The sequence below is a fragment of the Solanum lycopersicum genome, chromosome 7, assembly GCF_036512215.1.
Source record: "Solanum lycopersicum chromosome 7, SLM_r2.1".
Classification (NCBI taxonomy): Eukaryota; Viridiplantae; Streptophyta; class Magnoliopsida; order Solanales; family Solanaceae; genus Solanum; species Solanum lycopersicum.
The window spans coordinates 47,388,505-47,460,593 of NC_090806.1; the positions used below are offsets into that span (position 1 = coordinate 47,388,505).

Sequence of the window (72,089 nt, forward strand, 5' to 3'; positions counted from 1 at the left end):
AATGACGTGTTAGATGATGATTATGGTTCCCTATATATGTATCATTCAAAGGTGTAGGACAAATGGCATCAGACCATTAAATGTACGAGCATGCAACCAAAACACTAAATAAGACAAAAGCTTGAAAGGAACTGAAAGAACAAATCTGGTCTCAACTCAACTCAACTAGATTAAACTCATTTAAATATTAAACAGTAACGTAAATGTAATATAAAGAAAAGATTTTAAAATATCAATAACAACTTTATAAATTGAAAAATTATATATTGACTCTGTTTGTAAGCAAAGATACAATATACACTATTTGTGTATGAAAATACATTTATCATGTGTATATAAGAATACAAAATACTTTTGTGGGAGTTTCTCTAACCGAAAACCATCACTTAAGAGATGTTGTGATGACGCAACGTTTTGGCTCACGATGACAGGGTCGTCCAATACCTTGACAAGGGTATGGAAACCTAACTACTAAGTGGATCCACTAGTCTATATTAAAAGCATTAAGGAATCATCTAAAAAGTATGACCCTATTAAATCCATGGTGGCTACATGGATTATGGGGCTGGGAGTTGTCTCAACTCTCCCCAATAGAAGAGTCCAATACTACTCGCAAAACATGATAGTAGCTCTTATGTTTAAAAATATACTTTTTCTGTGGTTTGAGATAATTGCTCAAAATTTATCTCAAAGTCAATCGTAGATATCAAAGTGTTTGCTTCATTGCGAAAGTATATACTCTTGACTTAAAACTAGATCAAAGACTCTATGGAAATCAAAGTTTTCGCTCTTACTTAATTGTGAAGACATTTACTCTTGACTAAAACTAGCTCAAAAGCTCTTTAGAAATCTCAGTTTCCTTTCTTGTTTAAATGTGAAAACATTTTAGACTCTTTGGAAATGCACTGTCCGCATATACTCTTTGAACAAAATGAACTTTACTGTTTACTATTTGCTCAACTCAAACTCAAGCCTCAAACAAAGTTTAAACTTTTGTGAAGACTTCTAGAGAACTCTATGAACTTCTCTTGAGTTGACTCTTAACTTTCCTTAAATTGAATTATTGATTAAATGTTTATGATATCATGTTTATGGATGATTTCATGATGTTTATACCTACCTTAGAGTGTAAAAATCAACTACAAACCTTAGGTAGGTTGCAACAAACTAGTACAAAAAAGAAATGGGAAAAGGTGCAAGAATTAGCATCCCATACGCTCTAGGAGGTGCAGGACACCAAAGGGTAAAATTTAGATGTTGGGTTAGGGCGCTTTGATTGGTGTAGTGCCCAAGAGCCCAAACCTCATAGGCCCTATTTGGAGCGCTCTAAGAGGCACAGTGCTCCACCCCCTCTCCAAAAAATCCCAATTTTTCTTACTCATTTTTCAACTCTATGCTCATTTTTCAACTCTATGTTTGATTGGTTCTTTCTCCAAACCCTTATAATTGACTATATAATCGATATATGTATTATTCTACTCAAAATAATACCTTGTTCCATGAATCAAATTCTAGAGACTTCAATGACAAGAACCCACAAAAACATAAACGAATTTCATCAAGAACTCATAATCTTTTCTTTCAAAAGAACACAATTACGCTTAATTGAATCATGATGGCACGTGGGTGAACTAACCAAACACTATGTGATCTCACATGCCTCGTATGGATCACCCATAGATGAAATCCATGATCCTAGCTTCAAGAACCTAACAATTTCTTGCTTCTTCTCCTTCTTTCTCCTCTTTTTTTTCTTCTCTCAAAACCTTAACTTAGTTTTCAAAAGAGTAAACTGAATCCAAATCATTTTAGACTAACTTAGTTACCAAAAATGAAATTAATTAATTGGGTGGTGAAAAGACCATAATTCCATTCAAAAATCCGATTATGACTTTGCTTCTCTAAACAACCCAACATCCAATGGGCATATCTCACTCATACAAACTTGAAACTAAGTAAACTCGGCGGCGTTGGAAATATAATTCCAAGATATTTCATATGGTATCTTGTAGGAAACCTAACTCATCATGAGGATTTATTGTTGTTTGAAGTTTACCAAAAACTAATACTTTTGTGAGTAACTCTCGTATCCTAGCCTCTCTCAATTCTCGGGGAAAGAAGCACGTCGAGAAGGCCTCCTCGAAAAAAGCCCAACTCATACGTGGTACACCTTAAACTCGGTCTTCTTTTATTAACGAACCAGATTCAATCGAAAATCTTCATTTGGTAGGTAACTAGTTGCACCCTCTCAGTATCAACAACATGCATAATTTTGAAATCCATCTAAAGGTCTTCAACAAAATTCTCTGGATCCTCAATAACACTTGAAACAATGAATATTGGAGGATTCATCTCTAAGAAATCGCAAATCATTGAAGTGTCAACAACTATCTGTCGACTCCCTCTTTGTTGCCCAGCTTGGTTGGTCAGAACATGGATTAACATTTAAATAGATTCATGGAATTTGACACTAGTGACCTCTCATTGGGGTTTCACTTCTGGTGCATTACGTACCCCTTGTTACTACGTCTCAACATTCCTTCTAGCCAGACGACCTCAGAAAGATCTTCGTGGAGGCATAATCTAAAAAACATGCAAGCACGAATTAGAAGAATCTTTTTAGAGATAAAAATCTAATACACAAAATGAGTATGAAAGAAGTGAGATGATTTCCTAAGTGTTGCAGCCTCCTAGTTTTAGAGATCAGTAGGAAACACATCCAACAACTCTCGAACAACTAGAATAGACTCCACTGAAGGCGGTTCAATACTAGTATCCAGAATGAAGGCTAAATAAGACAAGAAACCTCTGTCAACTACCAGCTACACATGAAGGAATGAAATAATCATACAAAGATAAGACCCACTAGAACCTTCGGTTCTCCTCTCGAAATTCTTGTATTACTAATGTAACAATTTTTCTTCTACTTTCATAATATAAATCCAGCATAGTGTAAAAGGAAACGTATTAAAAGTATTTATAGACATTAAAATCCTGTCACGCTCAGGGATCACCCTCTAGACGTAACCGGCGTCGGCATCCTGGAAGAGGACTAAGAATAGCCTCTTAGCATTCGTCATTACATTTCATAGGTTAAAACACAGAAAATTAAAAGTTTTCATATACATCGATATATTGAGGTTTACATAGACCTCTCGCATACTACATATGGATTTTACTTAGACTTCTTGCATATGAAGCATACATAGGCTTCTCATTTAGACAACATAAGATACATACGAAATAGTCTAATAGTTCATCTCATATTGAACCTTCTGAACAAGAACAAATCTTGGACATGGGCAATACAAATTCAACATGCCAATATAGTCTTACATCATTGTTCAAATGATAAATGAAAGAACAATGTCTTTATGAAAATACAATTCCAAAGCTAGAATGTAGAAATAGGTAACATCTCCGAACATGAGTACCTATAAATCCTTGGAGAAAACAGTCCAAGTATTCTTCAATTGGCCTTCTAGGAACTCAATGGTCGGACCTACAATGTTGGGAAAAAGGGAAGAAATATGGGTTAGTACAAACCACATGTACTAAGTATGATTCCTATGCATAAAATCACCAAGGTATGAGTAAACGCACAATTTAGTCAAAACCATTATTTATGTTCAATAACTCAACATGCACATATATGAAACATTATAAGTCAACCCAACATGATACTAATTCAACACATAAGCAACCTGAATCAGTACTTGTGCAATGCCATGAATAGAATCTCATAACTCTATTTAAAGTTAAGTATCACATTAAGTCACTTACAACATAATCTCATCATTAACCATAACATTCTTGATTCATAAGTTCATACAAAGTTTAACATGCATAACATGTTACCAACTTGATCATAAAAGACACTACTAGAATCATCCTTTTGGATCCCACATGTGCAATGAGTCAGAGAAGTCACATACCCTCCCTAACCCTATGCAGTAGCCTTTAAGACAACCCTAATAATAGTTTTCGTACTTGACTTACTCATTTACCTTATTACATTAGGGATAATAGAGAAATAACCAACATGAGAACATGTGAGCTACATGGAATCCGGTGTTCTCCTCCCACACCGAAAAGGGAAGGTTAACACTTGCCTAAGGTGTAACCAATCTTTCATAGTTATCTAGGTGAATCCACTAAGCTATAATCCTATGTGTTGTAAGGTAAGTTTCGAAAGACTGAGGCATCGATGCCCCATCATCCCACCTATGCATTATCGCCTGCAATCGTAGATAGCTACTACCTCATTTTGCAGAATTGGGTCAAATGCAAGGGTCCTTTCCAGGACCTTAGGGTTGTCCTTAGGGAGTCGTACCCTGATGTTTTGACCCTAAATGTACTCTAATACGTGTTTAACACCATTCCACCAAATTTCATCGAATTTCGACTCCTAAAACCCCATGAAATATGCTAAGGCACACTAACCTCTATTTCACAATTCACCAAACGTCATGGACGTTCCTTGATGTCTTGCCTCTAAAACTTCCTAAGTGATTTATAAACATTATTTTAGGCCTTAGAATAGTGTTAACAATCTTAGACCAACATGTGAGAATCTAGATTAGATCTTGCACTTTCGAGGTGTTACATTATCCCCCCTTAGGAGTATTCATCCCCGAATGACACTATTCTTTTGAAGGGAAATGCTAGACTCAATACTAGCAGCCAAACCAACAACATACGTAACCATCATGAGTTTCAATTAGAATCTTCATAACAACATGGAATTTACACATATCAACTCAAATCACAATTTGCCACATATAAGAGCTTAACATCACAACATGAGGAATTTCATTATCAATATCAACATAAGTTCAACATGACCATCAAGTTACTTATGCCAAAACTTCTTAAAATGCATCAACATGCTCATTACTATTTCATGAAGGCAAGAAATACATCAAATACACAAAAAGTGCAAATGAAAGAGCAATTTCATGAAAACTCAATTTAGCATAAACCTTTTGCCATAATTATGCATATTTTTCAAAATAAGTCAAATTCAACTTTACTCATTATTTTCATTATAAATAGGAACACTAACCTTAGTTAGAAAAGAGATGATGATAACGGGACTCCATGTCAGTCTTGGCCTTTCATGTTGCCCCTTCAACTAGGTGGTTTCTCCATAACACCTTTACGGAGGCCACCTCCTTGTTCCTCAACTTTTTAACTTACCTATCATGAATCTCCACCGGAACCTCTTCATAGGAGAGGTCCTCATCCACACCAAGCCCTTCAATAGGAAGTATGGACATGGATCACCAATGCACTTCTTAAGCATAAAAACATGGAATACTGGATGAATCGAAGCTAGTCCACTAGGTAACCTCATTTCATATGCAACCTTTCCGACCTTTTGCAAAACATTATAGGGACCCACATATCGGGGACTCAACTTCCCCTTTTTGTTGAATCTCATCACCCCTTTCTTAGGTGAAATCTTCGAATACACCATATCACCTACTTCGAATTCAAGATCTCTTCTTCTATTGTCGGCATAGGATTTTTGCTGATTAGACGATGTCTTCAACCTATCCCTTATCATATGTACATTCTCTAAAGCTTTATAGATCATATCGGGACAAAAGAGTGCAGACTCCCCTACCTCAAACCACCCAACCGAAGACTGGTACCTCCTACAATAGAGTGCTTCAAAAGGAGCCATGGAAATATAGCTATTGTTATACGAGAACTCAATCAACGGTAGGTGATTATACCAATTTCATTTGAAATCCATTATGCAAGCTCTTAACATATCCTAAAGATTTTGGATGGAATGCTCCTCTTAACCATCCATTTGGGGATGGAAAGCGGTGCTAAGTTTCACTTGTGTGCCCAACCCTTTTTTGAAAGATCTTCAAAAACAAGATGTGAATTGAACACCTCTATCTGATATGATGGACGAAGGAATGCGATGCAAACTCACAATTTCATGAAGATACAACTTTGAATACACTTCCGCTGAATAAGTAGACTTAACAAGAATAATATGAGCGGATTTTGTTAATCTATCCACAACAACCCATATGGATACATTTTGCCTTCGTGTACAAGCAAAACCCACTACGAAGTCCATATTAATGTCTTCCCACTTCCAATTAGGAACATTCATTACTTGAGTCTAACCACTTGGATTTTTATGTTTGGCCTTTACTTTTGGCAATGGGAACATCTAGCAACGAATTCTACTTTTGTCCCTTTTTTAACCCTTCTCACTAATAGACATCTTGAAGATCACGATACATTTTGGTGAAACCTGGATGGATAGAATATAGGGACCCATGAGCTTCTTCTAAAATTTTACCCAGACTGTCAACATCTAGTACACACAATGTACCTTAGTACCTAAGTGTGCCATCCACACAAGCATAATGACTCATTAAGCTTGCAGAGTACCGACTCCTTTAACTCCATCAATAGAGAATCAAGATGTTGCTTAGACTTAACCTCGACCACTAAATATGATTTAGAGTTATGATAGACCATAAAACCACCATTTGGAGAATTTTCTAACCGAACACCCAATCTAGCCAACCTATGAACGTCTTTCACTAGGTCTTTCTTAACCTCATCAGCATGAGACACACTACCCATGGTCATACGACTTAAAAGAATCCGCCACCACATTAGCTTTGTAGGGGTGGTAGAGAACACTTATGTAGTTATCATTTTGAGTAAACACATATTGAAGACTCTTACGGTCGGTATACACATCCACATGAACACCATACAAGTAATTCCTTCATATTTTTAAAGCAAACACTACGGCCTCTAATTCAAGATCATGAGTTGGATAATTATTATCATGCACCTATAGTTGCCTATAGGCATAGGCTACTACCTCCCATGTTGCATGACCACACACCTCAAAACCACTCAGGATGCATCACAATATACCATGAAACCATTGGTACCCTCTAATAGAGTCGATATTAGAGCAGAGGTAAGGCTATCTTTCAAAATTTGGAAGCTTCTTTAACATGCCTCTAACCACTCAAATTTCACACTCTTTTGGGTCAAGGTACTCAAAGGAGAAGCAATGGACGCAAAACCATCCACAAACCTCCTATAGTACCGACTAAACACAAGAAACTCCTCATGCCGATTGGAGTCAATGGTCTAGGCCAATTCTTAACCGCCTCTATTTTTTTAGTCGACCTCTACACGAGATAATATGACCAAGAAATGCCACCTATCTCAACAAAAACTCACACTTGTTATACTTGGCGAATAGTTGGTGTTCCTTAAGGACTTGTAATACCACTCTTAAATGACCCATGTGTTCACCCTTATTATTCGAATATACCAAGATGTCGTCAATGAACACAATGACAAGTGAATCTAGGTAATTTTGAAACACATTTTTTATTAGGTCCATAAAAGTCGCCGGGACATTAGTGAATCCAAAGGACATTACTAGAAATTCATAGTGACCATACCTAGATCGAAATGTAATTTTAGGTACATCCTCACCTTTCACACTAAGTTGGTGGTACCCCAACCTCAAAAAAATATTAGAAAAGTAGCTTGCCCTTTAAAGTTGATAAACAAGTCATCAATTCGAGGGAGAGGATACTTGTCTTAATAGTGACTTTATTGAGTTGGCGATAATCAATGCACATTCTAAGGGACTCATTCTTCTTCTTCACAAATAATATCGGAGCTCCCCATGTGAAATACTAGCTTGAATGAAACCTTTATCTAGTAAATCTTTGAATTGAGCCTTCAACTCTTCCATTTTAGTCAGAGTCTTCCGATAATAAGGAATTGAAATGGGATTTGTAATCGGTAATAAGTCAATACCAAAATCTTTCCTGCTTGGGAGGAATTCTGGGCAAGTCATCCAGAAAGAATTCCGAAAATTCCCTCACTACGGGGACCAACTCAATAGGAGGAATGTCGATTTCAAGATCTTTGACTCTTACAATATAGTAGAGACACCCTTTGGAGATTATTTTCATGCTTTCAAACAAGAGATGATACGACCTCTACGAATTGAATTACCCCATTTCCACTCTAAGATGCGTTCATTAGGAAAATTAAACTTGACTACCCTAGTACGACAAAAAATGGAAGCATAACAAGCATGCAACCAATCTATTCCCAAAATAACTTTAAAATAAACCATATCAAGATCTACCGAATCCACCAATGTAAACTATTAGGAAAAGATATAGGACAACCTCTAAAGACTCTTTTAGCCACAACGGAGTCACCCACCGATGTTGTAACCAAAAATGGTTCATATAAAATATAGGGTAGAACATCAAACTTTTTTGCTACTTAAGGAGTTACAAATGATAAATTAGCACCCGATCTAGTAAAGCATAGACATAAATAGAGAAGACTTGTAACATATCGGTGACCATATCGGGAGACTCTCTTTCTCACCCCTAAAGCGTAGAGCATAAAAGTGAATCATCTTAGGAGCATCGGTATTGGGAGCACTTGCTTGTACTTGAGCATTTCTCCCTTGAGCCTTCATCATAGGACAATCCCTCTTCATGTGACCACTCTTGCCACAACCATCAAATTTCCCGTACAAACTAGGCACTTGCCTTCATGTTACTTACCATATTTAGCATAAGGAGACTTCTTCACATAAGGACCACTACCTTTTTACTCCTTAGGCTTGGGTGTAGACCATTTACCTTTGTTAACTTTTTGTAATGGTAGAAGTACTTTTATTGGGGAACCATTTCTTGAACCTTGGCTTATCTTGCACCTCAAATCTAGTCTTTGAAGAGTTCCCATCTTCAGCCATTATCCTCTTCAACTCTGTACCAACATGCTTAAGTTTTTGCTCCTCAATTTGTTTGGCATGAACCATGAGACGAGAGATGTCCATACTAGGAATAAACATAGACGACCTACATTCATCAACCAGAAGGTTGGATACCCCATAACAAATTTGTTCCTCTTGGCCCTCGAATCTGCCACCATAGTAGGAGCATACTTGGATAGTTGAGTGAACTCGAGACCATACTCCTTCACACTAATACACCCTTGGCGTAAGTTGATAAATTCTTGAATTTTCCTATCCCTTAGTTCCAAGGGAAATAACCTATCAAGGAAGGTCATCTTGAAAGCTCCCCCAGTAATCTGGCCTTCTCTAACCGACCTTTCATCCCTCCGTTGCTCATACCAAACTTGACCCACGTCTTTGAATTGGTAGGGGCTAGTTCCACCTTTTCTTGAGAAGACACCCCAATAGCATCTAGAACCATGAACACTTTATCAATGAACTCTTGCGGGTCCTCCTCCACCTTAGAGACATAGAAAGTAGGGGGATTCATCCTTGTGAAATATCTTATCCTTGATGTGGAAGTGCTACCATAGGGAACCACTTGCACCCTAGTATCCCTAGAAACTTGAATAGCCAACACTTGAGTCAAGCTATGAATGGTTACCCGTATCTCAACATTAGACATAGCCCCTTCTTCCATAGGAACTTGAGGGTTTTGAGGAGTCGGAGGGGGAACTAACTCATTCACATTCTCCTCTTTGACCCTTTGAGAGTCGTTCCTTCTTGAATCATTGCCTATAAGCACAAGAAAGAGATTAGAAGATAAGGACATGTAGATTTCAGACTCTAGCGGCACGACTTTATGAATACCGACAAAGTAAGACTTTCCTAAGCATCACATATCCTATCACTCATAAGTATGGCGTGCTTCACACCCATAAAAAAGACTCTACGTGAATGTGGTTCAATGAGACATCAATCCTAAGATTTCCTTATATTCCATGCTTTGATACCAAGTTGTCACGCCCGGGGAGCACCCCCTAGACGTAACCGAAGTCATCGTCTTTAGAGAGGACTAAGACTAGCATCTTAGCATTTGTACTACATTTCATAGTTTAAAACACGTAAATATTAAAACTTTTCATATACATTTATATAGTGAGGTTTACATAGACCTCTCGCATACTACATATGGAGTTTACTTGGACTCCTTGCATATGAAGCATACATAGGATTTTCATTTAGACAACATAAGATACATAGAAATTAGCCTAATATTTTGTCTCATATTGAACCATATATATGAGTACAAATCTTGGACATAGCAAGTACAAGGTCAACATGCCAATATAGGCTTAAACAATGTTCAAATAGTAAAGCAAAGAACAATTTTTTTATGACAATACAATTCCCAAGATAGAATATAGAAATAGGTAACATCCCCGAATATGAGAACCTATAAATCCTTGGAGAAAAGAGTCCAAGTCTTCTTCAATTGGCCTTCTAGGAACTCAATGGTCGGACCTACAATGTTGGGAAAAAGGGAAGAAATATGGGTTAGTACAAACCACATGTACTAGGTATGGTTCCTATGCATAAAATCACCAAGGTATGAGAAAAGGCACAATTTAGTCAAAACCATGCTTTATGTTCAATAAATCAACATGCACATATATGGAACATTATAAGTCAACCCAACATGATATTAATCCAACACATAAGCAACCTAAAGCAATACTTGTGCAATGCCATGAATAGAACCCCATAATCCTTTCCAAAGCTAAGCATCACATTAAGTCACTTACAACATAATCTCATACTTAACCATAACATGCTTGATTCATAAGTTCATACGAAGCTTAACATACGTAAAATGTAACCAACTTGATCAATACAACACACTACTAGAATCATCCTATAGGATCCCAAATGTGCAATGAGTAAGAGAAGTCTCATACCTTCCCTCACCTTATGTAATAGCCTTTAAGACAACCCTAATAATAGTTTCCATACTTGACTTACTCATTTACCTTGTTACATTAGGGATAATAGAACAATAACTGACATGAGACAATGTAATCTACATGGAATCCAGTGTTCTCCTCCCATGCCGAAAAGAGAGCGTTAACACTTGCCTAAGGTGTAACTAATATTTCATAACTATCTAGGTGGATCTACTAAGATATAATCCTATGTAGGCACAAAGCTAAGGGTCAATGAGATTGTTACTAGAAACCTTGACTTACTAATGTGGAGGTTTCCATCTCATAAGACAACACATATCGTGGGAATTCAAACTTGCTAAACGTGAAGAAACCTATGTGGGAGGCAAGACTTATTAAATGTGAGACCTACATCTCATTTACATGCCCTTTCGGTTCTAAACATATATTACCTTTAGTAATCATCATACTTTTCATATAACATCACAGTAGTCTCTACTAGACCCCTGAATGAACATCTTATAATAGATCATAGGTATTCATAGGTGAGAACTAGACTTTATTTTTAGAAACCACATACAAGTGAGTAAACCTTCCACTCAACAATTTATTATAATCATGAGAAACTACTTTCAATCATATAATAATTATAACATAACATATATGCATGCTTCATAATCAATTCAATAGTCTAGGGTTAAGGATGAGGAATACTTGCTATAAAAAATCACAATCACACATTAGCCATAGATGCATTACAATCTAAATAACGATTCCTTCATAATTCAATTCAAGACTGATTAACCTTCATACCTTTCTTGCCCTTTCATTGCTTCCATACTTCAATTGCAAAAGAACACATAGCCAATTCATAATTAATTTAAATTCTAGAAGTTATACATAGCAAGTTCTACTCTACATTCATATGGTCATCATCATTCACAATTACTATAAAGACATAATGAATGTAGGAACGAATAAGGGTTCAAAGAGAAATTGAGTGATATTCATCAATTGACCATTAATACTTAGTTAAAAAATAATGAAAAACTAATTCATCACAATTGATTAACAATTTTGTTTTAAAAGATAACCCATGTCTAAATTGAAACCCTAGTTTTGGAGAAATAGAAAATCATCTTTGGAAGGGCATCTTGGAGAAAGAATTACCAAGAGTGAAAGAAACAATACTCTGTGATGATCTTGTCACGAATTTGAGAGGAAAACCTTCGTAAATTCTTCCTTAATTGGAGCCCTAGTGTTTTTCAGTGGAGGTTGAAGTTTGGGGAAGAGAGAAGCTAGAGGTTAGAGAGATGTAAGTTTGGGAATTGTGGGATTTGGGTTAGTTTAATAAGCTTAGGTCTTTATATAGGTCCTTAATTAACTTAATTATACCTCTCTTAACCCTTAATGAAATAATTAACCAACTAACTAATTAAATAAACCAACTTAAAATTACGCAACAAAACCAGGCTTGACTTACGAGACCTCGACCTACGGTCCGTAAGTCAGTCGACGCCCACTTCATCAACCGTCATGCACAATTGTTGTTTGTGTTACAGACTATGAATATTGGCCATTTTTGGAAAATGGATAAGTTTTTAACAAAGGAGCCATCAATGCCCCGTCGTCCCACCAACGATTCGTCGCCTGCAATCATCGGTAGCTACTGCCTCATGTTGTAGAGTTGGGTCAAATGCAAGGGTCCTCTCCAAGGACCTTAGGGTGGTCCTTGGGGAGTTGTACCTGGACGTTTAGAACCTAAATGTACTCTAATACGTGTTTGAAACCTTTCCACCAAATTTCATCAAATTCTGACTCCTAAAACCCTATGAAATAGCTAAGGCACACTAACCTCTATTTCACTATTCACTAGACGTCATGGACGTTCCTTAACGTCTTTACTCTAAAACTTCCTAAATGGTCTATAAAAACTATTTTAGGCCTTAGAACAGTGTAACCAACCTTAGACCAACATTTGAGTCTCTAGATTAGGTCAACATTATCCCCCCTTAGGAACATTCGTCCCCAAATGACACTAAAATCATTTGAAGGGAAAGGCTAGACTCAATACTAGCAGGCAAACCAACAACATGCATAATCAATATGATTTTCAATTAAAATCATCATAACAACATGGAATTTACACATAGCAACTCAAATCACAATTTGCTACATAGAAGAGCTTAACATCACAACATGAGGAATTTCCTTCTCAATATCAACATGAGCTCAATGTGATCATCAAATCACTTATGCCAAAACTTCTTACAATACATAAACATGATCATTACTATTTCATGAAGGCAAGAAATACATCAAATACACAAAAAGTGCAAATCAAGAAAAAGCGATATTTTCATGAGAACTCATCTTAGCATAAACCTTTTGCCATAATTATGCATATTATTTTAAACAATTCAAATTCAACTTTGTTCATTATTTTCATTATAAATAGATAACTAACCTTAGTTAGGAAAGAGATGAGGATAATGGGACTTGATGTTAGCCTCGGCCTCCTATGTTGCCCCTTCAACTAGGTGGTTTCTCTATAACAGCTTACGAAGGTCACTCCTTGTTCTTCAACTTCTTAACTTGCTTATAGAGAATCTCCACCGGAACCTCTTCATAAGAGAGGTCCTCATCCACACCAAGCCCTTCAATAGGAAATATGGACACCAAAACACAAATGCATTTCTTTAGCATAGAAACATAAAATACCAGATAAATCGAAGCTAGTTCACTAGGTAACCTCAATTCATATGCAACCTTTCCGACTCTTTGAAAACCTCATAGGGCCCACATACCGGGGACTCAACTTCCTCTTTTTGGAAAATCTCATCACCCCCTTCCTAGGTGAAATCTTCCAATATACCATATCACATAATTCTAATTCAAGATCTCTTCTTCTATTATCGGCATAAGATTTTCGCCGACTATAGGTTGTCTAAAACCTATCCGTTATCATATGTACCTTCTCTAAGGATTCATAGATCATCTCGGGACCAAGGAGTGAAGAATCTCCTACCTCAAACCACCCATCCAGAGACCACCACCACCTACCATAGAGTGCTTCAAAAAGAGGCATGTAAATACTCGAATGGTAGCTATTGTTATAAGAGAACTCAATCAACAGTAGGTGATCGACCCAATTTCATTTAAAATCCATCACGCAAGATCTTAACATATCCTCAAGAGTTTGGATGGTATGCTCCGCTTGACCAACTATTTGGGGATGGAAAGCGGTGTTAAGCATCAGTTGTGTACCCAAACCTTTTTGAGCACCTATATCCGATATGATGGACAAAGGAATGTGATGAAAAATCACAATTTCATCAAGATAAAACTTTGCATACTCTTCCAGCAAATAAGTAGACTTAACGGCAATAATATGAGAGGATTTCATTAATCTATCCACAACAACCCATATGGAGTTATTTTGCCTTTGTGTACTAGGCAAACCCACTACGAAGTCCATATTAATGTCTTCCCACTTCCAAGTAGGAAAATTCATTACTTGAGTCAAACTAATCATTTTTTGATGTTAGGCCTTTACTTGTTGGCAATTGGGACATCTAGAAACAAATTCCACCATGTCCCTTTTTAACCCTTCTCACCAATAGACTTCTTGAAGATCACGATACATTTTGGTGGCACCCGGATGGATAGAATACCAGTACCCATGAGCTTCTTCTAAAATTTTAACCCTCAAATTGTCAATTTCTGGTACACACAATCTACCTTGTTACCTTAATGTGTCATCCCCCCCCCCTTGGGGGAATGACTTATTAAGCTTGCCGAGTACCGACTCCTTTAACTCCATAAATAGAGGATCAAGATGTTGCTTAGACTTTACCTCGACCACTAAATATGATTCATAGTCATGTTGGACCATAAAATCACCATTTAGGGAATCTTCTAACCGAACTACCAATCTAGGCAACCTATGAACGTCTTTCACTAGGTCTTTCTTCCCATGGTCATATGACTAAAAGCATCTGCCACCACATTAGCTTTGTCGGGGTAGTAGAGAACACTCGTGTCGTAATCTTTCACCAATTCCAACCATCTTATTTGTTGGAGGTTTAACTTTTTTTGTGTAAACACATATTTAAGAATCTTATGGTCAGTATACACATCCACATGAACACCATACAAATAATGACTCCATATTTTTAAGGCAAACACTACGGCCACTAATTCGAGATCATGAGTTTGATAATTCTCATGCATGAGAACACACCTCAAATCTACTCGGGATGCATCATAATATACCATGAAAACCTTGGTACCCTCCGGTAAAGTCAATATCGAAGCAAAGGTAAGCCTATCTTTCAAAATTTTGAAGCTTCTTTTAAATGCCTCTGACCACTCAAATTTTACACTATTTCGGGTCAAGGTAGTCAAAGGAGAAGCAATGGACGCAAAACATCCACAAACCTCCTATAGTACCCTACTAAACCCAAGAAACTCTTAATGTTGGTTGGAGTCAATAGTCTAGCCCAATTCTTAATCGCCTTGGTTTTCTTTGGATCGACCTCTATACCCTCACTTGAGATAATATGACCAAGAAACGCCACTGATCTCAACCAAAAGTCACACTTGTTATACTTGGTGAATAGTTGGTGTTCCTTAAGGACTTGTGACACCACTCTCAAATGACCCATGTGTTCACCCTCATTCTTCGAATATACCAAGATATCGTCAATGAAGACAATGACAAATGAATCTAGGTAATTTCGAAACACCATATTCATTAGGTCCATAAAAGTTGTCGGGGCATTAGTGAGACCAAAGGACATTACTAGGAATTCATAGTGACCATACCTAGTTTGAAAAGTCATTTTACGTACATCCTCACCTCTCACCCAAAGTTAATGGTACCCTAACCTCAAGTTAATCTTAGAAAATTAGCTTGCCCCTTGGAGTTGATCAATAGTGACTTAATTGAGTTGGCGATAATCAATGCACATCCTAAGGGACTCATCCTTCTTCACAAACAATACTGGAGCCCCTCATAGTGAAATACTAGGTTGAATGAAACCTTTATCCAGTAAATCTTTGAGTTGAGCCTTCAACTCTTTCAATTCTGCTGGAGCCATCCGATAAGGAAGAATTGAAATGGGATTTGTATCCGGTAAAAATTCAATACAAAAATCAATTTCCCGTTCGGGAGGAATCCTAGGCAAGTCATCCAAAAGGAATTCTGAAAATTCCTTCACTATGGGACAGACTCAATGGGAGGAATGTCGGTTTCAAAATCTTTGACTCTTACAATATAGTAAAGATACCCTTTAGATATCATTTTGCATGCTTTCAAACAAGAGATGATACGACCTCTAGGAATTGAATTACCCCATTCCTCTCCAAGACATGTTCATTAGAAAATTAAACTTGACTACCTTAGTGCGACAATCAATGAAGCAAAACAAGCATGCAACAAATCCATTCCCAAAATAACGTCAAAATCTACCACATCAAGCTCTATCAAATCCACCCACATAACTCTATTGGGCAAAGATATAGGACAACTCATAAAGACTCTTTCAGGCACAACGGAGTGACCCACCGGAGTCTTAACCAAAAATGGTTCATTTAAAATATCAGGTAGAACATCAAACTTTTTAGCTACTAGATGAGCTATAAATGATAAATTAGCACTCGGATCTAGTAAAGCATAGACATTAACAGAGAAGACTTGTAACAAATCGGTGACCACATCGGGAGACTCTCTTACTCACCCCTAGAGCGGAGAGCATAAAAGTGATGCTTTTTAGGAGCATCGGGATTGGGAGCACTTGCTTGTGCTTGAGCATTTTATCTCCCTTAAGCCTTCATCATAGGACAATACTTCTTCATATGACCACTAATTCCACAACCATAGCAATTTTCCATACCAACTAGGCACTTGCCTTTATGTTTCTTACCACATTTAGCATAAGGAGACCTTTCCACATGAGGACGACTACCTTTTTCCTCCTTAGGCTTGAGTGTAGACCCTTTACCTTTGTTGACCCTTTGGAATGGTAGAAGGACTTTGATTGGGGAACCTTACTTGAACCTTGGATTATAAATGCACCTCAAATCTAGTCTTTGAAGAGTTTCCATTTTCGGCCCTTGTCCTCTTCAACTTTCTACCAACTTGATTAAGTTTTTTCTTCTTAATTTTTTTCGACATGAACCATGAGACGAGAGATGTCCATGCTAGGAATCAACATAGCCGACCTACATTCATTCACCATAAGGTTAAATACCCCATAACAAATTTGTTCATCTTGGCCCTAGAATCTGCCACCATGGTAGGAGCATACTTGGATAGTTGAGTGAACATGAGACTATACTCCTTCACACTCATACCCCCTTAATGTAAGTTGATAAACTCTTGTATTTTCCTCTCCTTTAGTTCCAAGGGAAAGAACCTATTAAGGAAGGCTATCTTTAAAGATCCCCAAGTAATCCGGCCTTCTCAAACTGGCCTTTCATCCCTCCATTGCTCATACCAAACTTGACCCACGTCTTTGAGTTGGTAGGCGGCTAGTTCCGCATTTTCTTGAGAAGACACCCCCATATCATCTAGAACCTTGAACACTTCATCAATGAATCCTTGCTGGTCCTCCTCCACCTTAGAGTCATAGAAAGTAGGGGGATTCATCCTTGTAAAATCCCTTATCCTTGATACGGTAGTGCTAGCATGGGGAACCACTTACATCCTAGTATCCTTAGCAACTTGAGTAGCCAACACTTGGTTCAAGATATGAATGGCTTCTCTTATGTCAATATTATACATAGCCCGTTCTTAAATACGAACTTGAGGGTTTTGAGGATCCGGAGGGGGAACTGCCTTATTCACATTCTCCTCTTCGACCCTTCGAGCGTTGTTCCTTCTTGTATTCATTGCCTATAAGCACGAGAGAGATATTTGAAAATAATGACATGTAGTGTTAAGACTATAGAGGCACGACTTCATTAATACCAATAAAGTGAGACTTTTCTAAACATCACATAGCCACTTATTCATAAGTGTGGCGCACTTCACACTCATAAACAGGACTCTACGTAAATGTGGTTCAATAAGACATCAATCCTAAGATTTCTTAACCTCATGCTTGATACCAAGTTGTCACACCCTGGTAGCACCCCTTAGACGTAATCGGCGTCGTGGTCTTCAGAGAGGACTAAGACTAGCCTTTTAGCATTCATCATTACATTTTATAGGTTAAAACACGAAAAAATCAAAAAAATTCATATACATTTGTATAGTGAGGTTTACATAGATCTCTCGCATACTACATATGGAGTTTACATAGACTCCCATATATGAAGCATACATAGGCTTCTCATTTAGACAACATAAGATACATAGGAATTAGTCTAATATTTCATCTCATATTGGACCATCTAAATGAGTACAAATCTTGGGCATACCCAATACAAAGTCAACATGACCATATAGACTTACATCAATGTTCAAATGATAAAGGAAAGAACAATGTATATATGATAATACAATTCTAAAGCTAGAGTGTCGAAATAGGTAACATCTACAAACGTGAGGACATACCAATCCTTGGAGAAAAGATTCCAAGTCTTCTTTAATTGTCCTTCTAGGAACTCAATGGCCGGAACCTACAACGTTGGGAAAAAGGGAAGAAATATGGGTTAGTACAAACCACATGTACTAAGTATGGTTCCTATGCATAAAATCACCAAGGTATGAGAAAAGGCACAATTTATTCAAAATCATGTTTTATGTTCAATAACTCAATATGCACATATATGGAACATTATAAGTCAACCCAACATGATATTAGTCCAACACAAAAGCAACCTAAAGTAGTACTTGTCTAGTGCCATGATAACCCTATCCATAGCTAAGCATTGCATTATGTCACTTACAACATAATCTCATACTTAACCATAACATGCTTGATTCATAAGTTCATATGAAGATTAACATACATAACATGTAACCAACTTGATCATACATGCCACTACAAGAATCATCCTTTAGGATTCCACATGTGCAATGAGTAAGAGAAGTCGCATACCCTCCCTCAACTTATGTAGTAGCCTTTAAGACAAAACTAATAATAGTTTCCATACTTTACTTACTCATTTACCTTATTACATTGGGGATGATAGTGTAATAACCGACATGAGACCATGTGAGCTATAAAGAATTCGTTGTTCTCCTCCCACACCAAAAATACAAGGTTAACATTTCCCTAAGGTGTAACCAATCTTTCATAGCTATCTAGGTGGATCCACTAAGCTATAGTCCTATGTGGGCACATAGTTAAGGGTCAAGGAGATTATTACTAGAAACCTTGACTTAGTAACGTGGAGGTTTCCATCTCATGAGACAACACATATTATGGGGATCCGGACTTACAAAATGTGAAGAAACCCATGTGTGGAGGCTGGACATACTAAACGTGAGATCTCCATCTCATTTACATGAATTTTCAGTTCTAAACATCTATTCCATTTAATAATCATCATACTCTTCATACAAGATCGCATTAGTCTCTTCTAGACCCCTATGTAAACGTCTTATCATTATAGTTTATAGGTATTCATAGGTGAGAATTGTCCTTTCACTTTAGAAACCACATACAAGTGAATAAACCATCTACTCAACAAATTATTATAATCATGAGGAACTACTTTCAACCATATAATAATCATAGCATAACATACTTGCGTGCTTCATAATCAATTCAATAGTCTAAGTTTAAGGATGAGGGATACTTGCTATCAACATCACAACCACACATTAGACATAGAATCATTACAACCTAAATAATTCATCATCATAATTGAATTCAAGAATAATTAACCTTCATCGTTCTTGCACTATCATTGCCTTCATACTTCAACTACCAAAGAACACATAGCTAATGCAAAATTAAGGTAAATTCAATAAGTAATACATAGCAATTTCTACTATACACATTCATATGATCATCATCATTCTAAATTACTATAAAGACATAATGAATGTAGGAACGAATAAGAGTTCAAAGAGAAATTGAGTGATCTTCATCAATTGACCATTAATACTTAGTTAAACAATAATAAATGACTATAATTCATCACAATTGATTAATAATTTTGTTTTGAAAAGAGAACCCATGCCTATATTGAAACCCTAGTTTTGGGGAAGTAGAAAATCATCTTTGGAAGGGTTTCTTGGAGAAAGGAATACCAAGAGTGAAAGAAACCATACTTTGTGATGATCTTGCCACGAATTTGAGAGGAAAACCTTCGTGAATTCTTCCTTAAATTGGAACCCTAGTGTTCTTCAATGGAGGTTGAAGTTTGGGGAAGAGAGAAGCTAGAGAGATGTTAGAAATATGTGAGTTTGGGAATTGTGGGAGTTGGATTAGTTTAATTAGGCTTAGGTCCTTATATAGGTCCTTAATTAACTTAATTAGACCTCCCTTAACTCTTAATTAAATAACAAACCAACTAACTAATTAAATTAACTAACTTAAAATGTCACAGGAAAACCAATTTGATCTACAAGACCTCAACCTACGATCTATAGGTCAGTCGACGCCTACTACTTTAACAACCGTCCTGCACAACCGTCGTTCGTGTCAAAGACTATGCATTTTGGTCATTTTTGGAAAATGGATAAGTGTTGAACTATAGAGGCATCGACGCCCTGTCGTCCTACCTACGCCTCGTCACCTGCAATTGTAGTTAGCTACTGCCTCATGTTGCAGAAATGGGCCAAATGTAAGGGTCCTCTCCAAGGAACCTTAGGGTTGTCCTTGGGGAGCGTACCCGGATGTTTATACCCTTAATGTACTCTAATACGTGTTTGAAACCTTTCCACCAAATTTCATCCAATTCCAACTCCTAAAACCCTGTGAAATAGGCTATGGCACACTAACCTCTATTTCACAATTCAACGGACGTCATGGACATTCCTTGACGTCTTGACTCTAAAACTTCCTAAATGGTTTGTATATTATTTTACGTCATAGAACAATGTTACCATCCTTCGACCAACATGTGAGGTTGTAGATTAGGTCGTGGACTTCCGGGGTGTTACAAAACCTATCCAAAATAAACTACGAAAATAATAATTGACAACTTCTACAGACCATATTTATGATTTGTGGTTGCTTTTGCAATTCGAGAAACCCGCTCGTAAATGATAGTGAGTGCACAGTTCTAAGACACTTTTACTGGAAAAGAACTATGATCCGTGGAAGCTTCTGCAACTCATGATCTTTACTCGTAAAAATCAAAACTTTGTGACCCTTATCGGAATCTAAACCACAAACCCATTGTATGGATCATAAAGACTTTCACGGGTTGTACTGCTCACTCGTAAAACTTAAGTTTTTCCAAGTTTATTAATATTGAGTACGACTGTTATTTACGGTTTGTAGATAAAACCACGGTCCATAGAGTGGCTCATAGATGGCCAAAATTTGCCTACAACATTTGTTTTTCAACACATAGACACCAAATCCCATTTTTTCTTAAAAACAACTTCAAACACATCAAATCTACCCAAACACTCTAGAAAACTTATGCAAATCCTAAGTGTCAAGCATCAAAAGTGTCGTAAATCCACGACATATCACTTATCGCAATGATACCATCATTCGACATTCTTTAATCATTATTTCAAAAGTCTTGTTGAGGTCTCTATTTTTTTTATCTCTGCATATATTCAACTCCTCCTTTTATGAGAATCATCCTTTCGTTGTTTGCTTCGTCAATTTATTCTTCATTTTCTGTAGTTTTAGTGACATAAGCAATGACTTTAATCTTTCTTTCCCTGTTGTAGTTTATATGATTTATTCATAAGTTATTAGGCCTTTGTCACGCCTCAAGCCTACACCCTGTGCGGGACTAGATCCAAGAACTATTGCTGGCCCCAAGCGAACCCTTGCCCTGACTTACTTACTCAGCGGAGTTCTATTATTTTAATCTCTCCGCCATCGCCAGGGAAGCGTGTCACGAACAAAAGTACACCCTAGAAATATGAATGTCTTGGGTCATGGACCATACATCAACAAATGGAAAATATCAAAGTCTAATACAATGTCTTGTGAAAAAAGAGGCTAAACATAACTATGTCCTCGAATTAATTGAGGACATACCAAGATTTTCTTAAAAGGATGTTATTTCCAAGCTTGCTTCCAATAGACTCCTCACTTGCCACCTACACCTTTAGAGATAAAAACAACATATGTAATTAGTACATTAATTGCACTAAGTATGGTGACGTGCAATAAAGCTATGCTAAAACGGACATTTGCTTTATAATATGCTTTCATGCTCTTTGATGTAAAAATCACAACATAAGTACAAGAACCACTTTCAAGTCAACATACACACATATAAGACATATCTCAAGTAATCCACAACATGCTCCTTTCAACACTTAGAAACCATATGAACACATATATTTCCTACCAAAGGTCATCCTAAGACTCACTTAAGTAACCTAAGTGATCCTCAAGACTTCCTAAAGTAATATTATTCCATTTTGATCATTAGACTCCCTACCTAGAATTACCCTAAGACTCACCTAAGTTAGACATGAAGAGACCGCCTATACATCTTCTTCAAGCCTACCTAAGCAATCCTCAAAGCTACTCTAGATAAGACCTTGTATTCACTTACATTAACTTAAGTCAACAATGTTCACTTAGACATTTTAAAGACATTCAACAATTAAGGACTTTCACATAATGATCTTGGAGAAGACCTCGGGAACCCTCATCCTAGAATCTTTAAATCCTACTCGTGCCACGTATAGATAGTGTTCCATTCCACTACCTACACGTTATAGAACTTCTCCAACACTAGAATGCATACCACATGATGAGAATAGGCATTTACTGACATAGACCATGCTAGCTAGGCATGGAATCTGGAGTCTATCCTACTCCGAGAGAGGGTGTTATACTTGCCAAGGGTAAAACTAGGACACATCCCATATAGGCATATGGTTAAGGAATATCAAGGGTTTCTTGGTACTCTAGTCTCAACTTAAGTAAAGTCACTACCACAAGCATATTCACTTGATGCTAGCCGTGTTCTCATAGAGTAAAGTCAATCATATAAGGGCATATAAGAAGGTACCATATTTTAGTCACTACCAAATCATAGTACCCCTACCAAGGATGGGTCCACTAGGGGTGACACTCAATGGTGAGGATAGATCAATGACTTTCTTAGATATGGTTTCATGTCATTCCAGTCAATCTATCCCCAGGTCCATCATTCACACCAGAAGGACACCATTACGACTTTCAACTTCAAGGATATCATAACTTTTTTTTTATGTTGAAGGTTCCAAGTTATTGACCTCATTTACATGTTCAAGGTCATATTCTAGTCATACTTAGAAGAGTACCACCTTAGGTCTATCGACCCTAGACTTTCATTCACCATTCATTCATACACATACATGACAAAGGTACTTAAGTCTTCTAAGTCAAGAGTTCACATTCACATAACTTGCATGTATCAAGTAGAGGGATATAATCTACCAATCAAGACACACAACATCACCATTTCATCACATATTCAATAACATTCAAGAAATCCTATAGGGACAACTAAGTTTACCTAACCATATACACTAGCAACACATACAAAGACATCACCATAGTCTACCATAGCCACATATAACCGATTAAAAGAAGTCATGCCTTCTCTTCAAACATACACATATACCACATAATCCTTCACATTGATCACCTACACAGGCTATATCATGATAATATCACAATTCATATAATAATGCCGATAAGGACATGTTCTTCTCAATTATAACACATAAACACCACCACCATAAGTGGACCATACCAATCAATTTAGGCTAATAACAATTCTATACAATGTAAAAGAGGTTAGGTCAACTCACCACCTTTACATCACCAACACCACAATTCCTTAACCTTTTCAATCAATTCACTTCACAAAGTCTCTTACCAATAACCATATACACCATTCCAAACCAACAATCCAACCATACCAATGATCCAACAATAAATAATATGAATATCATCAAATTAAGGCATCCTATATGCAATTATATTATGATCTATATATAATTCAATAGTCCAATAAAATCTACACAAGAATTCACTAATATCAAGTCATGATCAAATCACCCACACTGGAGCCAAAAATAGGAATTCATGAAAAGCATGGGTTCAAGGAATTTTGTTCTTAAATCATTCAATTAACATCAATCATAACATAAAACATTGATTCAAATCCTTTTATGCAAGAACCCATGGCTCGAAGTCAAAATAGAAGTTCATGTTTTGAGAAAGTCTATAAAAAGCATTTGGATATTGACTCCTTGAATGGAAGAGGATTCAAAGATGAAACACCATATCTCAATGAAGAGAATCCACAAAAATGATGAAGAGTCAATGGAGAAATCAAGATCCTAGCCTAAACCTTGCTTCAAGCTTAAATGTAGTCTAGAGAATTATATTTGGGTTCTTGGGTTTTGTTTTTGAATAATGAACTCTAATCTAGATTCTAGGCTTATAAAGTAACTTAAAATACTCAAACCCATAAAATAACCGCCCAATAATTTATTTGGATTCTAGGTGAATTACCCATAATGCCCTCTACCTGGCCGAGACACCTGTAAAAAATTGCAGGTGTCAATCGACAAACACACCAACAGAGCATAGACCAGACGACGGGCCGTACTAACAAGCCATCATTTTGGTCAAAGACTGAACACTTAGGGGATTAAATAGGACAAGTGCCTTTTGATTTTTTATTGTTGTTGTATTTTTTTTTTTAAAAAAATATCTAATAAATTGTAAGGAGAAAATCTAACGAAAAGAAAAAATATAACTGAGTTGGATTTTTTGTTTTATCTAATTAATAAGGAAATGACAAGTAATAAATAATATTTAAAAAAATAAATAAAGACAATGTTGTTAATGTATCAGAGCTATACATTATGCATCCGATTTGTGTTACTTATTAGGAGATTAATGTAATTACAAACTAAAGAGGGATAGATTGTAATTTCATATTAAAACTATGTGATTCCTGAAATTAATCCTTTTTATAATGTAGATTGTGTACTCAAAGTTATTGTGAAGCATGAACTAAAGGCTAAATGATAAATATAGTAACTTTTAGGGCTCGTTTGATGGGAAAGATTAAAAATAATAGTGATGAGATAAAAAAAAATTATATTGTTTGATTATCATGTTTGAGATAATTTATCTCACCATTTATATCATAGTGATGCAATAAGTTATCCTATATACACGGTAAGATAAGTTATCCCATGATACCTAACCATGATAACTTATTTCCAACTAAAAGTAGTAAATTACTAGTCTTAATGGGTTATCGGTTTAGCCAACATTAAAAACCAATACCAAACCGATAACCCAATAACTTATTTGATAAAATTATTAAAAATCATTAACCCAATAACAATAAACCAATAACACTTTTATTGATTTGATTTAGTGATCGATTCGATTTTTGCACACACCTAATTGAAACCCCACTATTAACTATTAATAATCGTTTCTCTTTTCTTTTATTACAAAAATAGATATATGTTGTGATATTTTCCTCTTGTATCATCCCAAATAAATCGCGGAAGTTGGCGGGAAATAATTCTCCGGGGTAGTCTTGTTTGCTGTCAATGTCGACGGTTCCAGAAATAAGGTCACTCTTTGTGTCACTAGCATCTGAACTGAAGTCCATAAGTCCGGCGACCGGAAATGAAGCTCCGAATATGGACCTCACTATCACAAATCTCAACCGTTCGCTTAACCTCTCTGAAACAGTTCCTAGAGTTAGGGTTTTGGACACTGCCCTTTCCGTTATGTGCTTCACATCATCCCAGGTCATATCTCATCACAACAAAAGAAGAAGATAATTATGATTTTTCTTTTTCTCCTCATTTGAGATGTTTCTGCAATTTTGTGATTACCTTTAGGTCTTTAACTGTACAATCGAGTACTTGGTGAAGACGTTTGCTACAGTGCTATCTTCTTCAATTGAATGCAAGGTTCTTAGAACTGCTGACGGGGAGGTTCTGCAAATTGGTGGATTGATTTCTGGTCAGGATTGTACCAGAATAGTTGAATCTTGTGCAGTTCTGCAGAAACTTGGAAGATCTCAACGTAATTGTCTTTTTTCAACTATGCTTGTTTTAGGTTTCTGGCGATATTTTCTATTTAAAAGCTGCTTACTTTGTGTAGAGAGGATGCTAAATGAAGAAATTTCATGTATACCTCTAGATGAAGCCTTGTACGTTTAGAATGGATAGGTTGATCTAAGATTAAATGGAAGGAAATTGTCGCTAAAGACTTGTAATTTCTTGAATCCATCAAGACTTAGCAAAATATAGGACATAATAGGAGAAAAAGATGTGCGTAGGTGGTACAATTAGTTGTGATTAAGGTTTAGTCATGTCAGTACGTTTACTTAGGTCCTATGTTCTGTAGGGTCTTTCTTTCATGTCAGAAAGTTGGTTTTCAGGTCAACATAATCTGTAGAAGCATAGAAATACAAAAAAGATGTTAACGAGTTCGTAGAATTTCCATATCTGCTTTCCCGTTGATTGTAGTCTTTGCTAATTATAGTTGAACTTATTTATTGAAATGTTTGGCATGTTATTTGTTATTCCAGCAGATCTTTCTCCAATCATCTTGTATGCTGCTGTGAGGGTGGCAGTACTAGCATCAAAAGTTCACTATTCACTGAAATTGCCTCCTATGCTTGACGTAAGATCCATTGATGGAAGACACTGTGCTTTGCTGAAACAGGTACATTGTCAAAAGGAAATTAACATTGAGAGTGGAAAAATTCCGCTAAGGTTGGTTAAAGCAGCTTTTCTATTATTCATGGATTTGTTATTTCTGTATCCTCTATTTGGAACCTACTAGGTTGTTGGCCTACCTTTAGTTCTTATATTGGATCATATTTGGAATTCCATGTCATCCAATTACTGCACTTTTTCTTGTAGTTCTGATTAAACATGCTTAATGTTGCATCATGTCTCTGAGAAGTCTCTGGAGACAAAAGACAGCTTGAACTAAAATTAGAAAAAGAACAGTACTCTTGATTGCCCTTTTTTTGTTTCCTGGACTGATATGCATATCAATTTTTTATATCAAAAAAATGAGAATAGATTACATTTGGCTTTGAGGCAATATAGTTTAATGTGACAAGAGAAATGACAGTGTTGGTTTCCTGACTTAGTAAATGGGAAATGCTATTTTACAAATGCTATCTGTGTCCTTCATGATAAATATGCTAATGAGATTGCATAAACTAATATGTTAATTACATGAATTTTAATCTTGTCAACATGTGCACCCGATTCATATGAGTTGCTTCTCAATTGTTTTGGTGTGAACCATCTAATGAATCACTTTTTCCATAATAGTTTGCTTTGCTCGCAGGTTGCTCTCATGGCAACTAGATCACATGCTTCTGAAGTATGATGTATCGCAAATTTTGCAAGAGGTCATTAAGAGACCTTTCCTTTGTTTAGAAATGGAATTTCGTAAGAGGAAAGAGTGGCGTTCAATTGTCATATGTTTGGTACATTCTCCTGTCATGTTTACTGAGACTAGATCCCTGTTGCATAACTGGTTTCTACTGACGTAAGTCCCCACACCTGTTTTTCTTTTCTTCTTTCCTGCTGTAAGTAACCAGTAAGGCTTCTGTACTGATAACTCCAGTAATTTCTAAAAGCTTTTTATGCGATATGACTGCTTATATATTTTGTACTGCACTATAAATTTTTATCTAATTCATCATTTTCTTCTCAGATTTTTCTATTGAAGGATAACATTATGGCTCTATGTTAATATACTACTTGAAAACTCTAAGAAATTTGAAAGATTGCCCTGTTATTCTATCTTTTGGGTTCCTCATTCTTGCACTATTGTTTTGCAGGGGTTTGGCTTCTATTCTAGAGCTTCATGTTAAGCTGGTCTCCCTAGTGCTAGATATTATTTCCAGACCGATGTGGTGGGGCATATCAATGGACATTGGATCAAAACTTCCATTTTCTTATTCTTACTTTCCATGCAAGAAGCAGATTTTGAGGATTTTGACTGGACCTTTGTCCTTGGAATCTTTGGAGTTTCTAGTTGATGAAGTTTGCAAGCCAGTTGAAGCATTTTCAAATAAAGCTGTGAACATTGCCAAAGTAAATCAGAGTTCTATTTGGTAAGTTTTTGTTTCATGACGTTTCACACAATTAGTTTGCACTGTCTGAGTTTATGGCTAATATGGTACTCTCTCTGCTATTTATTTCAGGGCAATTACAGTAACTTTCCCTTCTTGGTTCATTTTCGCTTCTATTTTACTCTTCTCAGAAAAGAGTTTGAGGGACAAGTACAGCTCAGCATGCATATATGGAGAAGGTAATCTTAACAATTCACAGGACGTTAATGCTCCTTTGCTTGCTACTGCTGCAAAGTTCATAGCATGGAGTTTGAACCCTACTGGTGGATCCTACTTGGAACTTTTAGTTGATAATCTGACCAAATTTTCCAATATATGGACTATTAAGAAGTTTGGCTCTGATGAAGGCAACGAGACAACTCTTTGTCGTAACAAGGAAGTCAGGGGATCTCTGTCCTTTAAGAAGGAAATGGTGAATATCCTGGATTCCAATTGCCAAGAACTTGCTTTCTGGATTAAAGAATTTCAGGACATGTACAATGGGCACTCAAACAAAGTAAATGAAAGCCTTGCTCTAGATAAAGAACGAACACCAGGTGTTAGTGTACAAAAGAACATGTTGTTTAGGAGGATACCAATAGGCATCTTGTTCGGATGCTTGAATCATATAAATGATGCTGAATGTGAACTGCTTTTGCATTATGGTGCAACTGGTACCCTCATGCAATTAACTGGAGCACAACCTGGAATGAAGGATAAGAAATCTAACCATGAACGGCAAAAAGGTTTGATTGCATGGGCGGAGACATACACAGGAAAAGAGGCTACAGCAGGAGCTCGTATTGTCTTTGACATAACTGATGCAAGTGAAAGTATATCAGCTTCTATGTTTGAAACTGAGGAATGTGGACTCAATTTTGTGTGTGACGTGAAACTAAAGGTTGGGAGATATCTAGTCAAGTGTGTGAAAAGGCTACTCCAACTCACACTAGAGAAAAACAGCATACAGCTGAACATGAAGGATCTCTATGACAGAATGATCAGGTGGAGAAATCAAGGGCGCGATGTTTTTCAAAATGATAGGGAATTGGTTGATATAATAGATGCCTGTGCTTCAGCAGCCTTTTGAAGACCCTGTACAACAGCAATCAAATGTGCAAAACTGAAAAGGCATGGGCCTTAGGAAGTTGTTTTGGTGGCATGGTTCTGCTTTGTAAAAGTATTTTCCTCAAGTAAGCAATCTTTTTTTTTTCAAAGTTATGTTGATAGTTCTACATTGTATATAGGTCTTCTGTGCTGATGTCCATTTTTTACTGACATAATGCAAGTTTGTCTACCCATGAAATTCTTATATATCTTACTATTGACAGTTCTCTCTGAATGCCATCACATGTCATCTTTTTGTATTGTCCATAACTGGAGTTTCGAGCTGTCCTATATCTCCTGATCAGAGGGGTACTTAGAATTTGAACGTAACAGGCGCACCCTTATCTTTATTGTGACTAGCAATAAAGTTCGGAAGGAATATCCTTGATAAACTTATGATTGATAGCAAAGTTCCAAAAAAAAGGGGTTAAAAAATTAGAATGAGGGATTTTTTTTCCATTTGTTCAAGGTTAACGGGGAGACTAAAGATAGGTTTTGAAATTTCGGGCTTTTGGTGGGAGTGATTTAATCAAAAAGTACGGTTGAAGTGGAGACTAAAGAATTTTTAAAAAGAGTAACAGAACAAATAAAACCATGTGGGCTTATAAATTGTAAAGAAGACTTAATAATTATGCTAGAGATGTGCAAAAGAAAAAAGGTTTAGAAATTAGAATGAGTAAAGAAAGGTTAACAGGGAGACTAAAGAATAGGTTTTGAATTTGGAGCTTTTGGGAAGGAGGGATTTAATCAAAATGTAGGGAGAGAGTGAGGACTAAAGAGGAAAACAGAAGCGAAAAAAATAAATAAAACTATGTGGGTTTAAAATTTGTGAAGAAGCAGGCTTTCCGCTAAAAAATATAGCAAGTGGTGTCATCGAGATATGATCTTGGGGCGCGCACTCGCGAAGAGAGCCCAAGGGGCATTTCGACCAGCTCCCCCAATAACAGATATGTATGGGTGTTGATTTGTAAATGTCTATATGTGATTAGATATGATTCTGTAGGATTTAAATTGCCCTAACAAAATCATATTTAATATGCTATCGAATAGGTTAGGATATTAGAATCATTGCTTGATTCTCAAATCTCAAATCTCCAGAATCAAGGTATCTGATTGCTAGTTATTTTATTTTTCTATACTATAGATTTGCATCTCTATGGATGAATAAAATTGTACAATTTTGATACCAAAATTTACATGGTATTAGAGCAAGGTTACTCTTCTAACTAAAACAACAGTGACTGGGCTACGTCCCCCAGCGAAATCAACAGAAGCTGAGAGTTCTATTAACAAAATTCTGACAGAGACAACCATGAGCCGTGGTGTGATTTTTGCAAAAAATACGGGCACACTCGTAAGACTTTCTGGAATCGCCAGCTGGAACAAAAGGATTGCCGACAACCATGGCCAGGCCTTTCAATGTACCAACAAAGAACTAGGGCGTCGATCTTCTCTAGGAATGCGACCTTCACTAAGGAACAAGTAGAGCTACTGCACAAATTTCTCCAAGTTCTCCCGCCTCAACTCCAAACTAGTAAATCTGATCCTTCTACTCCGACTTTCTTTTTCCCAAACAGGTAATGTTCCATCCATTGTTGTGCGTATAGATTCAACTAGTATAAGTCCTTGGTCATCACATGACATGGAATTTCCATTTTTTCTCAACTTACACTTTAGCAGGAAATAGAAAAATCAAAGTTGCTAATGGTTCCTTCTCAACAATTGCTTGAAAAGGGATAGGCAACTAACCCCTCTTTTGATCCTTTTTGACGTCCTTCATGTTCCAAAATTGTCTCATAATCTTGTCTATCAACAAATTGACTAAAAACCTTAATTGTCGTGCTATCTTTGACTCTATTTCATGCGTATTTTAGGATAAGGTCTTGAGGAGAACGATTGACAATGCTATAGAGAGTTTGAAGGTCTCTATTTTCTTGAAATCGGGGACAGTTTAGTAAATTTCAATTCAGCTTATTTGAACTCTATTCAAGTTGATAAATAGTCATGTTATGACGATATAGACTTGGTCGTCCTATTTTTCATTATTTGAAACTCTTGTTACCTGTAGTTGTTTATGAATAAAACTACATCCTCTTTCCGTGTGAATTTTATGAAATGGCTAAACACAGACATTCATCTTTTTCCACCAAAAAATACCATGCCACAAAACCCGTTAAGTTAATCCATAGCGATGTTTGGATTTGGGTATAGTGTATTTGTACATGTTCATGATCACAATAGGAGTCAACTTGATCCACGTGATAAAATGTGTTTTTGTTGGCTATGCCCCTAATCAAAAGGGATACAAGTGTTATGACCCCATTACTAGGAAGGTTATTGTCACAATGGATTTCACCTTTTTTGAATCTCAATTATTTTTTGGAACTCATCTTCAGGGAAGAAACGATTCAATGGATAGTAAGGATTCTAGAAACCTCACATATGAGAAACAAAAGGATCTAGGTTTTATTATGATAGATACGGGAGATGGTACTTTTGGTAATAACAACCTTGATAAGGTAAAAGATCCCAACTTACATAATGAAAATAAGGAAATTGAGACAATAGAACCTTCTCTCATACAATTAATGACAAGGATAGGGAAAAACAAAGGAATTACAGGTTTACATGAGAAGAAACTAGAATCAAGAAAAAGAGACTAAGGACGCTCATTAGAACCAACAGTCCACTCCGCAAGATCTTTTACTAATATACAAGGTAATTCTCCGAAACCTAATTCTGATTTGCCCCTTGTTATTTTAGACATTGATCTTCCAATTGCTAAACGTAAAGTGATAAGAAAAATCACAAACCATCCATGGCAAATTTTGTGTCATATAGAAACTTGTCTCCTTCCTATATAGCTTTTCTTTTTCAATTTTTCGGAATGGAGATACCCAAAAATGTGTCGGGATGCTTTAAATGTTCCTAAATGGAAAGAGGCAATTCTAGTGGAGATGAATGCTCCAAAGAGAAATGAGACTTGGGAAATGGTGTAACTACCATGTGGAAAGAAAATAGTGGGCCGGAAATGGGTGTTACCATCAAATTTAAATTAGATGGGTCCTTGGAGAGGTATAAAGCTTGTTTGGTAGCAAAAGGTTTCACTCAGACCTATGAGATTGACTATCTTGAGATTTTCGCTCCAGTTGCCAAGTTGAATTCTATCAAGGTTCTTCTGACCATTGTTGCCTATTTTGATTGGCCCCGTCAACAACTAGACGTGAAAAATGCATTCTTTAACGAAAAATTTGAAAAAGTCTACATGGGTCATCCTCTGAGTTTTGATGGAAGGCATGAAACTAGAGTGTGCCAGCTAAAGAAATCTCTCTACAGGCTCAAACAATTTCCTAGAGCTTGGTTTGAGAGGTTTACTCAGTTTGTAAAGAAACAAGGATACACTTAAGGGCAATAGATTATACCTTGTTCATTCAACACTCTCTTGAAGGAAAAAAAACTATCTTGATAGTGTATGTTGATGATATCTTACTTGTAGGAGATGACTTGCTTGAAATGAGCACTTTAAAGAAACAATTAGCCTCAAAATTTGCGATCAAAGATTTATGTAGTAGATCTTATAAAAGAGACAGGCATGAGTGGTTGTCGTCCAGTTGAAACACCTACTGATCTGAATAGAAAATTCGGAAATGAAGAAGGAAATTCAATTGACCAAAGTTAATATAAGAGACTAGTGGAAAAGTTGATCTACTTATCACACACTCAACCTGATATAGTTTTTGCTATAAGCTTACTGAGTTAATTTATGCACTCTCCGAAGGAAGAGAACCAAGAAGCGGTGTACATGATCTGAAAAGTTCACTAGGGAAAGGATTGCCTTTCAGAATTATCAAGATAGAGTCACTGAAAGCTTTACAGATGTAGATGTAGATTGGGCAGGTTCTACTAGTGATAGGAGGTCTACATCAAGATATTGTACTTTTATCTAGGGAAATCTCATGACTTGGAGTAAAAATCAGAATGTTGTAGCCTGTAGCAGTGCTGAAGTTGAATGCCTATCTATGGCCCATGGAGAAATCTTGTAAGCAAGTTAGGCATGAAAGATATTTACATGCCAACTTGAGGGGGAGTGTTGATCTGTAAATATCTAAGTGTGGTTAGATATGATTTTGTAGGATTTAAATTGATCTAACAAAATCATATTTGATATGCTATTGAATAGGTTAAGATATTAGAATATTCACAAATCTCTATGTGATTGCTAGCTAGTTTATTTTTCTATACTATGAATTTGCATCTTTATGGATGAATAAATTGTAGAATTTTGGTACCAAAACTTACATTGGGGTTTTCTTTTAAATCTATGATAGTTATGCAAGGTATATACACATATATACAAAAAAAATTCTGAGATTAATGGTGCACGTGGACCCCCTCCTAATAGGGTAGGTCCGCCTCTGCTTTGGGGAGTAAATAATTTTTTAAGATTAAAGGAACCCGCCTCTTCCTGGAAAACAATAGATGTTGACCAACTTGAGACATAAATGATCTTTACGATATGAAATTGATATTGGCATCCATTTTAATGAATCAAGTGAACGTGTAGGACTTAAATAATAAGGCAAACACAAAAGGATGCAAAGCTCTAGAAATAAGCTAACCTATTGACACAGTTGTGGTCTGTGGACAATAAAGTTATTACAAAGAAAAATGGAAGTTAGCTCCCTTACAACTCGCGTCATTTCACAAGAAGCTTTACTCCTCTCCCGACCTGGTTTCAGCCATTCGGTGGTGGACAGTGACCTACAAATTAATTGTGTACATATATATACATGGAACTTATTTGTATGGATACTTAAAGTCATAGTGACATATGGTATACAAGATGCTGTACAACTTGTTCAATCGATAATGGACAACTTTTGTGGAACTTATGAAATTAAAGCTTGCGGCGAAGCAAGGATAATTACAAAGCTTTGCCCTCTGTAATCCGAGTACCTGTAATGAAATGAGACGTTGCCCCATTAGTTTCCTATAAAAATCTTGCCACTTTCAGATGCACATAGCTTCCACAGCTAGTTTCTTAGAGGTATTTGGACATGGATCCACTCCAAAGACCCCAGGCACTACATTTAGTGAACAAGATTGTTGTCTAATGCAGTTCTGCAGTATCCCATATTAAATTTAAGAGGAAGTACAAATGAACGGGTTAATGACACTTTCAGATTAGCCAATGATGATAAATGAATGAGATCAATACAATGTTAAAACTCATGCTTTTTAGGAACAAGCTAAAATACAGAAGTTTGAATGACCATCAGAAAATAGAAGCCATCAGTCTGCCGGAAAACCTTTAATCCTTGGTTTAAATGAAGTCTAGATACTTGTAAGTTATAATGCGAATAGGAATGGACAATACCTTTTCAAATGCATCATTGGACTTATTAGCATGGCAGCTACCTTTGTAATAGTTTCCACAAGTTCCATGTGGTAATCCGTAACTTGCAAACTGTATGTCTGAGATTTTCAGCTCATCTGAGCACTGTAAATGAGCTTTTTTAGTTGCAAACTATTAGATTTCCCTGGCGTTGCCATCTGCCAACTTTTAAGATTTTGTTGGCCTTCAACAATATCAGCACAAACTCTGGTTGTTGATCGTCTAGCCAAAGCAATTCCTTCTGGCTCACCTCCCCATTCTTCAAATATTACCAACAGATTCCCTCTTGGTTTCAACCATGGTCGCGGGACATGATACCTGAAATTAATAGTTAAATAATTATAGTTGTATTTTCTTTCAAACAAGAAGCTGAAGTTATATTATCATATTTTTCATCAAAAGTTATAATATCATATTTCTTCAAGCTTCTTGTGTTTCCCTTTTCTTCCCTTAGCACCTTGTTTGAAATACGATTGTGTTAGGGTATATTTGACTTTTAAGCAGTATATCTTAAGGAATAAGAGACACAAAATGTCTCTCTCATCTCTTTCTGGTTGACTTCTGCTCTTTATAGGGTGAGATAGTCATGTGAAACTTTCCCCCAAAATTTGGACTACTACACGAAATAAAAAAGAGAAAATTGCCATAAAGGCTGGACTTTAGATAATCCCTTAGACCCTTACCATCTTTGAGAAGGCATCTCGCAGTTGGTCTGACACTGTCTCACTGTAGAGTCCTGCATAATTGCATTCACCACAGTCGCCGCTTGCTATGTATCCAGGCCAGTGGCGACCTATGCCTTCGCCATTTATCCATATTTGACCTTTTCCCATACTTCCCATATCCGAAGCTAGCGGGTCATTTCCTTCAGGTGCATCAAATGTAGCCTGGAAAAGGTATTTGTGCTACAGCATGATTTTGAGGATAAGAACATGTAAAAGTCTTCTTCTTACAAGGACCCTGTATTACAGGATGTTTGCACCAGTGATAATCTTACCTTGTACCAAGTGAAGGGCTGCTTTTGAGCCAGCAACAAATCCTTGACCCATTTAACGGAGGAACTCCCACTTAAAGTGGGAAGACTTAACATTTCACCGTTCATACCAACCTGCAAAAATAGAAAATCACTAGGTTTTATTGATATTGAGTGACAAAAATCTTGTCCTCATGGTTCCTTTTTTTATTTTGTTTTAAAAATGTTCCAGGAAATAATCCTGGAAGTGTTGTATACCAAATATGAAACACATGCCCCCCCCGGGGGGGGGGGGGTCAAGACCTAAACCCCTGGCATACATACGCTAATAATAAGCTATCTAAGCAAAACACACTTTCCTAGGGCTATACATATCAATGTACATCTAAGTAACAAAAGTTGGCTTTGTCATATTTTACCCTGACACTAGGCATGGTTGCAATTAATCTTCAAGGGGAACCAAAAATAGACACAGAATAAAACATTGAATAGACTTAATAGATGCATATGTCCTTTAGCTTTGTTTCTCTCCTCAAACATTACACACGCAAAGCTTCTTGTTATCTTCTTAAATCAAGCTTGGGAATCTAGACTGACCCCTTGGTAAATTAGAGTAATAGAAGTAGTTAGCAAACCTTGTATGCCCATTTTTTGTTTTGTCAAATCTCTTGTACCCTCATTGAGACCACTTAATTTGACTGGACCAAGAATTCCGGCGTTCCACGTCTCAAAATGCAATCCAACATTCTGGATTGGACTTACATCACATAAGAGTAGAATTACAATTGCTAATTCTAGAGAACAGAGAAACAGGATGTAGAAAACTCACTGGGAGACCAATAGTAACACAGCATAGAAATCTTATTTATAGCAGTTCTTAGTTTCACATTGCCACTATATGTCAACTTTGGGTTCTCCATTCCTCCATAAACGGCTCTTACCACATGGGAAAATATAAACACCAAATGGTGATAAGAATAGACGTTATAGATGCATTTATCAACAACACCATTCTGCCATGTTGTCCAATAGGCTGCAGGTCCATGTACCTGATAGTTGGCCATTGATGAAGACGTGCAAGGCGTGACCAGCAGACATAACAGTTAGAAGAGGTTACTTTTCATTCTTTAGAAATCTTTCATCAGATGCTTTACTTACACTGGAGGAAGCACACAGAACGATTATTGTCGATATGCAAGTAGCAAGTGAAATTGGAACATGATTTAAGAAAGGTAAAGATATAAAAATACTTGCTCTTTTGCGTACCATAAATAGTCTGAGGAATCTCTAGTAACATTTATCTGCTCCCATAGTCCACTGCTTGAAAGTGTATCACCATCATCAGCAGAGGGAGTCTCTTCCGTGTATGACTCCCAAGATTTTTACACCACCAATAGTTGTCATCTTCATCTGAGAGCTTTGGGAGCTAATCTGCAGCAATTCACAGAGGATGTAAAAAATTTTGGTCCTGAATGTTCATATATTTTTCAAATACGTTTATTGTGACTGCTTTTTTGAATATATTAATCTGTCCCTAGATGGTATGATGTTTTTTAGGTTAGAAACCGAATATCTACAATACTAAAAAAGTGGTTTTTTTTAAGGTTGAGAAAGGGATCCTGTTTCATTACCCTAGCAGCGTTGTAGACAGCAGTTCTGCAATCAGGAAGAATGCTGATGGACCATGGAGGCAGGTCATATTGCATATTCTGTAAAGTGACTTTAACTGAAAAAGTTGGGTCAAAGTTGGACAAAAATGCTGCACAAACGCGAGATTTTGAGCTATACACGTGAGCCTGTGTTGAATGTCAACAGGTAGATCAGTTTTCAAAGAAATCAAGATGTTGAATTTATCTAGGAAATTAGGATTGTCTACATCAGTAACCTCTTGATTTTTTCCGAGCCAAGTGACTTTTGCATAGGATGAAACCAAGGCTGGTTCAAGAGCTTTATAGCTTTATGCAAGTCTCTCATGTGCCCATACTTTGGTTCATTCAGTAGCCCTGTTACACCATAGAGCTAGTCAAGCATGTAACAGTTACTGCTTGCTAGAAAAAAATTCGTGCCTTTTCTTTTGGTTGCACAGATGATTATAAAATGTGAGAGTACATAATTCTTTTACTTGCTTAGTTGTGTTTCTGTTTCATACCATATTCATCCAATGGAGCATCATAATCATAACTAGTGGCAATGAAACGGCCTGCAGTTGTCCGGCCAAAATTTGTTCCCCCGTGATACTGCAGCCAAGACGATATAAATATATAAAAAAACATACAGAAATTCTATCAGTTATAAAATCCTCTAACTGATAAGTTTGCATCAAATAAAATGATAAACTAACCATGTAATAGTTGAAGAATGAACCACTATTCTGTATAAACCTTGCAACTGTAAATGCCATATCTTCAGCAGGTCGCCGGACCACCAAATTTTGTATACCTGAGCATAGTAGGACAGAAAGATTGATAAAAGATTCAACTGAACAGAAGCAGTTCCAGTCATACAGTTGAATTCATGGAATTTACCAGGCAGTCCAGACTTCTGTCCAAATTTTAGGTTTGTAGGGTTTATTAGGTTTAAAATTTTCATAGTAGAAACCATTGGAAGTATCTATCTGTAGCAAGGAAAAGAAAAAAGGTATTGAAAGAAAGACCAATTGAGCCAAAATACTGTCAAGAAATATAGATGATTAAGAGAAGGTGAAAATAGCTTACAACAGGATCAGGGGCATCTCAGCAGCCCATTTTGCATAAAGTCCATACTCATTTTCCATCTGTTGCCACATTTCATAAAGTACCAAACTTGCTTTTAAAACATGATTTTCAAGTAGGGCATAGGCTCAGAAAAATTAGGAAAAACAACAACCATGTATTGAAATGACTACACCTCAGTCAGTCCCAATTAAGTAGTGGCAAATCGGAAACCATGAATTGAAGTAGATACAGAAACGACAAGCTATAAACAATATTTTCAAACCTGTGCCATAATAATTGGTCCTCCTTGAGGTTCAAACAAATTCTCTGACTTCATCATGTTGACAATTTTCTCAACAAATCCTTGCATAGCAACCTTCATCATAGTCAAACCAGTAAACATAAACAGAAACAAAACAAGTTACAAACCTTAAAAGGTTGATTATCTGCTCTAAATTCCATTCCTGGCACACATTTTAACCAAACAGGAAAACCCCTGCACCAAAAAAACAAGATTATAAAAACAGAAAGAAATTTCAACTCAAAAATAAATAAATTATATAGTTGAGTAGATTTTTACCCAAAATTCCATTCTGCACATATGTAAGGGCCAATCCGGAGATTGAGATAAAGTCCAGCTTGTTGTACTAGTTTGATGAATTTAACCAGATCATACCTTCCCTCAAAATTAAACTGAAAAACAGGAATGAGTTAAAAAGAAAAATGTAAAGTTGAAGAGCGAGTAGTTTTGGCCTAAAATTCCTCAGTAAGTTCATTTTGATCCTTCCATACAACATGAAGGACTAAATAAATCGTCTACGCTCTTAAAAAAAATAATTTTAGCCCAAAACTCTTAAAAGAGATGAAAACATTTACTTTTCCTGGTGAAGGCTCATGCCCATTCCAGAACACGTAAGTCTCAATAACATCTAAGCCTCCATCTTTAGCCTTTTGTATAAGATCAGGCCACATCTGCAATGACCATTTCAGTAAAAAAGATTTTGAGACATGAAAAAAGTAATAATGACAAGCAAAAATTCATGACAACTACTCTATATTTTAGAAGATAACTTTTAGACCAAACAAACCAAAAATTAGACATATTTATTGGTCAAGAAGAAAATATAGAAAATGATACTACTACTTTATTTGTTTATAGGGATAATGCCCAAGTACCCCCTCAACCTATGTCTGAAATCTCAGAGACACACTTATACTATACTAAGATCCTATTACCCCTGAACTTATTTTATTAATAATTTTTTACCCCTTTTCGACCTACGTGGCACTATCTTGTGGGTCCAACGATGGTTGATTTTTTTTTCAAACTAGTGCCACATAGGCCAAAAAGGGGTAAAAAAATTACTTATAAAATAAGTTCAGGAGGGTAATAGGACCTTAGTATAGTATAAGTGTGTCTCTGGAATTTCGGAATAGGTTGAGTGGGTACTTGTGCATTTTTCCTTGTTTATATTTATTCATTTTGATTCAGTGTAGGAGAGTCAAACTAACTAAATTTCGTTAGTGAATTCAAACATACAAGCTTCATATTTTTGGAATATTACATAAAAAGTATCATACGTCAGTATAGTTAACTATTCAAAATATTTTTAAAAAAAGTTGTGATTAAAAAAATATATTAGTATCATACCTCGGGAGTGCTTCTTGGATAGTGAATAGAACCACAAATGAGAATTCTTCTCTTCCCATTGATTACTATGGCTCTATCATCATACGTGGCACTACCTCTCACTGAGGAAGAAACCAATGAAAAAAAAATAATACAAAGAGCAATAGTGACACAATTATTCTCATCATTTTACACACACAAAAATAAAGAGGAAGAAAGATTATTCTTAGATTTATATATATATATATATGCATGTAGGTTTTAAAGGCACTTTTTTGTGTTTTTAGGAAAATGAGGAACGGAAGCTTTGGTTATCCAAATGAAGTATCTTAAAAATATGTTTTATTTTTATTTTTTTGGTAATTTTATGATTTAAGTAAACGCTGTTTTGGAATATAATGAACATATTCCATGTTTTATTATTTTATTTTATTATAATAGAAGTGGTAATGTTGCTCTTATTTTTCTTTATATAGGCATGCATGTTTATCTCACAAAGAAAAAGAAATTTGTAGTTCTTATTATACTTAAAAAAAATGTGAGAAAAATATTTGATGTTGCTAAGTCTAAATTAGACGTGAAAGACTTCTAAAGGGGAGTGATATTTTTATTGAAATTGAAATGTTTGTCGCCAGAAAGTTAAAATAAGTATGTATCATTTTGACAATTTTATTCTTTTAACTTTCATACTTTTTTAATTAAAAATGAAAAAAAATCAATTTATCTTTAAATAAAAAGTGTATTGTAGATTTTTTAAATATCCAATCAAATTCTGACAATTTAGCATTATCCTTTGTTTTAATTCGTAGCTAGTTAGACCACCTTTTTTTTAATGTCCTCAAAACATAAGCAAGCTCGTTTCGAAAGACGCTTTAATTCGAGTAAATTACTCATAAAGTACTACGACTCTAATTGGGTTCTTCCCAACAAATTAATGTCATGCCATATCATTGTTTTAAAAGAAACTTTTCTATGATTTCTACCGATAAATTAAAATAAATCACTAATTGTATAAAAAATTATTTGAAAAAGGTAACAATACAAAAAAAAATGATTATAGCCATTTTAAAAATAAAATCATCATCATCATCCATCTCTAGATTTACTAGTCCTTTCCATCCTCAACTAATATTTGCATTGATTATTACTTATATATATCAAAGAAGGAGACAAATAGAAAGTGTAAAAATAATGACAAAAAATAAATAAAATGCCGTAGGAACACAGTTCTACGAAATCTCTTATCATATCCATTTTAGACATGATTATCTATAAAACTCTTTATGATATTTTCTATAAGAGTTATTTTCTTTATTTATATATTTTATGAAAAATCACTATCAACATGCAAATATGATAATATAAAACATAAATATCATTATTTCAACAATAGAAAATATGATTTATGACAAAAATATACACTTTAAGAAATCAAATTTGATGCTCTTACGATTTTACACCCGCATCTCATGCACCACAAATTATAAGGCGCTACACCTTTTATTTGTGTTTCTAAACATTTTTAATATGCCTATCCTAAGATTCACCCCGAAACATTTCCCAAAAAATGTCTTTAAACACACTGTTTTATATCCATGATTTTTCTGTTTGCTTTTGTGGAGGAGTTATGATCCCATAGGGCAATCGCAAGAGTATAAAATGATGAAAAATTTATAGTGATGCAAGCTACTACTATGATACAAATTTCATGTGCGTAAAAAGATGAAAAATGGAAGAAAGGGATAAAGAGATTTAACAATTATTTCCTCCATTCACAATTATTTAATTTCTCGGGGTAAGATTATGTACTTTATCAAGGAAAAATTTAATACAAGGTGTAATTTAATTAATATAAACCTATTATAGCAAGAATATTAAAAGTTTACATAACTTTCAATTGAACAAAATGGAGTAATTATTAAGAGAAGAATTGAAAAAAAATAACTAATTATTTCTAAATTGTTTAAATTGACAATTAATCTTAAACATCTATTTTTAATTACCTACCAAATATTTGTAAACGGAAGGAGTAAATATGATATTGAGTGACCAACTTTTATTTCCCTGTTGCTTGCTTTTTATGCTGATTACAATAATAGAAACAAAAAAAAAGAACCAACCACAAGGGTTGATATTTGTGAATGCAAGACGTGCAAGAAAAATAAACAAAACTTTTGAAGCAAAAGTAACTATATCAATTATGATGTATACGGAAATGGAAAAAGATAAAAAAGGGAAGTATTTAAATATAGATGTGTATCATAAAAGTCACTTTTTTTTTTGCATTACATAAAAATAACTTAATTATAATTATAATATTGACTTAAAAATTACCTTTTATCGGATGGAATTTAGAGGTGTATAAAATCGAATTAAAAATCGAATCAAATCATAAATTAAGTCAATCCGAAAAAAATTTGATCAGTGATTTGATTTGATTTGGTTTGATATTGGGATAAAACACCCGGCCATATTTGGGTTGGGTTAGTTTTAACTAAAAAAATTCAACCCGAGTTCAAACCAACCCGACATTATATATGTTATTTTAAAATTTATTTTGCACATAAAAATATTTACTTTGATATAATTTTAAAATATTTCTTATACTATTTCATAGTTTTATCTTTTTAATATATTATTTCAAATTTAAAACTTAGAATTCAGAATGGTCCAATAAAGATTATAGTTCCTAGATATTGATAATTATTATAAAACTTAAATTAAAATTAAATTAATACTAATGCAAAAAAGAAAATCAATTCAACACTAAGAATGACAATAATATTGAATATTTGTTCTTTAGTTTTACATTGGTTTAGATAATTAAAATACATAATCTAGTTTTAATTTTTCTAGAATATTTAGTAATGTAACTAATACTTATTAAACTTATTTTAGCATGATTTAGTACTTTTAAATTACGATCATTTTCATTATAAATTTACAATATTTATTTTATATGATGATTTCATTATTATTTTTAATTGAATATTTCTGTGTCATCAATACTGATCTCATATTTTGTTTATTTTTTTAAGAAACACCTTAGATAATTTTATTTTAGTTGGACCAAAGAAATATTTGAAGCACAAGTTAATTATATGTTTGTATGCGAACGTTATCGAAAAAGTTTGAGGTTTATTATTTGTTTGATTTATAAATTTAAGAATTTGACATAATGATTTGATTTGATATTTGAAAATCCGAACTAACCCGAGGTTAAAAAAACTAAAAAATCGAATACTATTAATTTGATTTGATTTATAAATTTAAAATTTTTAAATAAATAATTTGATTTCATACTTAAAAAATCCGAACCACCTATACTAAAGGTGACATGACAGGCAAATAAGAAAAATTCTGATGCATTTTCACTATATTTGTGCATTTTAAGTACATATAGGTGTAGTTGAATAATTTTTATATAATAAAAGAAATGACTTAATCATATGTGCTTATATTCGAGAACTCTTTCTTTAAAATTATTGAATCACTAGTAAATGGACTCGCTTAGAATATTTTTTTAAAAAAATTTATCAAAATAATTTTTTTCTTTATATTTTGATGTTATAATATTTAATATAAATTTATTTTTAAGAGTATAGAGGTTATTCAATTGTAATTTATCATTATTTTTATTTTTTTTAAAAAATTAATTACAAATTATAACACTATTTTCTCCTACTTTACATAATCTCATTTTACAAATTAGTTTATTTTTATCTGTTATATGTTTGGTTACATAGTGTCTTTAATTAGAAGTCAAATAAATATTTTTCTTAATTTTCTTTCTTTGCAAATTTCATTAGTATAACACTACCAATTACTTTCAAAATATTAAATATTTATTAAAAAGGGACTAAAAACTAAAGTATACAATTATGTACCTTAGTTACTACTATATAGCAATAGTTTTTTTTTTTCAAAACTAAAATTTATTGTTAAAAATAAAACCTAGAAATAGTTAGCCACGCTTAGTTCATATTTCTTTGATTTTCTCCAATTATTTTGCCATTTTCTTATATTTATTATATATTCTCTCTCATAAAGAAGTTTTTTTTTAATAAAAATAGAATTCTCTTTCTACTCATATTGTTAAAACATGAATACTGACAATGTTTGAATTCTAATTCAACACAATAGACGATGAGACACATTAGGTATTTGAACGAATAACGATTGAATTGAGTTTTTACGCGATTATTTTAGTACATTTGTGATTTTGTTTCTCCATATAATCGTTTTTCTTGAAATCTATATTAGGTCTTTTTGGTATTTATTCATTGGTTTAAATTGTATGTTTTTGTGGTTAGGCATAAAATTCATATGCTTTGGTAAATGGTCTGGCACAAAGATTGACTAGTTTCAGTTCTTGAATAAACAAGAAATATTATTAATCGATTTTGAAATATTATTAGGTTTAATTGATAGTGAACATGACGCAGTTGATGCGGTGAAAATGGCATTCTGTAGCATGTTTTTATAAACACCATTATTTATCATTTATTTTTTTTATATAAATCCCAAATTTCTTGAATATTATTTTGGTAAAAGACTAGATGTAGTTGATAGTATATTTGGTGTAGGTTATTTGATGTTATTGATAGTGTATATTGATTGTTAATAAACACAAAAATTTGGGATAATTTTTTCTGCTAGTGTAATTGTATATTTTATGACCTATTTAAACATCAACTAATGTGATATTTTTTTGGTTCATCTATCGGGATAGTAATCTTCTTATATAATTGATATATTTAGGTGGTATATAAACACCAACTTTTATGATAGTTTTTTGGTTCATTTATTGGTGTATTTGTGATGTATATTCTGGAAGAATCAATATATTTAGGTCGTATACAAACACCAACTTTCATGGTAGTTTTTTGGTTCATCTATTAGTGTATTTGTGGTGTATCCTGGTAGAATTGTTAGTTTAGTTTTTTGGTTCATCTATTGATTTATATAGTGTATTTTCTGGAGTAATTGATATATTTAAGGTCATATATACTTACCAACTAGCATGGTAGTTTCTTGGTTCATCTATTAGTGTATTTGACGCTTTCACCTATTGCTATATTTTATTGTGCATTTGGATTGTTCAAAATTATTTCAGAGATTGATTAACAATAAATTGTAATCTAACATAGGTAAGTACATGAATTACAATATGAGATTTCTTGTAGTCATACAGGTATTGCTATAAGATACAAAAATAAACACCGCAAAATTATTATTCATCCTATTAAAGTTATAAGAACTTTTAAAGTACTTATTCAATCTCAATTGATCCAATGCCTTACAAAAACACTTATATATTCCATCACATATAATGCCTTACAAAAACACTTATATATTCCATCACATATTATGGAAGAGATAGTGTTACCACCAATTGCAAGAAAACAACAAGGCAGACCACCAAATAATGATTGCAAGAAGAAATTAAATAAAGAAAAATTCAAAAGGTGTTAAGTCACTCATAGTAAATGTGGCACAATATAGTAAATCGTGGTACAACAGGGCATAACAAAAAAGACTTGCCCCAAATTTGTATCTCAAAATTTGCAATTGGTATTTTTTTTCTTAGTTTTGTTTTGAAAAAGTATGCATTTGAATCTTTTAGTTTTTTTATTGAAATTCAGATTTTTAATGAATGTTAAGTACAATTTAATCCATATTTGGTTAATTAGCTAATTCATAATAAGGGTCAATTCATAATAATGGTGTAATTACTGTTATAACATTGGTGATCGATTGCGTGTTGATTTACTACATTAAGATTTTTAAAAAATAAAAATATGATATAACTGTTCAAATTTATTGGGTGGTATAAAATGGAGGAATTGTTTGTATTATATAATATTAGGGGATGACCTTAAAAGAAAAGATAGAAATGGCGAAAGCATTAAACCAATGAGAAAAAAAGGAATGGTGAAAATGATGAATATGAACGGAGGATAGAAAGACAAAAACAATTACAATTTCTCTCCAAATAAAACTACATAGGAAATAATGAAATATTTAGAATGAATAAATTGTTGAAAAAGTAAAAAGATTTTACTTTACATTCATTAAATCAAAAAGGAAGAAAATCAATTAATATCATTCAAAAAGCAGTTTGTACAAACAAAACTATAAATGGGAGACAAATAAGGGGTATAATCCCATAAATACCATAAATAGGAGAGAAAAAAAATAGAAATTTATATAATTAAATTAATTTAAAAATTAATTATTCTACTATGTATGTAATTTATAAAATATGTTTATTTATAGTTCAATAGAAGTATGTGCATATATTGTTACTTAAAAGTTTTAAGTAGTATATTATTGTAATTTTCTCTTTAAAAACGTGCGCGTATATATATATATATATATGTATGTATGTATATATACTCGTAATAAGAGTAGAGATTTCATAATCATACGATATATCACTAAGTAATATGTACTCGTTATGTGTTTCAAAATTAAAATGCAATCTTTCAAAATCTAAATTTCATATGTAATATAGTACAATTAAAGGATCCTTGAAAAGGATGAGTGAGAAATAAGAGATAATGGGAAAAAAAATAGTATTTTGGTGTGGGAGAATAATCATTATTGTGTATTATGCAACTGAAATTAATTACTAGTTTTAATTCTATTATTTGATTTTTTACTCCTATTTATATTAACATTATTATGACAACAACAAAAATCATATAAATTATTAGGCTTGATCTCTCGAAGAAGAAAAGATTTCTTTGGAGAATGTTCTAAATAAATGTACCACAAAACTTCTATAAATTAATACTCAGTAAATTTCTCTAAAGTAATATTTTACTCTAGGTTGGATCTGGGGCGATGAAAAAAATCACCAATTTCGATAAGGTAATAAGATAATATATTTTCAGAAGACCCCTATATAAGTATATGGTCCCATTAATATCATAAATTAATAATTGTTTAAAAGTACAAATATATCTAAGAAAATTTAGTGAAATATGATTTTATTGTGTTAAGTTTTTTCTTAAAAGTTAAAATCCATCTCTAACTTTTCTTATTACATTCAAGAGCCTGCTGTTGTCTTTTCGAACTCCACCATAAAATTATAAAGAGTTCTAGGCAATAAGTGTTTCTTACGCATAACTTGTTCCAAATATATAATATCATCTTCAACTTCATCACGAACAATATTTTTTTCGATGGTATCCACAATTTCTTCTCAGCTTTGGACCTCTGAACATGTATCACTTTCATCAAGATAATCCAATAGGTTATTAACATCCATTTTATCGTGGTACCGAGATCATTAATCATGGCCTCAATTTAATGAATGACGTTTTCACAAGTCGGTTCATTCAAATTCTTTGAGATTGCATCTCCAATAAATTTTACAGTGTCAAATATAATTTGCTATTTTCTCTTCCTGAACATTTGTTGTCCAAACAAGGAATGCAAGATTGATAGCACCCAAAACATTAATTTTTGGATCAGTTTGTCCAACTTCATATCATTCTAATATCCTACGATAAAATATGTTCCAATAATAAAACTTGCGAATTTGTATTATCCCAGCGTCACAAGGTTAAATTTTGGATGTCATGTTGGGTGGCAAGAAAAAAATTCAACATTTTGTAGTCCTTCCATATTTTGATACCATAAGCAAACATCGCCTACTATGCATTTTGTGCGCAAATCAACAAATATATTCTTCAAAAAGTACACTTGTCATCCATGCTCTTTTGTTTGTACGATAGTGACAATTCAATAAATATGATACATACTGAGTAAGATACAATGATTTTTTGGATGTATTTGCTGTACTTTATAAATAATATTTTACTATGTGAAATCAATAAACAAAAATACCTAAATAATAAGATACAATGATTTTGCTATAATCAAAATTAACCTTCATTAAATTTCAAAGCCATTTTTAAATTAATAAATATTAATTTATCGATTAAATGATATCTCTATAAAATAATAAAATTTCATGGTCCCACCTATATTAATTTATAGAGGTTTTACTGCATTATGTAAAAAGTTATTTGTGAATTTGCAGTAATTGAATTTACATAGATTTTTGTACTAACAAATAATTGTAACAATTAGGCCTGTGCATAATATGGTTAAAACCAAAAAAATCGACCTAACCAATTTTTTTTAAAATTTTGGTTTTGTGGTTATTTCGATCGGTTTCGATTTTGATTGTCAAAATTTTTTGGGATTTGATTTAAATTTTTTAGCTTAAAAAATTGATTAACCGAAAAAACCAAAATTAGATATATCATATATATATTCCTTACCCATGGCCATACGCCCATAGCTGAATCACTAATAATCAAGTTATTAAGTTTTAGCTCAATAGCCCATGCCCAACCCAAATTCCAATTTGAAAATTTAGAAATTCCTAATATCATCTCAAGTTTCAACTCTCGTCTATCGTCTCTCAAGTTTCAACTCTTGTCTTAGAATCTCAGTTACGCCACGACTCCAAGGATCCAAGCTCGTATCTCAACTCTCATCTTTGATATCTCTCTCATCATCTCAAATATCAAAAGCATGCAGCTGCTCGTGACTCCTTGCTAACGCTGAAGCCTGAGTGCTGCAACCCCTAAGTGGCAATTGTTGTTTGCTCAGTGCTCGTGACTCAAAAGTCGAAGGTTAGTGTCCACTATTCATCGCGACTTAAGTCTTAAATTAATCTAAATTCTTTTATTATGTTATATTCAATTTCAAATACGAGATGAGTAACCACTAGTCAGTATTGAGGGGTGTGCAGTGTACTTGTAAGTTGATTAATTTGTCATACCTTGAAAGTTGTAAATTTAAGTATGTAACAACATATAGTTAATTAGTTATAAGGGAATCAAAAAGTTATAACATGTTTGATCCCACTAGCCACTGATGTTCAATTCATTTCATAATTCAAATTACATAAATCTTTTGAAAGAAAAGGTTTCCTAACATGTTTAAGATTGTACCAAACAGAAATTTCAGAATTTTTCACATAATATCATTATACCTCTGCTTATTGTTAGTCAAGTTGGTAGTATCCTGATCCACTACTGACTACCATGGTCCATGGAAGTTCTGCGTATTGTGTTAAGTAAATAGTAGTTGGGGACTCTAGTGATTCAGTTAGTGAATAATAAGTCTGCAATGTACTTCGTGATTATTGTTCTTATAAGTTTTGAAGCGCATTTGAACTGTGTGAGTTTTTTTATTGAATGCAAGTATGCAACTTTGTGATTATTTGTTATGATTTGTGAACTGTAATGTATTGCGTCTTTCTGATTGTTGTTCTGTTGGGTTTTATTTGCCCTGATTTCTTACCATAAATAGGTTTTCCTTTTAGGAAAAGGTTTTGAATTGACTATTCTTTTTTTTGGTAGGAAAAGGTTTAGGACTCTATAAATAGAGGCATGTTCCTTCTAACTTAATTAGCATTCACAATGTAGTTTTAAGGGCTTTGAGAGTTTTGGTTAGAGGGAGAATTTGTGAACCTCTCATGTATTCCGAGTGAATTGGTTGAGGTTGTTTCCCTCTATATTTTGTACTCTCATGTTTATAGTGGATTGCTCATCTCTTTTGTGGACGTAGGTCGATTGACCGAACCACGTTAAATCTTTGTGTCTTTTGGTATATTTCTCGTTGTCTTCTTACTCGTGGTCTTTCGAGGTTTGCTTTGCTATCTTCCGCATTTACACCTGCTTATTTACGGTTCTAACAAGTGGTATCAAAGCCAGTTTCAATGACGGAGTCAGGTTCAGTGGTTCGATAATCAAAGATTGAACCAAGTTAGAAAGAGGTGTTCATCTTGACAGGTGTAGTTCTAGCCGCAACCATTTTTGACAGTAATGAAGATTTTGTTGGATAAATTGTTTCAGAGAGGTTCTCCGTGTTGAGACATAAATTTTGTAAAGGAGATTATGGAGAGGAGAAGCAAGTTGTTGAAGATTAAGTAAAGAAGGTGGACAAATTTATTTTGTCAGAAATTCAGGCCAAGGGGGAGATTTGTTGGGTTTTATTTGCCCTGATTTCTTACCATAAATAGGTTTTCCTTTTAGGAAAAGGTTTTGAATTGACTATTATTTTTTTGGTAGGAAAAGGTTTAGGACTCTATAAATAGAGGCATGTTCCTTCTAACTTAATTAGCATTCACAATGTAGTTTTAAGGGCTTTGAGAGTTTTGGTTAGAGGGAGAATTTGTGAACCTCTCATGTATTCCGAGTGAATTGGTTGAGGTTGTTTCCTTCTGTATTTTGTACTCTCATATTTATAGTGGATTGCTCATATCCTTTGTGGACGTAGGTCGATTGACCGAACCACGTTAAATCTTTGTGTCTTTTGGTATATTTCTCGTTGTCTTCTTACTCGTGGAAATAACTCTATGGTTAAACTGACATCAACCAATTATTCCATTTGGCGTCCGATGATGGAAGATTTGCTATATTGCAAGGATTTGTTTGACCCAATTGATGTGGATAAAACAAAGAAAGATGTCCAGCCCACTAAGCCAGAGAAGATGACAGATAAAGAATGGGAAAAGCTGAAGAGAAAGACCTTGGGGACAATCAGACAGTGGATTGATATTAGCATATTCAATCATGTATCCCAGGAGACTGAGCCGCTTGAACTATGGAGAAAATTGGAGGGTCTTTATGAGAGGAAGACCGCTCATAACAAGGCCTCGTTGATTAAGAAGCTTGTTAATCTCAAGTTGAAGCCAGGGAAGTCTGTTTCTGAGCATCTTAGCGACTTTCAAGATATCATTAACAAGTTGAATGTTATGAAAATTGTCCTTGATGATGAGTTGCAGGCTTTATTCCTCTTGAGTTCTTTGCCAGTCAGTTGGGAAACTTTGGTTGTGTCCATCAGCAACTCAGCTCCAGATGGTACGATTTCATTGGATGTCATCAAAGAGAGCATGTTCAATGAAGAGCTTAGAAGAAAGGAGATGGGTGTTGATATTTCGCAGGCACTTGTTGTAGAGAATAGAGGAAGAAGCAAGAGTAGAGGTCCCAAAGGGCGTGGCAAGTCAAAGTATAGGTCAAAGTCCAAGGATGGGAGAGAACCTACGATATGCCACTATTGTAGAAAGCCAGGCCACATTCAAAAGTTTTGCTACAAGTTGAAAAGAGACCAGCGAAATAAGAAAAATGACCATCATAAAGAGGGTGATGACAAGAATACAACTGCTACAACTTCTAGTTCTGATGATCATGTTTTTTTGATATGTGCTATTGGAGAGTGTTGTCATGTTGATAGTTCTGACACTGAATGGCTTATTGATACAGGAGCTTCCTATCATTGTGTTCCTAATAAGGAGTACTTTATTGACTACCGAGCTGGAGATTTTGGTAGTGTGAAGATGGGGAACCAGAGCTCAACAAGTATTGTTGGCATTGGAGATATTCGAGTCCAAACCAATGTTGGGTGCTATTTGACATTGAGAGATGTTCGCCACATTCCAGATCTACGCCTCAATTTATTGTCTGCTAATGTACTTGATAAAGAGGGTTACAAGCACACTTTTGGTCAGGGTAAATGGAAATTGTCTAACGGTTCCTTGACTGTTGCTCGTGGCAAGCTTTGTTGTACCTTGTATAAGACACATTTGAAAGTGTGTAGTGGTGAGTTGAATGCTATTGAGGAGAAAACTTCTCCTAACTTATGGCACCGAAGATTGGGGCATGTTAGTGAGAAGGGTATAAAGTTGTTGGCCGGTAAATCTCTTATTCCTGCTGATGTTACTATTATACTTGACCCTTGTGATCATTGTTTAGCAGGAAAGCAACACAGAGTTTCTTTTCCGAGGACATCTACAAGAAATAAAGTGAAGTTAGAGTTGGTTTACTCTGATGTGTGTGGTCCCATAGAGGTGGAATCACTTGGTGGTAAAAAATACTTTGTTACTTTTATTGATGATGCTACTCGGAGAACTTGGGTTTATATGATGAAGCACAAAAGTGAGGTGTTCGGTATCTTCCAGAAGTTTCATGCAATGGTTGAAAGGGAGACAGATTGCAAACTGAAGCGTCTTTGAACTGATAATGGAGGTGAATACACTTCAAATGAGTTTAAAGCATATTGCTCAAAATATGGCATTCGACATGACAGAACAGAACCGGGTACCCCACAACACAATGGCGTTGCCGAGAGGATGAACAGAACCATTATTGAGAAAGTGAGATGCATGCTTAGAATGTCCAATCTTTCTAAGTCATTTTGGGGTGAAACAGTTGGAACTGCTGTGTATTTGATAAATAGAGCACCATCAGTTCCTTTGGAGTTTGAGATTCCCGAGAGAGTTTTGTTTGGGAAAGACCCCTCTTATTCTCACTTGAGGGTGTTTGTATGCAAGGCTTTTATGCACGTGCCAAAGGAACATAGATTGAAGCTTGATTTCTAGACTTCTCCTTGTGTGTTTGTTGGATATGGTGATGAAGAGTTTGGTTACAGACTTTATGATCCAGCAAAGCAAAAAGTTGTGAGAAGTAGAGATGTTGTCTTTTATGAGCACGAGATGTGTTTTCATCTCTTGGGTGCTGATAAGACTTATTATTCTAATTTCTCTCATGATGTTATTGATATGCCCATGCCTCATATTTCTGCTTCAGATGATCAACTAACAGGTGATGCTCCAGAGGATGGTCATGAAATTGCTCATGAACATGACCATATTGAAGAGGTACAACCTGATGTTGTTGTACCACAACCTGATGATGAAGCTGTAGATGTTCAACATGGAGAGTCTTCTAATCATGGGGAGAAATCCAGCCCACAGGTAGAAGAGCCAACACTTAGAAAATCGACCAGAGTTCGTCAACCTTCAAGACTTTATCCAAGTTCAGAATACATCCTAATCACTGATGAGGGGGAGCCTGAAAGCCTTCAAGAGGTCTTGTCACATTCAGACAAAGACCATTGGCTCAAGGCTATGCAAGAGGAGATGGATTCTTTGAAGAAGAATGAAACCTATGACTTGGTGAAGCCTCCAAAAGGGAAGAAAGTCTTGAAGAACAGGTGGTTGTTTAAGAACAAGAAAGATGGCAACAAGCTAGTGAAGCGGAAGGCAAGATTAGTGGTGAAGGGATGCCATCAGAAAAAGGGTATCGACTTCGATGAGATTTTTGCACCGGTGGTGAAGATGACTTCCATTCGTATGATTTTGGGACTAGCTACCTGTTTGAATCTTGAACTTGAACAACTTGATGTTAAACTGCGTTCTTACATGGTGATTTGCATGAGGAGATTTACATGGAGCAGCCGGAAGGATTTGAAGTTAAGGGAAAAGAGAATTTTGTTTGCAAGTTGAAAAAGAGTCTTTATGGACTCAAGCAAGCACCAAGGCAATGGTATCACAAGTTTGATTCCTTCATGAGTAGTAATGAGTACAAGCGAACTACTGCAGATCCTTGTGTGTATTTTAGAAAATTCTCTGAAGGTAACTTCATTATCCTTTGCTTGTATGTTGATGATATGTTGATTGTGGGACAAGATGTTGAGATGATTTGCAGGTTGAAAGAGGATTTGTCAAAGTCCTTTGATATGAAAGATTTGGGTCCTGCGAAGCAAATTCTTGGTATGGAAATTGCTCGTGATAGAAAAGCTGGTAAGCTTTGGTTGTCACAAGAAAAGTATATTGAACGGGTGCTTGAAAGGTTCAATATGAAGAATGCCAAGCCAGTTAATACACCACTTGCAGCCCATTTCAAGTTGAGCAAGCGTTGTTGTACTACAACCGAGAAAGAAAAGGAAAGTATGTCTCATATTCCTTACTCCTCTGTTGTTGGTTCATTGATGTATGCCATGGTGTGTACAAGACCGGATATAGCACATGCTGTTGGATTGGTTAGCAGATACTTGGCAAATCTGAGCAAGGTTCATTGGGAAGCTGTAAAGTGGATCTTAAGATATTTGCGAGGCACATCAAATCTGAGTTTGTGTTTTGGAGGTGGTGAGCCTATTCTTGAGGGATTTACGGATGCTGACATGGCTGAAGATCTTGATAACCGGAAGTCTACCTCGGGTTACTTCTTCAAATTTGCAGGGGGAGCCATTTCATGGCAATCCAAGCTACAGAAGTGTGTAGCGTTGTCTACAACCGAGGCAGAATATATAGCAGCAGTGGAAGCAAGCAAAGAAATGCTTTGGTTAAAGCGTTTCCTTCAAGAGTTAGGTTTGAAGCAAAGTGAGTATGTTGTATTTTGTGATAGTCAAAGTGCTATGGACTTGAGCAAAAACAGCATGTACCATGCTCGCACAAAGCATATTGATGTGAGATATCATTGGTTGTGTGTTGTCATTGAAGAGCGACTAATGAAGTTGAAGAAGATTCACACCAACAAGAATGGTGCTGATATGTTGACAAAGGTGGTCCCTGGAAGCAAGCTTGAATTTTGTTCCAAGCTTGCAGGTATGTCTTCTTGATGACCTTTTATGTTTGGTCTCCCCGAACTGGGCTGGAGGGGGAGATTGTTAAGGGTCCAGCCCATTTGTTATATTTTTTTTAAGTGAAAGCCCAATCACTTATTGATGTGTGGCCCATATGTTTTGGGCTTTGTTGACTTCTTCTAGAAGTCTTTGGGAGCTGCTGTTTTCTTCTGGGGTTTTTTTTGACGTGAAGAAAAGAGAAAATTGAGAGGGTGTGTGACAGAGAGAGAGAAGCAGATTTTTGAGAGAGGGTTTGAGTGCAGATTTTCTGGACAGCCTTGACAAAATTTCAGTTTTCCGGAGATCCGACCGTTGGATCATTCTGAAATTTTCACAGCTGGTTCAGAACATAAAACACTACATCTGGATGGTTCAGATCGTCAATCGGAGCTCTTGATCGTCTGTTATTGCAGCTGGTGTAACCTGCGTTTTTTGGGTGATATTTCCCAATTTCTCTTCTCTTTTGTGTTGGCTCTTATGTATGTTGTTGTTGGTGGGCTGTGACATCCTTGTAGACTGATTTGGGTGTATTTACCCTCAATTTGCATAATAAGAGAAGAAGAAGGGTGGACTCCTACAAGTCCCGTGGTTTTTATCCTTCACACCGAAGGGATTTTCCACGTATAAATCTCGTGTGTCACTTGCATATTTATTATTCATATTTGCTTGTGATTTTTTGATATGTTGCTGATTTGAGCTTGGTTAATTTAGTGGTGAATTTCTTTTGGTAAATTGGGTGAAGTATAATTGGTTGGTTGTCTTGAAGTCGATCCTTGTAGGTGTTGTATCCTACTTGTGTTGTTTTGCTCCTCACCCAACAAGTGGTATCAGAACCAGATTCAATGACGGAGTCAGGTTCAGTTGTTCGATAATCGAAGATTGAACCAAGTTAGAAAGAGGTGTTCATCTTGACGGGTGTAGTTCTAGCCGCAACCTTTTTTGACAGTAATGAAGATTTTGTTGGAGAAATTGTTTCAGAGAGGTTCTCCGTGTTGAGACATAAATTTTGTAAAGGAGATTATGGAGAGGAGAAGCAAGTTGTTGAAGATTAAGTAAAGAAGGTGGACAAATTTATTTTGTCAGAAATTCAGGCCAAGGGGGAGATTTGTTGGGTTTTATTTGCCCTGATTTCTTACCATAAATAGGTTTTCCTTTTAGGAAAAGGTTTTGAATTGACTATTCTTTTTTGGTAGGAAAAGGTTTAGGACTCTATAAATAGAGGCATGTTCCTTCTAACTTAATTAGCAATCACAATGTAGTTTTAAGGGCTTTGAGAGTTTTGGTTAGAGGGAGAATTTGTGAACCTCTCATGTATTCCGAGTGAATTGGTTGAGGTTGTTTTCCTCTGTATTTTGTACTCTCTTGTTTATAGTGGATTGCTCATCTCATTTGTGGACGTAGGTCGATTGACCGAACCACGTTAAATCTTTGTGTCTTTTAGTATATTTCTCGTTGTCTTCTTACTCGTGGGCTTTCGAGGTTGTCCTTGCTAGCTTCCACATTTACACTTGCTTATTTACGGTCCTAACATGCTCTTCTTGTTTGTTTCACTTTTTTACAATGACACAAATTGAATGTACGGTAAGTGAAAGCGGAGCTTCAAATGAGAACATACATAGTAACACTTCATCTCCCAATCAGGTTGAAGTTGATGTTGATACTTCAAATACAATAAAAATCATGGAACCTAGAGCTATCTGTTGAAAGCATTTTGACAAGTTCCCTGACGAATAATAACAGATAGTATTAAATAAATACTATTAAATAATATTAGTATTTACTGTGTACTAATCCTAGTCCTATTAGGATTAGTACTCCTTAATCCTAGTCCTATTAGGATTAGTACTCCTTCCTATATATCCTATATATATCTCCAATTTATTCCCTTATTAGGTTAACACTTCAATACAATCAATATTCCTTCATGGTATCAGGAGCCAAAAAACCTAGATCTTCTTTTCTCTAGGTTTTTTTTCTCTCTTTAGGGCACCGATCGTTCCCTCTCTTCTCTTGGGCGGCGGCAGCCATGACAACCGAGGTGGATCCTCTCGATTCACTTCCTTCTGGCGTTAAACTCTTTCTCATGCATCTTCATGCCCTGATTCCCCAAGAATTATCAGACATAAATTACCCTACATGGAAAATCACCGTTCTTACAGCCCTTGAGGCCAATTACCTTCTCAAATACGTCGATGAAAGCACAGAACCGCCGCCTGCAGTCATCACCGCCACAGACAAATCAGAAAAAACCAATCCGGCCCATGCCGCCTGGAAATCCGTGGATGGCCAGATCCGATCATGTTTGATTGCGGTCATCTCTCCCACGGTTCAGAAACACGTCCGATCCTACACAACTGCTTCAGCCCTATGGACGGCCCTCGCAACACGCTATGTATCAATTTTCCACTCTCATATTTTTCAATTGCGTGATCGTCTCCACACAATTACCAAAGGCACGAAAACTATGGCGGAGTATTTAGACGAGGTCTCCACAATCATCACAGCCCTCGACACCGTGAATGAAATTATTCCCGAAAAAGATCTCGTCATGTGCGTCGTTCGGGGGCTCCCATCAGCTTACTCCTCCATTAAACAGGCGGTTCACATCAGTCCAACGCTTGTTGACCTGACTACTCTCTCCTCGTGGCTAAAAAGTGAAGAAATCAACATGGATCTGGAGAGCAAACTTCTTCTTCGAGAAGTCGCTGTTATGGAGCCGGCCACCGCCCTCACCGCAAGCCAGAACTATCGCGGGGGGCGTGGTGGCGGCCGGCAGGGGAGTCGCGGCGGCTACGACAGAAACAGTGGAGGCTGCGGGCGTGGCGGTCGGCAGGGAAGTCGTCCGCCGTACGACGGTCAGTAGCACGGCAGCAACAACAGCCTGCACTCCTTCGACAGCGGAGGACAGTCATCTTCCAGCGGCGGGCAGGGCACTTACGAGCGGGATCGTCCAACTTGTCAAATCTGTCAGAAAACAGGACACACCACTGTTTGTTGCTGGTTTCGGTATGAGGAGAGCCGAAATAGTGATAACCGTGCCAATTATGCATCTCAAGCCGGCCCCTCCTCTGAATGGCTGTTGGATACTGGGGCCAACATGCACGTTACTTCTGATCTATCCAAGCTTAACGCTCCAAATCCATATCATGGCTCCAATGGTATTACTTTTGGCAACGGTGAGTTCCTCAATATTTCTCACACTGGCACGGGTACCATTAAAACCCCCACCGCTATCTTTCACCTAGGTAACCTTACCCACATCCCTTCTATTAAAACCAATCTCCTTTCAGTTCACCAATTCACAAAAGATAATAATTGCTCACTCTTGTTCACCTCTAATGATTTTCAGATCCTAGACAATACTACTAAGAGGGTGATTTTTCAGGGCCCCTGTGAGCATGGTCTGTACGTTCTTCCTGGCACAAGTTCGTCTGCCCACCCAGTTTTAGAAAGCGTTCCTGTGGCTCCGGTGGCTCTTTCGGCTGATGGCCACAGTCTGTTGTGGCATAGTCGTCTGGGTCACCCGTCTACTCAAATAATAAATTCTTTAATGTCTCAATTAGGCTTTTCTTCCATTCATGTAAACAATTGTGACTCCTGTTCAATTGCTAAATCTCATAAATTACCTTTTACTTTATCTGAGAGGCGTACAACTGCACCTTTTCAACTTATTCATTCTGACCTATGGGGTCCTACTGCTGTTCTTTCATTTGCTGGTTTTCGCTATTATATTTTTTTTATGGATGATTTTACAAAATACACTTGGTAGTACCCACTAAAACACAAATCACAGGCATACACCACCTTTGTCACTTTTGAAAAAATGGTCAAAACACAATTCAATTCTCATGTTAAACTTTTTCGAAGTGACAATGGAAAGGAATATGTAAATAACATCTTTGGCCAGTTTCTGTAATCCCTGGGAATTATACATCAAACCTCCTGTCCATACACTCCCGAACAGAATGGGGTGGCTGAGCGTAAGCATCGCCATCTCATTAAAACGGTGGTTACTCTTCTACATCAATCTCATCTCCTTGTCTCCTTTTGGGTAGAAGCTCTAGCCACCGCAAACTACCTCATTAACAAAATGGCCAGTCACACCCTCTCCAACAAATCACCCTATCAACTCCTTTACCATGAATTTCCAATTATACCAACCTCCGTGTCTTTGGGTGTCTTGCCTACCCTTGGCTACACCCTCATATTACTCACAAATTACAACCCCGATCCCGTCCTTGTATTTTTTTGGGCTATCATCCTACCTCCAAGGGTTATCACTGTCTTGAACCACAAACTCATAAAGTCTACATATCTCGTCATGTCAAATTTGTCAAAAATGAGTTTCCCTACGAGTCTATTTCCTCCTCCACAAATACATTATTCATTGGCATCCTTCCCCTTTTTCCAACATACTCACAGGGTCCCTCACCACCTTCCCCCACACCTCCACCCACTACCCAACCACCCCTCATCACCCCTTCGACCGTCACCCACAATACACCCGCAACCACCACCCACACTCACAACCAACCCGAACCACCCCATACCCACAACATCTCCAGCCCGATCCGTTTTGGGTCCTTCCCGGCCATCTCCGAATCACCACCGCCCGTGCCACTCCCCAATACTCATCCCATATTAACCTGTGGCAAAGCCAGTATCTTTAAACCGAAAACCTTTCAGGCTACCATACTACCAAATACACCCCTTCCCGATAGTGAACCAACAACCTACTCAGTTGCCTCAAAAAATGCTTATTGGCGTCATGCTATGGATGACGAGTTTAAGGCTTTGACTGATCAGAAAACTTGGGTTCTTGTACCTAAGCCCCATGGGCGGCACCCAGTGGGCTATAAGTGGGTGTACAAAATTAAACACAATGCAGATGGCAGTATTTCCGAGTACAAGGCTCGTTTGGTTGCTAAAGGCTACAATCAGGAGTATGGGCTTGATTACTCCGAGACATTCAGTCCTGTTATTCGGCAGGAAACCATTCGCCTGGTACTGTCACTCGCTGTGCGCAACAATTGGCTCATCAATCAGTTGGATGTTTCCAATGCTTTTCTTCATGGCATGCTTGATGAAACTATCTACATGACGCAACCACCAGACTATGTTGATCCCCACTTCCCTCAACATGTTTGCAAACTCCAGAAGTCTTTGTATGGGCTCAAGCAAGCCCCCCGTTCTTGGTACACACGTCTGAAAACGTTCCTCTAGGGACTCGGCTTCACGTGTTGCGTACACGACACGAGTCTATTTACTCGACATTCAGCACACGGTACAATCATTCTTCTTGTCTATGTAGATGATATCATTATTACAGGCTCTACTACAGCTCTCATCCAGGATGTCACTCAAGCTATGCATACTACCTTCAAAATGAAGGACCTTGGCCCGTTACATTATTTTCTGGGAATGGAGGTTTCTTGGACAGGCAGCGGCTTGTTTCTTCATCAGTCAAAATATGCTCGAGATCTGTTGCAGAAAGTTGGACTGGAAAAATGCACCAGTCAACCAACACCGATGGCAGTCTCTTCGTCTACGAATGGAGCCGACACCCCTTGGCCAATATCACCCACTTCCGCAGCCTCATTAGGGCTCTACAGTATCTGGCCATTACCCGTCCTGACATCCAGTTTGCTGTCAACCGAGTTGCTCAGCGCATACATCAACCAAGTGAACATGATTACCATTGTCTAAAACGCATTCTCACGTACATTTTTGGCACTCTTGGTCGTGGTTTACTCATTAGACCCGGGGACTTGGAGCTTCGGGGGTTCTCAGATTCAGATTGGGCGAATGATAAAAATGACAGAAAATCTACATCGGGGTTTCTCATTTTTTTGGGGCCGAACCTGATCTCCTGGTGTACAAAAAAACAACCCAAGGTCTCTCGGTCCTCGACTGAAGCTGAATACCGCGCCCTTGCTCTTCTCGCTGCTGAGACCATGTGGGTCACATATATTTTTCGCGAACTCCGCGCCACTCACACTGTTCCTGCTCTCTATTGTGACAACACATCAACCATCTATGTGGCCAAGAATTCCGTCCTACACACCAGAATGAAGCATGTTGATACCGATTGTCTCTTTGTTCACGATGAAGTTCAGGCCGGAACCATGTTTGTGTAGTATGTACCCACTGAAGAACAACCGGCTGATATTCTCACCAAGCCTCTCCCGAGCCGACAGCACGATTACCTCAGTTCCAAGCTTCCGTTCGCTTCCGCTCAGCTCAACTTGAGGGGGGATAATAACAGATAGTATTAAATAAATAGCATTAAATAATATTAGTATTTACTGTGTACTAATCCTAGTCCTATTAGGATTAGTACTCCTTAATCCTAGTCCTATTAGGATTAGTACTCCTTCCTATATATCCTATATATATCTCCCATGTATTCCCTTATTAGGTTAACACTTTAATACAATCAATATTCCTTCAGGTTGAAGTTGATGTTGATACTTCAAATACAATAAAAATCATGGAACCTAGAGCTATCTGTTGAAAGCATTTTGACAAGTTCACCGATGAAAATGGAGCTAAGAAATCCAAATGCAAGTATTGTGCAAAATCTTATGCAACTTCTACATCGAGTAATGATATGTCGACATAAATAATCATATGAGAATATGTCATAAATTTCCTAGTGACATCAAATATAAAGGTAAAAAAAATTACTTTGTACCATCTTCAACGGGAGGAAAGGAAGGGGTCATTTTGACCAAACACAAAGCAGGAGAGATTTAGCCAAAATGATAATTATTGACGAGCTACCGTTTAATTTTGTTGAGAAAGAGTGTTTTAAAAACTTCATGAGAGTTACAGTGCCACATTTTCATATTCCTCCTTGTAGAACCGTGACGAGAGATTGTTATGAACTATACCTTGAAAAAAAAACTTTTGAAGAAGGTTTTCAAAGAAGCATGTCTAAGAGTTTGTCTTACGGTAGATACTTGGATCTCTATACAAAAGATCAACTACATGTGTTTGACATCCCACTTTATAGATAGAAATTGGACTTTGCATAAAAACATAATAAATTTCTGTCCTATTTCTAGTCATAAGGTTGTAGATATGGCAGATTGCATTACTAATTGTTTGCTTGAATGGGGTTTGGATAACGTGTTTACTATTACAGTTGACAATGCTAGTTCTAATGAATGTTAGTGTGAAAGAAATGTCTAAACAATGGAATAATTGGGGTATTAACATTATGGATGGTGACCATCTTAATGTGAGGTGTATGGAACATATCCTTAATCTAATTGTGCAAGAAGGTTGAAGGAAATTGGTAAGTCCGTCAAGCTAGTGAGACAAGCCGTGAAGTACATTAAACAATCTCCCTCAAGAATTAGAAAGTTCAAAGAATGTTGTGAATATTAATTGCTAACTTTTAAGATATCATTGTGTTTAGATGTTCCTACTAGGTGGAACTCTACATATTCGATGCTTGATGTAGCAAAACATTTTGAGATTGCATTTGAAAGATATAGTTTTTATGATATTGGATACTTGAATCATATTCGTACCTTTGGTTGAAAATATTCTAAAGATAAAGATGAACTAGTGATGAATATGGTCATGGAACTAGTGCAGATATTCTTACTAGTGATATTCTTACAAGTACTGACTGAAAAAATGTGAGGTCAATGCTGAAATTTCTTGAAACTTTTAATGTACTTACTTTGAAGGTCTTTGGTTCTAATTATGTCACTAGTAATACATACTTTGTTGAAATTGCTGAACTTAATCTTATTTTGAAAAAGATGACGGAAAATGAAGATGGTAATTTGAAAAAAAATGACAACAATTATGAATGAGAAGTTCAAAAAGTATTTGGGTGAACCATATAAAATAAACAAGATGATCTTTATTTCATCCGTGTTGGATCTCGTATGAAGCTTGATTATGTTTCATTTGCAATTATGGATAGGTTTAAAAAAGTAGGGGTCAAGATATGTTCAAAAGTGAAAAAATACATGAAAAAATTGTTTGATTATTATGTTAAGAAATCATTAATAAGCTTTTCACATGTACAATCTTCACCCACTTTATCTGACAATTCATCAAGAAATATCTAGTGTAAGAAATATCTAGTGTGAGTGGTAGTGACAACTTTGTAAATAGAAGAAGAATGAGAACGAAACAACAATTTGAGAAGCATAAAGAAGTTAGTTGAAGTTCGCGTATTAAATTAGAACTGGAAAGATATCTTCCTGAAGATATTGAGCAAGGTAGTGGTGACTTTGATATATTAATGTGGTGGAAAGTTAATGATCCGAGATTTCCTTTTCTCGTGGAGATGGTTCATGATGTGTTAGTCATTCCCATTTCAAGTATCACATCACAATGTGCATTCAACATAGGAAGTCGTGTTATCGATCCCTTTAGGAGTTCATTAACTCCTAACTTGTGAAATCTCTTATTTGTGTTTCAAGATTGGCTTAGAAGTCCGCCTTTTCCAATTAATACTGAGGAAGATTTAGAGTATCTTGACTTGGTAAGAATTTGGTATTTGTATTAATTTTATTGCATGTGTTTCTTAACAACTAACATGTTCTTTCATATTTTTTAGATTTTGATTCTAGTGGGACTGAATCTAATATTGTTGATATATAGTTGCAACTTGTAAGTTAGACTATCAACTAGTGATGTGTGATAACGGGTAAGTAAATAACTTATTTACATAACTTGCTTGATAATTTTATATATTTTATTATGAAATCATGAAATGTAGATCATTTGTCTCAAGATTTCTATTCTCTTACAGGCACATCAATGTTTTGTTATTATCTCGGTTGTTATCTGTTGGAACTTGGAACTTGAGAGCTATTGTGGTGGAGGTTGCACAACAATGTTTTGTTGGTTTTCTAATATCTTTTGGTTTCTGCAAACTGCAATGCTGCCTACAACTACTGGCAGCTAGACTTTATTTTGTAATTAACTATATTTAGGGTTGGGCAGTGGGCACAAATTTGTTGAATTATCTAGTGTTGTTGTTTACTTGTTTTGACTCTTGATAGTATTTTTATTTGTATTCTCGACTAGTTTATATGTTGCTTCCTCTTGGATTGCTTGGACAAGAATTATCAGTTGTGTTTGGATATTTTAGTCAAATGGTAAGTTGCAGTTAAATGTTTGTTGAAATTTTTCTGGTCCTTGGCAACAAATGCTTGCAGGCTGCAACATTGGTTGAACTACTTTCTATTTTTGCTTTTAACTGACGGACTTCTTAATTGTGAAAGTAGAAATCTTGTAAGTTGCTTGTAAATAGATGAGATTATGCATTTGTTGTGCTCACAAAATTTGTGAGTTGTGCTCACAAAAGATGGGAATATGCACTTGTTGAGTTCCTGCACGTATGAAAATATACAAAAGAATATGACAAATTGACAATGTTAAATACTTGCACTTCTAAAGTCTGCAGGCTTTTTTTTTTCAATTCGTGCATCTTTGTAGTTTTTTTTCCTAACTTACTATAATTATTCAGATCCCACACACCATTTTTAATCAAATTTGGTTAAACCGAAATTAACCGAATCGAAATTACAATAACCGATCAAATCGAACTTAATTCACTTTGGTTTGGTTTCACATTTGACCAAACCAAAAACCAAATTGAAATTTACAAAACTGAACTGAACCGACCGAACATCCAGGCGTAACAACAATAATTTTGCAGAAACATAAACAACAAAGTTTAAACATATACTCAAAAATAACAATTAATATCATAAGCATAAATTTATGATTGTAAAAAAACACACCAGCATCTGTAACAATAGACAAAAAAGGGTAGCATGATCAAATGCTTATTGTGCCTTATCGGAAAGTTCACAACTCTTTGGAACAGTCATAACTCTTCGGAAATGTCACAACATTTCATAAATGTTACAACCTTTAATAACAGTAGAAACTCTTAGTAAAAATCACAAACTTCTCCATAAAAGTCACAAATTTTTACAAAAATCATATTTTACATGAAAGAGGAAGGATAATTTTGAAAATAAATAAATTAAACTTATTTGTGGTGGTGCCACATTGGCGGGCCTAAGGTTCTTTTATGTATATTTATATATATGATTGGGTTTCTTCTATAAGTGCAGAGATTTAAACATTTATTATATAATATGATTATTATTTTTGTTCAATTGGCCTATGATATATACCTATCGAGTATATGTGTTTTAATACTGGTAATACTTTCCTGCATTATTTTAATGCAAATCTTAGCATTAGCAGACGTAGACGATACTTTTCATGAGATTTAATGGGCTACTTGGATTTTGGAGTGGTGCTTGTCTACGTCTAGCTTTATATGTTTCTGTCTTTTACTATTTAAGATAGTTTGGTAGATTTGAAATGGATGGCCTAGAACTTTCGATGCTAATTGGGGTGAAGAACTGTTCTCTTTTATATTTCCTTACATTCCATGTTTTCTACATTGGAGGGACTCAAAGGTCATCCAAAAACATGATCAACTAATTAAGCAACATTCAATTGTCTCAAATCTCAATGTAGACATTACTCAACTATCTAACTAGACAAAATAGAAAAAAGACAACAAGAGCATGCTCAACTAACACTAGTTACAATTGAAAATACGAAAAAAGGAGTATAATTAATTATTATAAAGGAAGTTCAGAATAATATAATATACTAGGAAGAAGAAGATAAGAATTATATAATAAAGGAGAGAATTTTTCTTATTCAAGTGTATCTTCCAAATGGGGAGTGATATCTCTATTTACAATGTTGAGATATCATTCCCAGAAGTCATCTAATTAATAGGTATATAGTCATCTTTGAAGTTCTTATCATACTGGATGCAACAATACATGAATCCAGTTTGTTTGGATAGATCTAATGGATAATCCACATGTATAATACAATGGATTTATAGCATTCCTCCTTGGATATCCGTAGATAATGTGTCTCGTTGAAACCTTACTAGGAAAAACCCAGTGGTAAAAAGCCTAGTGAAGGAAAAAGTGTACAGACATCTCATAATACATTTTGAATGTTGACTCATGAAAAGACATACCAGAAAAATCAAACTTGGCAAAAAACATTGTTAAGGAAAATTGTGCAACACATATTTCACTCCCCCTGATGAAAACTTCACTTGGTATCTCCGAGACAGCACATTCCAATCTTGTATCTCAACTTCTCAAATGTTGTTGTTGGCAATGCCTTAGTAAATAAATCAACAAGATTATCACTTGAATGAATTTGTTAAACTTCTATATCACCGTTTTGTTGAATATCATGCGTGAAAAAGAACTTAAACATTTCCTGAATATGGTGGGTCATTGATCTCAACCAGACACACTCTCGACTTTTTTCATGGATGAGGATTATTTCTGCATGATTTTCAGAAGTGGCCACCAACATTTGCTTCATTGATCGCTAAGATATTGCCGTGTATCCACATGTAAACAAATAGTCTATTTGTGATCGAGCTTTATGCAGATCAGATAAATACCCTGCATCTGTGTAACTAATAATTTCTGACTTAGATTTATTGGAATTATATAAACCCATGTCCATGGTCCCCTCGAAGATATTGAAGTATGTATTTAACACCATTCCAATGTCTTTTTGTTGGGGAGGAAATGAATCTTGCTAGTAGGCTTACTGCAAAATAGATATCTGGTCGAGTATTGTTAGCAAGACACATTAGTTCCCCGACTGCACTAAGGTAAGGAATTTCATCACCAAAAAGCTCTCATCCTTATATTGAGGTTTAAATGGATCTATATTAATGTCAAGTAATCTTACCAGCAATGGGCTACTCAATGAATGTGAGTTATCTATGTAAAATTGCTTTAGTATCTTTTATGTGTATGTTGATTGATGGACAAGTATTCCATTTGTCAAATTCTCAATCTGTAGGCCAAGACACAATTTTGTCTTGCCATGATCTTTCATTTCAAATCCTCTTTTCAGACACTCAACCGTATGAGTACCATTGATGTTCAAATCATCAACATACACGACTATTATAATTAAATTCAAATTTTGACTGTTTACTGAAAATGTAAGGAAAATCGGGTCATTTTTGTACACTTTCTTTAACAAATATTCACTCAGACGATTGTACCACATCTTCCATGACTGTTTCAATCCATACAAAGAATTTTGAAGCTTTATTGAACAAGTCTCTCTTGAATATGTGTATGCGTCATGTATATTGAATGATTTAAGAATTTTCATGAACATATCATGGTCCAATGAGCCATATAGATAGACTGTGAAAACGTCCATCAGATGCATTTCATGTTTTTCATGAACTGCCAGATTATGAGATATCTGAAGATGATTGCATCTACCACATGAGAATATGTCTCCATGTAATCAATGTCAGGTCATTTAGAAAAACCTTGAGCAACAAGTCGGGTTTTATATCTCACATCTTCACCTTTCTCATCTCTTTTTCTGCACAAAAACTCATTTGTACCATACTGTCTTAATACCTTCAAGTGTTTGGATTATTGTTTTGAAAATTTCACGTTTTCCTAGTGAAGTCAATTCTGCTTGAATTGTATTCTTCTATTTTGGCCAATTATTTCTCTTTCTACATTAGTGAACAAATTTTGGCTCAAAATCTTCATCTTGTTTCATTATTTCAATAGCAGCATTATAGGCAAACTTATTGTTAATTATAAAATTATTTTAGTTGCACCTCTTTCTCGTCGAGACATAATTCATTTGAATTTCATTATTTTCAGTAGTTTGAACTTTCTCAGAGATTTCATCATGTGCTATGACTTGGGTCTTATCTTGAGAAATTTCTTTCAACCCATGATCATCTTGATCATTTATTTTTTGAGGATTTTTATCCTTGAAACCAATTGGTCTACCACGCTTCAAGTGTGGTTTAGACTCATTTGCCTTAACAATTTGTCCTATCTGGACATCAATTCAAAATGGAGCATTAGAAGCTAGAATGTACGATTAAATAATCCTTGGAAGATTAGTAAAAGCATCTGGCAGCTGATTCACAATATTCTGTAAATAAATTATTTTTTGAACTTCTTGCTCATATATATTTATTTGAGGATCCAGATGAGATAGAGATGATAAATTGCAATCTATCTCTTTTCCCAACTGATACACTCAAATTACACTTTCCTAAAGAAGTATAAGCCATTGTATCAAGTAAAGAACACAACTATTAGGTTGTCATTGATCCTTCGAGGAAAATGATTTAGACTAAATTTCAATATATGATTACTTTTATTTAGTCAAATCCTTTTCATAAACTAGTAATTAAAGGGGGGGTTTTGTGAAACAAAAATATTGTAATATTGCAAAATCAAACAAGTAACAAGAGTGAATTATTGTATTTATCAAGTTGTGAGAGAAAGTAGGGTGTAAGTGTTCCCCATAGGTTCATAACGCCATAATCCTAGCTATAACAATTCTTCCCTAGTGTTTTGCATGCAAAGTGATAATTTGTGTATCTCTAAATCCTTGGTCCGACATTTAGAGAATTTCACCCCGTACCTTGGTCCAACTATGTGTGTCTAAGTAACTAATTCTTAGCTTTACTTCATATTAAGCATCATATTCGATATATGACTTATTTATTACTTCACACCAATCGAAACTAGCCTATTAGATAGTATCTCAGTAAATCTATGTCGATAGTTCTTTTCCTATAACTACCCCTTTGGTCCGACAAGTAGCAATAAGGAGAGTTCTAAAACGTGCACTCGTTAAAAACAATTCTAAACGAAAGAATTATGGATGCATGCAATAACCTATTTGAGAATTCTTAGTAAGCTACGATTTATTTTGTTAATCACCCATGGTTCCCACAATTCTAGTTGTGGATTTAGTTACCCATGCTTAGAATAACATAATTCAAGGTTGATAGACAATAAATCATGAACTTACTTTGACAAATTTGAGAAAAATTAGAAATTCAACTTGAAATCACACAATTATCTTAAAACCCAAATCTGGAATTTTGAATTAATGCCCAATTTGCAAAGACAAATCTTCAAGAATAAAACTAAGACAAAAGTAATAGAATCCAACCCAAAAAATGGGGTTTAACACCCTATTTATAAAAACATTGTCCTAAATTAAAAAGAATTCTAATAAGGAAAGTTGTCCAAAAAACGCGGCTTCAATTGATGACCCTACAGATGGATCGTCGACTACCTCAATAAGTCCAGACTAAACATCTTTTTTTAACCTTTGCATTTTCTCTGATCCAATTGACGAACCAACATCACAGTCCATAGATTCACCGACGGTACGTCGATGCATCTCGTCGTTCCGTACTTAGCTTTTCTTCAACATCGGGTACAGGAATTTCTCTGATCAGATCGACGATTTATTAGGACAATCCTTTGATATATCGATGGATCGTCGATCCTTCTGTATCCCTACACTTGGTCAAAATTCCCCTAGTTGCTTCCAGATGCCTAAGCCTCATATCAACGGACACCATCTACGGTCCTTCGATAAGACGATGAGCCATCGATGGCCTTCGTGGGTCACTTCTACACTAAATCTCCACAGCCTTCTGCATTATAGTTTTGAACACCTTTCCTGCAAAACAAAGATAAAATCATATTAAAATTACTACAAAAAGGCTTTAGACACACAACAATCTTAAGGAAAAAACATTGAAAGTACCGTGAAACCACGGTACATCAACACCTCAACTGAAATTGTTTTTTCTCATCAAGCGACTCACTATGACTCAATACAACACTTTGTACACAAGTTTCCTCTTTTAAGCTTTCACAATCACATGGCTATCAATCCCAACTTTTTCGTTGCTTTAGTGCCTGTTTCTTCTCTTAGGCTTGATAGGCTTACTCATGTGGATCATACAATGACACAGACTCACTATGGACTTACACCTCTATTCTTTTGTCTCTCGCCAAGGTACCAACTTTTTGATATTGCAACCAGTGCCCTCACTTCAAAAGATATCCTCCTTTTCCGCATAGTGATTTAAACTTTGAGTATAATGATCATTTTTCAACACTCATGCTCAAAACGTATTCACACCTAGTTGGTACTTGTTGACATAGAATTGCCCTTATTTTCACTGCTTAAGTTCACCATATTAGACTCTTAGGATCACGATAGGACTTTCTTGGTTTATAACGTAGGCTCAGGGTCACGTATGGTATATATGGGTACATTTTAGCGACTTGTTTCCCTCCTTGACATTACGGCTAATCGTCCTACCTCTTTCATTATCTATTATGTCCTACTTTTTCTTTTCATCTTTGCCTTATTTTCTCCTTTCTTTCTCTTTTGTGAAAGCGACTCGTATCTTTTTGTTCAACACTCTTTTTCTCTTTTTTTATTCAATTGACAATTTTGACTGAGCCACTTCTCTTGTTCACTATTCCTTTTCTTTTCCACATTACTCTTTTCATATCCACTTTCCGGGTCATCACTCATAATAACCACCCTCAACTTATGACTTTGCCATGAGTCGCTGTACACGTTATCCAAGGTTGGTCAGGGACAAGACGAGGTCAGTTTCTGCATTAGCAACCCTCAACTTATGATTTTGGCCTAAGTTGAGGTGCACATGTCCAAGGATGGACCAGGGCCAACACATTTTACCCAGGGACGATGAGTCCGTCAAGAAAAGAAAGGTCTATTATAGGCTCAAAATAGTTTGATAAAAAATGGATTACAATTTCATGTAGTTCAGTTTTCTTTAGGCTAGATGTTTGCTAATCTGAACAAGGGCCTATGATCCTTTTCTAATTGTCTAACACAGATTCCTTTTGTAGGACCAACCGGGAAAATTCTAGGTAGGTACCAAAAGTGGAACAATCAAATCTCCTCACACTCTCTTGACCCCTCATTACACTATCAGGTTCTCGGTCAACTAGTTTGAGTGTTAAGAGTGAGGGTCATGCAGTGGGTGCATCTCTATGTCATGATTAGAGCGAACACATTAACATTCATTATACCTATTCATGCAAGCACTTTCTTAGAATGGGATACCATTCATGTTTAGCCATCATGCATAATTTTTCACTTTCATACTTTGTACAAGTTACGACACATGCCAGTTCAATAGTAAAGTAATCAGTATCTTGGGGCGAAAGAACAAATGCAAGAAAACTACCAAGAGAGGATCGTGAGTTAGGCTACTCAGACTTCACCCTAGCACTCACTTGTCATTTAACCCACCCCCAACAAAAAAATATGCAATTGTACCCAATTCATAATAAATAAAAAGACAAGGTGGTAGGTGAAGCAAACCCGAGGCTCATAGCGCCGAAGATCAACAAGCAGGCGGGTCTAGTTTTCCGAAACCTGTACCCTCAGTAGGGACACCCTCAACAGTGACCACAGTAGTATACACACCCTTAGTGGTGCTATTCTCAACAACCTCCAATCTGGAGCTAGGAGCCCCAACAACCAACTCTCGAACCCCTTATCTGACGGGTCTCCTCATCAACAAAAGAGGCTCTCCTTGCAGCCTTAAGATCTGTCTACTTATTCTTTCTAGAACGTGCCTCATCTAACTCAATGGTATGGCTGGAACGGTGCCTCATGTCACACTCACGTGGCTCAGGCAGCAGTTTAGTGGGAGCAGTGAATAGTGCAAAAAACACTGTGTCCTCTGCAAGCTCAACTAGTGCAGTCTCGAGCTCGGGACACCTCATCTCCAATATGCTATCAGCATATGCCCGCAAACTTGGCAAAACTTCTTGAAGAGTAGTCAGATCAATGGTGGGGGCTGGGCGTGCAAGAACTCACAACTCAAATGCATTGAGGCCTTGGTGGACCGCCTGAATCATTATCTCTGTCTACTGAGCCACTTTTTTCTCAATTTGGTCCTCAGCCTCCGCAATAGGTTTCTGCATTCAAGGCTAGATATGATGTAGCCAAGTAGCCATCTGGGCCTCTAGATTCCGGACCCTAGCAATCGGGACCAGTGCTGGTAATGATGGCGTACATTGGGAGGAATTTAGGTACCCTAATAGTGCCAGGGGAAGACTCGGCCGGGGTAGTATCAGTCATCTCTAAAATGGCAGGATCAACCTCTTGGTCTAACTCCATTATATCTGCTAATTTCTCACTCAAAGGCTGCAAATCAACTCTAGGTCCACGTCGGGGTGCTTCCATATTGGCCTCATCCCTGATGATATCGATATCCACTGTCCTAGTAGGAGTACGAAGGACATCACAATGCCACATGGGCACACTAGCATCCCAGCGTAGCTGAAAAATCATATAGGTAAACGGGTAAGTGGTAGAGGACTTAAAAGCCCTATAATGTATCACATATATCAATAAATTTGGGAAGTTGATCTCAAACCCGGCTACCAGTGCTGCAACTATGACCGCTCTGTCCCAAGTAAGGATGTTATCTACTGCTGTGAGGGATAGGAGGTGTTGGACTAACAACCACAAAAACTTGGCTGCAAAGGTGAGGTTGGCCTTCTTAATAAGGCCACTGGGGTCTAACACCCAGTCTGCTCCCTTACTGTCAACGGACAAATACTATGCAAGCCACCTTTTGGTGGACTCACTCTTCTCTTGGGTCCTCTGAAATTAGCCACTCTTGACCAAGCCCCATCTGTAATTGAACTCTGGAGTAAGGGGATCCCACGTGGGATCAGTGGGCACTATGTACAGAAAGAGGAGGATGGTAGTGGGAGAAATATCTACCCGGCATCCTCTAACGATAACCGTTGTGAGTGGGTCGTGTTTGGCTGGTATCAACTGCCTATCCAAAGAACCTCTGAGTGTTGCCACGTACGATGCGTAGAACTTTCGTTCAATCTCATCATTGTAGGACACCACACTCCTCGCCATCTATTCAAGCCTGTGGCGGGTAAATAATCCACGCACCTCAGGAACGGTGTGCAGGATAGTTGTAAGAACTTGCCGCTAGACTGTCACCAACCGAGTCATCACCCCCTTATC

General features: G+C 35.9%; 1 protein-coding gene and 1 pseudogene across 5 annotated transcripts; one reads left to right on the forward strand and one right to left on the reverse strand.

Annotated features, from left to right (window-relative positions):
* The first annotated feature begins 25,288 nt into the window (after positions 1–25,288).
* LOC101246446 (uncharacterized) lies at positions 25,289–37,520 on the forward strand. 5 transcript variants are annotated; one of them, XR_003247454.2, is made up of 7 exons: positions 25,289–25,588; positions 25,682–25,868; positions 26,377–26,563; positions 27,153–27,356; positions 27,652–27,927; positions 28,018–29,117; positions 37,004–37,520. XR_003247454.2 is itself a non-coding variant. In XM_004243717.5 (6 exons), the coding sequence occupies exons 1-6, from the start codon at positions 25,385–25,387 to the stop codon at positions 29,012–29,014; spliced, it is 2,055 nt and encodes a 684-aa protein (XP_004243765.1). In that variant the 5' UTR covers positions 25,289–25,384; the 3' UTR covers positions 29,015–29,266. The 5 variants fall into 5 exon arrangements, 2 of the variants coding, with proteins under 2 accessions (XP_004243765.1, XP_010324070.1); XR_011210687.1 differs by lacking the exon at positions 37,004–37,520 and adding an exon at positions 30,336–34,632; XR_011210688.1 differs by having other exon boundaries at positions 25,308–25,588; positions 26,380–26,563.
* LOC101263334 (beta-galactosidase-like) lies at positions 33,636–39,911 on the reverse strand (annotated as a pseudogene).
* Positions 39,912–72,089: the final 32,178 nt, after the last annotated feature.

What these genes read in the sequence shown, in the direction of transcription:
- LOC101246446 (XM_004243717.5), top strand. Translation starts at nt 25,385, where the DNA reads ATGTCGACGGTTCCAGAAATAAGGTCACTCTTTGTGTCACTAGCATCT. An exon ending in AGTGGAAAAATTCCGCTAAG is followed by an intron (nt 26,564 to 27,152) that starts GTTGGTTAAAGC and finishes CTTTGCTCGCAG; the next exon opens with GTTGCTCTCATGGCAACTAG. An exon ending in GTAAATCAGAGTTCTATTTG is followed by an intron (nt 27,928 to 28,017) that starts GTAAGTTTTTGT and finishes TATTTATTTCAG; the next exon opens with GGCAATTACAGTAACTTTCC.